The sequence below is a fragment of the Cavia porcellus genome, unplaced genomic scaffold, assembly GCF_034190915.1.
Source record: "Cavia porcellus strain 051 isolate PalLab524CR breed Dunkin Hartley unplaced genomic scaffold, mCavPor4.1 scaffold_17, whole genome shotgun sequence".
Classification (NCBI taxonomy): domain Eukaryota; kingdom Metazoa; phylum Chordata; class Mammalia; order Rodentia; family Caviidae; genus Cavia; species Cavia porcellus.
Genome location: NW_026947500.1, coordinates 46,328,391 through 46,400,479, shown reverse-complemented (window position 1 = coordinate 46,400,479; position 72,089 = coordinate 46,328,391). Strand labels below are relative to the sequence as shown.

Below are 72,089 nucleotides of genomic sequence, written 5' to 3'. Positions count from 1 at the left end.
ATTTCCAACCAAGACTGCTATATCCTGCAAAACTATCATTCAAAATTGATGGTGAAATACGATACTTCCATGACAAAGAACAGCTGAAGAACTTCATGAACACCAAACCAACCCTGCAAAAAATATTGAAAGACAGTTTAGATACACAAAGGAAAAAACCACTAAGCAAAGCAAATAACTAAACAGAACAGAAAGATAAAGATGCAACAGTAGAGAGATAACATTCCTACAATTAACCAGCATTTAACAGTAATAACCATTAATGTAAATGGTCTCAATGCACCAATCAAAAGAAACAGACTAGCAGAATGGATCAAGAAACAAAATCCAACCTTATGCTGTTTACAGGAAACACATATAATCCAGAAAGATACTCACAGACTGAAAGTCAAAGGATGGAAAACAATTCTTCATGCAGCAGGAATCCAAAAAAAGGCAGGAGTAGCCCTTCTGTTTGCAGACAACGTGAACTTTAAACCAACAATGACCATAAAGGACAAAGAAGGTCACTACATACTCATAAAGGGAAAACTCCAAGAGGAAGAGATAACTATCTTAAATACATATGCACCAAACTCCAGAGCACCCAGTTATATAAAACAATTATTAACAGAAATGAAAACTCAAATTATCAGTAACACAATTGTAACAGGAGACCTTAATACACCACTGACACCAAGGGACAGATCAACCAGACAGAAGATGAGCAAAGAAATAACAGAACTGAATCACACCTGTGAACAAATGGGTTTGATAGACATATACAGAATGTTCCACCCAACAACATCAGAATACACATTCTTCTCAGCAGTACATGGATCATTTTCTAAAATAGACCATATATTAGCTCACAGAACATATTTAAGCAAATGCAAAAGACTTGAAATCATCCTTTGCATGTTATCGGATCATAGCGCTCTGAAATTAGAAATTAATGATAAGAGATACTGCAAAAATTCCGCAAACACATGGAAACTGAATAACACACTCTTGAGCAATCAGTGGGTCACAGAAGAAATTAAACAATACCTAAAAGAAAATGAAAATGCAGATACAACTTACCGGAATCTGTGGGATGCAATGAAAGCCGTCCTGAGAGGAAAATTTATTGCACTGAGTTCCCACATCAGGAAAACAGAGCGAATACAAATAAATAACTTGATGCTACACCTCAAACAGCTAGAAAAAGAAGAGCAAGTCAAGCCCAAAGCCAAAAGAAGAGAGGAAATTATAAAAATCAGAGCAGAAATCAATGCAATAGAGACTAAGAAAACAATCCAAAGAATCAACGAATCAAAGAGTGGGTTCTTTGAAAGAATAAATAAAATCGACAAACCCCTAGCCAACCTTATTTAAAAAAGGGAAGAAAAAGCTCAAATTCATGCAATAAGAAATGAAAAAGGAGAAATCACTACAGACCCAGTAGAAATACAGAAGATCATCAACACCTATTTCGAAAACATCTACTCTCAAAAGTTTGATAACACAGAAGAAATAGACAGATGCTTAGAAGCATATGAAGTACCAAAGCTAGATCAAGAGGATGTAAAACTGTTGAATAACCCAATCTCTGTGAATGAAATTGAAAATGCAATTAAATCCTTACCCACAAAGAAGAGCCCAGACCCAGATGGATTCAAGCAGAATTCTACAAGAAATACAAAGAAGACCTAATGCCAACACTCCTCAAACTATTCAATGAAATTGAAAGGGAAGCAATCCTTCCTAAGTCATTCCTGGAAGCAAATATTACTGTAGTATCAAAACCTGAGAAAGACCCAACTATAAAAGAGAACTATAGCCCGATCTCCCTAATGAACACAGATGCAAAAATCCTCAATAAAATATTGGCAAATAGAATCCAACAAATCATCAAGAAGATTATCACCATGACCAGGTGGGATTCATCCCAGGAATGCAAGGATGGTTCAACATATGCAAATCAATAAATGTAATCCACCATATCACTAAAGCCAAAAATAAGAATCACATGATCATTTCTATAGATGCAGAAAAAGCCTTCGATAAGGTCCAACAATTATTCATGATAAGAACTTTACAGAAAATTGGAATAAATGGTCTTTACCTCAATATAATAAAGGCCATTTATGACAAACCAACAGCCAGCATCATACTAAATGGCCAAAAATTGAAAGCCTTTACTTTAAAATCGGGCACAAGACAAGGATGTCCTTTATCACCACTCCTATTTAATACAGTACTGGAAGTACTAGCCAGAGCAATTAGGCAAGAAAGAGAAATAAAAGGGGTAAAGATAGGAAAAGAAGAAGTTAAATTATCATTGTTTGCAGATGACATGATACTCTACATAGAAGACCCCCTAAACTCCATTGAAAGACTCTTAGATATAATAAATATATTCAGTAATGTGGCTGGATACAAAATAAATACTCAGAAATCAATAGCATTCCTATACACTAACAACAAAATCAAAGAGAGGGAAATAAGAGAAACTGGAATATTCACATTAGCAACCAAAAAAATGAAATATTTAGGAATTACTCTTACAAAAGAAGTGAAAGACTTATACAGTCAAAATTACAATACACTGAAAAAGAAAATTGAAGATGATCTCAGAAAATGGAAAGACATCCCTTGCACATGGATAGGAAGAACAAACATTGTGAAAATGGCCATTCTCCCAAAACTGTTATACAGATTCAATGCAATCCCAATAGAAATACCATCAACATACCTTATAGATCTAGAGAAATCACTCCTAAATTTCATCTGGAACCAGAAGAGACCTAGAATCACAAAGGCAATTCTAAGCAGCAAAGACAAAGCAGGAGGCATCACAATCCCTGACTTGAAGTTATACTACAAAGCAACAGTAGTAAAATCAACATGGTATTGGAATCAAAACAGAACCGAAGATCAATGGAATAGATTAGAAGATACAATCACAACTACAAACACACTCAACCACCTTATCTTTGATAAAGGAGCCAAGCAGGTTCACTGGAAGAATGACAGTCTCTTTAAAAATGGTGCTGGAAAAACTGGCTCTCCATTTGCTGAAAACTAAAGCTAGACCCATGTCTATCACCATGTACTAAATTAAAATCTAAATGGGTCAAAGATCTGAATATTAAAACAGAAACACTAAATCTATTGGAATTCAAATTAAGTAGAAACCTTGGAGATATAGGAGTAGGTAAAGAATTCATGAACAGGACTCAAACCACACAGGAAATACTTCCCAGAATCAATAACTGGGACCATTTCTTATTAAAAAGTTTCTGCATGTCAAAAGAAATCTCCAGCATAGTGAAAAGAAAACCCACAAACTGGGAAAATATTTTAGTGAACTCTCTCTCAGACAAGGGCCTCTTGTCTAAAACATATAAAGAATTAAAAAAACTCAGACCTCCAAAATTCAAAGATCCAATCCAAAAATGGGCATCTGAGATGAATACGCAATTCTCAGATGAAGAAACACAAATGGCAAATAAATACATGAAAAAATGCTCATCATCATTGGTCATTAGAGAAATGCAAATTAAAACCACACTGAGATACCATCTCACTCCTGAAAGAATGGCCAGGATCAAGAAAACCAACAACAAATGCTGAAGAGGCTGTGGGGAAAAAGGAACTCTCCTGCACTGCTGGTGGGAGTGTAGACTGGTACAGCCTTTGTGGAGATCTGTCTGGAGATTTCTCAAAAAGTTGGGATTGGAAATCCCATTTATTCCAGCTATTTCACTTCTAGGCATATTCCCAGAAGAACTGAAAGCATCATACCACAGTGATATATGTGCACCTATGTTTATAGCAACACAATTTGTAATCGCCAGATTTTGGAAACAAGTGTCCATCAACTGAGGAATGGATAAAAAAGTTGTGGTATTTCTATACAATGGAGTATTATTCAGCTATAAAGAAGGATCACATTGAGATATTTATCAATAAATGGGCGCAGCTTGAGACCATACTCATAAGTGAAATAAATCAATCTCACATGTGTGAATACCGAATAGTTTCCCTAATGTAAGTAATGATTCAAATATATAAAAATATGTGGTAGTCATGATTCCCCATTAGATGGCCTTGAAGCCTTATAAAGTTTTCACTCATTAATTAGAAAGGCTTTATTCTGGGCTTCTTGATATGGAAATATTTGAATCTAGAGTATATGAAGTTTTATCCAAATATTTCAAGGAAAAAGACAGACACTATGGTAACTACTATTAAGTTGGGTTATATGGTGGTGAAGTACTAGGTTGCTGAAACAGTCATGCTTTGACCTCTATTGTTTTATTTTTATGTCCTGTTTTATCTCAATCTCCCCCTTATTCTTTTAAAAATTATTTAGTCATTTCTTAAGTTTGTCTTAATTAAGGGGAAAAATTTTAAAAATTAGGATATATAAATAGTAACTCTTTTTGATTTCCCATTAACTTGTTTTGATGTCCTGTAATACTCCCACGATCTTGTTTTGACTGATTACACTCTGTTCCTTTCTGTATGATAGTATCAAGTTTAAGGATATAGGCAACTATTTTGAAGGCAATAAGATTCACTAAGATGCCCATTCTGGTTTGACTATTGTCTTCTTTGGAAGTCCTGTAATGTTTACAATGCCTAAGTTTTATTGGTCTTGTTCTCTACTGTTTTGTCCAACTTTATAATATCTAATGAGATAGACAATTCTTTTTAAGGAAACAAGAGACAACGTTGATAACCATTGTTGATAACCTTGTATTCTGTTCTACACCATGTGCTATGTCTATCCTTGGTTTTGACTGACAGCTTTGTTTGGCCATATTTGACTGTATTCTCTCCCTCCCCAAAAAGTAATAAGCACTAAGGAGTAATAAAATCCAAAATGTGTAAATTTTGTTGTAAAAAAGAGAGGGGGGAAAAAAAAAGAAAAAGAGCTCTAATGGATATAACAGCAAGTGTGTTTAGGGGTGTTAAATAGCTGACTATATCAATGTTTTTGGATCATTGAACACAGTTGTTTGTACTCTCCCTTTTTGAATGTCCACTTTGTATTCTTTGATACTATGATTTGAGCAACTATTTTCAAGATGATAATATGTAATCTATTAACAGGTGATTTCTTACTGTTATGTTTTTTTTTTTTGTAGTTCTGTATTACATGTACCCTTACACCGCTTATTTTGTTTTGTGTTTTTCTCTTTTTCATCTTAAATAAAATTTTAAAAAAGGAAGTTAAATAGCTCCCTACTGGAAAACCAATGAGTCACAGAGAAAATTAAAGAATAAATTAAACTATATATGCAATCAAGAGGAAATGCAGGTATAAATTATCAGAACGTGTTGGACATAATGGAAGCAATCCTCAGAGGGAAATTTATACCAGTGAACTGTCGTATCCAGGAAACAGAATAAGAACAAATAGACAATCTCATGTTGGACTTAAAACTGTGGAAAAGAAAAACAAGTCAATCTCAAAGCTGTAAGGAGGAAGGAAATCAAAAAGATTAGAGCCAAAATTAATGAAGTCAAAACTAAGAAAACCATATGAAGAATTAATTAAAAACTTGATTCTTTGAAAGAACAAATTAAATTGATAAACCCATAACCAAACTTATTAGAAAGAGGAAAGAAAAAACTCAAATTCACGCAATATGAAAAGGGAGAAATCACTACAGTCTTTTGATAATCAGAATATCATCAATAATTACTGTAAAACTATATATTCTCTTTTTACTTAAAGAGAAAAAAACAGAAAAAGGGTAGAAACAATATAAAATTTCAGAAAAATAAACAGTAAGAAATCACTAGTTGATAAGTTACATATTATCATCTTAGAAATAGTTGTTCATTTTACAAAATTAAAGCATACAAAGTGATATTCAAATAATGACACTGCAAACAGTTCTCCTCAAAGAACCAACAAAAACTTAGTAGTATGGTTATCATTCCTACACACTTGTTTTTTTGATCTTAAAGAGGGTAAGATTAAATATGTCAAAACAGAACAAAACAGTTCATAAGGAAACCATTTAAAGAAATAAAGATTTCAAAGCAAGTCCACTGGAGATCTTCACTACCTATCTTATTGTCTCTAGTTGTCTTCCAAATAGTTGTCTCCATCTTCAAACACACTGAATATATGCTGAACATTATGGAAATAATCAAATCATTACAGGGTGATCAATGCTTTTTAGGTCATCAAGACCTGATTTTGGGGAAGTCAACAATGATTACCGTAATGTCTCTCATTATCTTTGAAGTAGCTGTCTTTATCTTTATGTATGCTGAAATTGAACATAAGAAAGTAGACTAATATCACTCTGAAGAGTGAATAATACTATTGCTAGATTTTATATCATAATGCTACAGAATTAGCATTGGGTTTCTTAGTATGTCTTCTTCTTCAGAGTATCTGTTCATTACATTATGTATTATATAATCTGTTCCTGTAAATAGTTTATAAATTCTTCCCACGTGTGAATCTCCACATGTATATCTATCCTTCTTGTATTTTAGGGAAAAACAGATCAAAACAAGACAACAAAACAAATTCCTAGAAAAACATGAAATGAAAAAGACACATAAGACCATAATATTAGGTAATCTACAATAGTTAGTAAGCTTTCTCTTGTTATTTTCAGTAGAATTGTCCACATCATCAGAAATTATACAGTTAAGCCTAGCATTACATAGCTATTTTTATAAAAACACAGCTTTGGAGACATTGTAGGACTTGAAAGCAGTTAATAATCAAAACTGGAATGGATATCTTTTACATCTTATTATCTTCAGCATACCAAATTTGAATAAAATCAGTCAAGAGAAAACAGCGATTTAACAAAACAGATTCAAGTAAGATCAGTCATAGTAAGGCAATGTAAGTAATACAGGGTTTCAGTTTAAGTTAATAGGAAATTAAGTATAGTTACCGTGGTATAATCCGTTATTTTTGGTTTAGCTATCTGTGCCCTCAAATCTCATATGAGTAGACAGACTGGAACAAAATATAATCAAACTAAACAGAGCGGTAAGACTCCTGTGGCTTTTAAATTCTGACACACGTTTAACAATGTCCTCTGCCTTCCTTTTTTAGGCAGTTCCTCACCTTTCCCCTTCTCAGGATGCTTTGTATATTTTGAGTCCCCCTAGATCCTTTAGTTTTTACACTACGAGGTCAAGCTGTAATCTATGAGTGTTGCTGAACATTTTTACCCCTGAATTAATCTTGAGCTGTACTCCTTTACTTACTAAAGCCACTAGTTTTTCCTTCCTTCTAGCTGGGTAGTTCTACACTGCACAAAAGTGTCATAACTTTCCAACCTATCTGTGGCTGCTGGATGAGTTGTCCCTATTTCTCTCTAGTTTCCTGTCACATATAGCATTGTTTTCTCATCTTTGACTTTCAGTTTATTAACCCTCTTTCAGGTTGAGTGTATTTTCTATTCAGAGCCTCTTGGTGGATCCTGCCTCCTAATCTACTCTGCCTGTGTTTCTTTTTTGTTAGTGTATCAAGGCTATCTATATTAAAATTTATAGCTTACTGTCTCTGCATCTTCTCTGCTATTCTATTCTTCTGCTATTATGTGTCCACTTTACTCCTTCATTCCACTGTCTGCCCCATTCATTGAGGCCTCTCTGCCACTGTTGCTGGAATCCTGGTATTTTGTTCCTCTCTCTCTCTTTCTGGAATATCCATCAGTATTTTTTGTAGGGTTAGGTTGGTGACCATGAACTCCCATAGTTTCTCCTGGTCTTGGAAATACCTTGTTTCTCCATTAATTTTGAGAGAGAGTTTTTCTGGCTACATCACTCTTGGTTGGAGGTTATTTTCTTTCAAGGATTGGACTATTTCCCTCTAAGATCTTCTCGATTTGAGTTTGTGTTAGTAAGTCTGTTGTTATTTTGATGATTTGTCCTTTGTAGGTGATCTGCTTCTTTTCTCTGGAAACTTTTAATATTCTGTTCTTGTGGTCGATTTCTGCAATCTTGATTATTATATGTCTGGGTGTAGATCTGTTTTGGTTGTAGGTGGCTGGAGTTCTATATGCCTCAAATTTCTGGATATCATTTCTTTTCCCTATGCTTGGGAAGTTTTGCTTAATTATATCTGTGAATGGTCTTTGCAGTTCATTTGTGGCTACTCCTGCTTCTTCTCTCACAATTTTTATTCTTAAGTTATAAATCCTCTTGTCATCTTCTAGCCTTTAAATTGTTTCTTCCTGGGTCCTTGTTATTTTTAGGAGATCTTTTCTTTCCTGATCACACATCATTTATCTCTCTTCAAGTTTTGAAAGGCAAACTTTATTTTCTGACAAGGTATTTTGCCAGTTTTCAATGGAGTTTTTAGTTTCCTGGTATTCTTTTTGGATCTGTTTCATGTATTCTACATTTTGTTTGTATTTTTCATCGAAGGTTGCTCTTCCTTTTCTGAGTTCCTCTGTCCTTCCATCTGGGTTCTCTTGGGAGGGCCTTATCATTTCTTTAATTAATCTTTTTATATCTTGCCTCACTTGGATCAGAAGTACAATTTTAAATTCATCAGTGAGGTCATGAAGGTATTTCTTTATGCCTGTTGATGCTGTGTCTAATATTGCATGATTACTGCACAGGTTGTCTTCTGTATTTACCTCTCCTGAGCTTTTTTCCCAGGGTCAGCAGCTGGACTATTTTTAAAATTTCTATCTCTTGTCATGTTTCTAGTTTCTTTCAGACAGGTGTGTCCTGGGGGTGTCTGGCCCTCTCCATTTTGCTTAGTGTCTTTCTGAAGCATGCTGACTAGGGTTTTGCTGCCCTCCCTAATTTGCTAATATCTGAGGTACAGGTAAGGACATAGGGACAGTTCAGGCTAGCTTTGAGCCTCTGAGCCAGTCCACCTGCAATTTCATTCAGCAACTTAAGCTGTACCTTGTGACGTCACAGGGTCATGACATTTTTGTCCTTGGCTATTGGGTCCCAACCAGAGGCATAGCTTAGCCCCAGCAGAGCCCACCAGTCCTCTGTGCCAGGGGTGGCTGATTGACACCACCACAGTGCCAGGCTCTGCCCAATTCCAAGATGTCCTCCAGCCAATGAGAGCAGCCATGGGACCCAATCTCCAGCAGTCACCAGGTATCAGTGCAGTTTTTCCTTTTGGCTCTACTCCTGACTGTGCTGCATCCTCCCACCAAGGGCTTGGGACTCAACAATTCCCATTGTCGGTGGCTATGGCTCCAGCTTGACCTTCAATCACTTGACTAAATTCTGCTCCCAGTACCGCATGGACTGGTCTCAGTGAGTGTGCAGGGCTCCAGTCCCCCACTCACATTTTTCATTCTTCCACAGTGGTAGATTCTAGCTTGATGTGATTTTTCCATGTCTAGATCAGCATTCTGCCTCTGCAGAAAACTGTACAGTGCCCAGCTTTTGTGCCCAGATACATGGTCCTCTCCATAGCCTCCTCTGGTGGAAGGTCCTGGGACTGAATTTCCAGTATCAACTGAGAAACAATAAAGCTCTCCCCTTTGGCTCCACTCTAGATTGTGCCATGATTTCCCGTCAAGGGCCCAGGACTCATCAACTCCCGTTATAGGCTTCAGCGTGACTTTGGATCATCCAATTCTAGGGCGCACCCAGCACAGTGTGGAATGGGTCTCAGTGAGCATGTCAGGCTTGAGCCCTCCACCCATGCTTTTCCTTCCTCTTTCTAATGTTATTTTTCCCTTCGGTTTACTCCTGGCTTAATAAAAATCATCCTCCAATCATCTGGCCCTCTCCATGCTTAAAAATACATACTCAAAGATGGAAAATACGAAAGAGAAGCCTAGATTCCTCGAAACATGAATTACCAAAACTGGATCAAGAAGATATGAAAATTTTGTATCAGTTAATGAAATTGAAAACTAAAAGCTTAGCAACAAAGAAAAACCCAAGCCTTATGGATTTATATGTCAGTTCTGCAAGAAATTTAGAGAAGGCTTGATTCCAATATGCCTCAAATTCCTTAACAAAATTGAAAGTGAAGCAATTCTTCTTAACTCATTCATAGAGACAGGTATTATCCTGATACCAAAGCCAGAGAAAGTTCCAAACAAAAAAGATAACTATGGGCTAATCTTTCTAATGAACATACATGCAAAAATACTCAATAAAATACTAGGAAACAGAATGGTGGAAATTATCAAGAAGATTATATGCCATGACCAAGTAGGATTCATTCCAGAAATGAGGGCATTGTTCAACATGAACAAATCAATAAATGTAATACACCATATCAAGAGAGAAGAAGACAAAAACCACATATTCATCTCATAAGATGCAGAAAATGCTTTTGTATAGTGCAGCACTCACTCATGGTAAAAACCATGGAGAAAATAAAAATAGATGGTCTTTGCCTCAATCTGATAAAAGCCCTTGATGACAAATCAATAGTCAACATCATGCTAAATGGTTCAAAAATGAGAGCTTTCACTTTGAAATCAGGAACAGGATAAGGTTGTCCACTGTCATTACTCCTATTCAAGATAGGTCTGAAAACATTACCCAGATAAATTAGACAAAAGAGAGAAACAAAAGTAAAAAGATAGGAAAAGAAGAAATTATCGTTATTTGCAAATGTCATGAAAATCTACATTAAGGACAGCAAAGCTCCGCCAATATATTTCTAGACTTAATAAGTAAATTCAGCAGCATATGTGGGTAGAAAGTCAAAACTAAGAAGTCAATAAGATTCCTGTATACAAACAAAAAACCCACCGAGAAAAAAATTAGGGAAACCATACCATTCATAACCACATCACAAAAGAGAAAAATATAAGAATCAGTATAACAAAGTAAATAAAATATCAAAACATTGAAAACTACAGTACTATGAAAATGAAATTGAAGAGAAATTCAGAAAATGAGAGATACCTCTTGCTCATGGTTAGCAAGTACCAACATAGTGAAAATTTCCATACTACACACACTGTTTAACAAATTTAATGCAGTCCTGATCAAAATACCAACAACATATCTCACAGATGTAGAGACAAAATTCCTAAAACTCACATGGAAACATAGGAGACCTACAATAGCAAAGATAATCCAGGACAACAAATGCAAGGCAAGAGGCATCACAAGCACTGACTTCAAATTAAGCTACAAAGCTCCTATAACAAAAAAAGCATGGTACTACCAAAAAATAGACCTGAAAATCAGTGGGAAAAGTAGAAGAAAAACACACAACTACTAACACAGTTAGACAATGTATGTTTCCCAAAGGGACAAAATATGTTCACTGAAAGAAAGATAGCCTCTTTAAAACATGGTGCTGCAAAAGTGGGCTTTCCACCTTCTGAAAGTTTAATTCAGACAAATGCCTTTCAGCCTGCACTAAACTAAAGTCAAAATGGATTAAGGATCTAACTAGTAAGACACAAACACAAAACCTACTGGAAGACAAAGTAGATAGAAATCTCAAAGACATAAGGGTAGCCAAATATTTCATGAACAATATCAAAACACATAGGCACATCAAAAGAAATTAATAGTAGAGTGAAAAGAAAACCCACAAATTGGGAAAAGTCTTTTGCCAACTGTCCTTCAGACAAAGGACTTTTACTACTACATAAAAGAATAGGAAAAATTCAGATACTACAAATTTAGAGATGCAATCCAAAAATGAACATTGGAGATACGAACACAGTTTTCAGATGAAGAAATGCAAATAACAAACAAAAATATATAAAAGTATTCAATGTCCTTGGTCATTTTAGATATGCAAGTGAAAGTAATACCCCAGAATAAATGGTTAGCATCAAGAAATTAACCAATAACAGATGCTGCAGGGTCTGGGCAGGTTGGTGTTGGTAAGGAACAGTTTTCCACTGTTGGTGGGAGTGTAGATTGGTACAACTACTGTGTAAATCTGTATAGAAATTCCTCAAAAGCCTAGGATTATTATTCCATTCACAGCAGCTATTCACCTTCTGGGAATAATAATTGAAAACATCATGCCACAGCAGTATATGTGCATTTATGTTCGTAGCAGCATGATTAGCAGTAGCCAAATCTTGGAAACAACTGAAATCACTTGAGGAATGGATAAAAATGATGTGTCATCTTTATACAATGTAATACTATTCAGATGTAAAAAAGATAAAGTCAAAGTTATTTTTGAATGGGCATAACTAGAAAATATTCTCATAAGTGAAGTCAATCAGACTTGCATGTGTAAACACCATTTTGTCTCACTAGTGTAAAAAACTGAAAGACTGACTACGATCTGAATTTTCCACTAGATTCAGTAAAAGAGAAACAGACTGATCAAAGTGAAATTATATTGTTTGATAAATCTTGCATACCTGCATCTGGTAACCTGAGCAACTATTTTGAAGATAACAACACACAATATAACAACCATTGCTACATTCCTATCACCTTGCTTTAAAATCCTATTTCACTTTTTTGTCATTTTGCTTTTATTGTTGTTGTTATTTGATTGTCTGGTAGTTGTTGATTTTTCTTTTTCTCTTTAAATAAATAGATAAATAAACAATTTTTTGTCTAAAACATCAACATGCCTCATTGCAGCACGCAGGTGAGAACTGTCTCCTCCCTGCACTTGTGGCTGGAATGGGGACTTGAGTAAGAGCCTGTGAGATTACAGCACTGAGACATGTGGTAACATTACAGATGAGGATATGTGACTCTTAAATTATATACTCTCCTGCAGTAAATGGACCAGCCTTCCATCCATCAAGCTATCCATTGCATTGATAAATGCAGAGCCTCTCTGCCTGATGAGTGGTGTTCTGTTTGTCCTGATGACCAATGTATGAAAAGATTTTTTTGTTGTACTGTACCATGCGCCCCACTCACTTCCCTTATTGAAAGTAATAAAAGCTATGAGCTCTTGTAGCCATGGTTCTTTTTTCCACAGAGAGCACTGGAGCACCCCAGACCTCCTCAACTGCAGAATATTGTCTTTGTCTTTCTTTTGCACTCAAGTGCCATGTTGCCAGATGGAAATGTGAAGCCTCTGCAGGTGTTTTGGTATGGCATAATTTACAAAATTTTTATACAGTTTTAATTCAATCCCAGTGAAAGCACCACTAGCATGCTTCACATAACTAGAGAAAACATTCATAGCCTTCATTTGGTACCAGGAGAGATCTAGAAAACAAGACACAATTCCAGACAAAAAAAAAAAAAGACAAGGCAGGGTCCATCACAATCCCTGACTTAAAATCATACTACAGAGCCACTAGTTTGAAAATATCATGGCACTGGCAAACATAACACACCTAAGTGTCAATGAAATAGTTTGGGAGATGCAGAAACAATGTCAAACACACTTGGGCTTGATAAAGAGACCAAATATTTTCAATGAAATCAATAAAAACTCTTTAAGAAATGATGCAGCAAACACTGGCTTTCCACATGCCAAAAACTAAAGCTAGACACATGTCTATCAGTATACATTAAACTAAAATCAAAATGAAACTTTGATCTAAACATTAAAATAAAAGCACTAACCCTGCTGCAAGAGAGAATAGGTAGAATTCTTATAGTCATGTGTGTAAGTAAGGCTTTTATGAAATATAAAACCCCTGATTGTTTTATGAACATAAATGTTGGAGTGGCATTTGTTGCAGTTACAGAAATGGATCATCACATTATACTAAGCCAAGGACTTAGCACAATGTAAAGAATTAAAAATATTAGGAAGAAGCTGCAACGTACACTTCATTAATGTATTATCATTGTGTATTGATCTTGAGGTATCTATAGATTCAGTGGAATTACTGGTTCCTCAGGTAATAGGAAAGGTTTGTGGCTTGGAGATTTATGTTGGCACATAAAACTAGTGCTCAGACAAGCATGGGAACTATGAAGAATATGGTGTAACTGCAATGATCCCTGGCTGTACGGGACTGTCATAGGGAATATATGAAGGACTAGTGCATATTCTTCATGAGGGTGAACTCTCCAGAACATTTCAGAAACACATTACATTGAGCCCACAGGTGCAAGCCTTCTGCATCATCCCAAGTGATCTCTGAGTAAAGATCTCTGAGTAAAGAACCTGTTGATATAAGTGTGGAAGAAAATTGGAAGAAAAAGAGGCCCTTGGGATCTTATAAGTGTTCTTGGTTGAAATCTTCATGGCTGCAGGTGGAAAAGCAGATCTTTAGACATTTTGAAAGTTTCACCTGGACACCAGATCACAGATGCAGTGCTTCAGGGCAAAATGATGGAAAGTTCCTCCAGAGATATGAAGGAGGCTTGGCTGAAAGAAATCAGGAGTATTAAATGCATACACTCCAGTTTAGTTTAAAAACTCACATAGATACTTATATTCGTATGTACTTACATACATATATTTCATATTTACCAGCGTGACACTGGAATTTCCAACTGCACTCTGACTTCATTATTATAGAGGCTCAGAAGATGCTGCCTTTGAGTATCATCTGCCTTCTCCTGCAGCTGCTACCCTTGGTGTGCACTTGGGGCAATGGCTACTGCCTTCGCAGGAAGAGCACCAGCGTGCACAAGGATGGAGATGTGGTGATTGGAGGCTTCTTTTCACTCTGCACCGGTGCAGAATTCACTGGCACCACTGATATAAAGCCCATCAAGGAATTCATTATCCTGCAGTAAGTGCATTATTCTATTACTCTTTTTCCTTTTCATTATCATAAGGAACAATGCCTAGATGTTGAACCATGGATATCTCACAGTGTCTGTCTCCTTAACCTGTCTTTCCCCCACACACCTCTGATGAACAGTTCGTAGTTTGTTTCCATTTTCATTTTAGCAAGTTGGAAAGAAGAATAATAATTTCTTGGTGTTTGTGTTCCTCTTCCAGTATTAGAACCTAAGGGAGACACCATCTTCAATCATATTGTCTTATGTGTGCACCACCTTACTTGGTCTGGCAGTGCAGCTGTAAAGTGATATTCATTACAAATTCAATCCAGACCATTGTACCCAATGCAATACAATGCAGATAAAGAAAACTCTCAGGTTCATAAATTCCAATGTCTTATATATTTTCTTGTTTATGAATAAATTTTTTGTCTTTTTCTTTTTTATCAGTACCAGGGATGAAACTCCCAACCGCACACTTGCAAAAAAACCTCATTGTGTTGGAAGATTCTCGCTGTGGATATCTGAATGTTTTCTAATACTCTCAATATCACACTTTCATACTGCATGCCTCCTGGAGGTGCACATTAAGCTAGATAGAGAGGGGATTTTTCTATGATTTTTGATCACCTAAGTTGTTTCTTATTCATGTACACATTTTCTGTGTTCAGGTATTACTGCATGAATTCCTATGCTGAAGTTATCATTTAAAAAAAAGCATTTTACAGAGTCAGAAAATCCCAGAAAGTTACTTATGCTCTTGGAGAAAAGAAAGTACCACTATATGACTGCTCATGTCTTTGATCATTATTGTTGTCCTCAGTAGCTGCCCATGTTTCCAGCAGGGATGGCGTGGGTGGAAATCACAGCATCTTCCTGCCACAGAAGGTGCTACTTCCTATCACATATTCCTTGTCAAATGTAAAACATTACTTCTAAATTTTTCTAGTTAGACACTTCTCTGATGTTTATATACTTTTGATGAAAGGATTCATTATGTTGTCAAGGTTTGTCATCATTTTCTTGGTGGGACCCACCTTCTAACTTCAGGCTCTCACATGACTATGAGAGAAATTATGTTCCACTACAACCTAACAATTCTCCCCACAGTTTTCCCAATTTTTTGAATGCTATTGATCAATCCATTTAATGTAAAACTTTTGATATTGATGATTTCTGTTTATTATTTTTACTGTCTAGTTGCAGGACTTGAAGTCTATTGGGTCAGTTAGTCAGGATTATCTGGTCTGAATTTCCTGAAATCGGTTCCAGAAAAAAGCTTACTAATGGCATTTCTTGAAAATGGGAACAAATTTTTATATAGTCAGGTAATGAGAGGCAGTGTCCTGATCACTGCAATCAGAGTTACCCTTTCATAAGAGGGTTGTGGGGTGGTTTCTAAGCCTTGCATATGTAATGGGGGTTTATTGCTGAAATACAGGAAGCAGTCAGGATGCAGCACTGCTGAGAGATAGTGTGCAGTCAGGATGGTTCTGGCTAAACCACTCTGAAAGGATGCCAGCAGAAGGAAGCCCAGGGTAATCAGACAAAATCTGAGGACAGTAAAGGAAAAGCAACCTGTGAGATTCAAAGTGTGATGACTAGATTTTGGGATATTTCAAACGTGTTGGAGAAAGTTTATTTTTCTCCCAGAAATCACAGGAAAGGCTTTTTGCTACTTCTTTTCTCTTATGCTTACTCTCATGGCTCAGGCAATCTCTGTGTGCTAACTGAACTTTCCCAAACCCATGCACACTGTACAGTATCTGTAAAGAACATCCTTTAAATTTCACAAGCTTTTTATGCCATGATTCACTGATTATCTAGGGAAAAATAACAACTTTAGAGCTACCCTGGAATATTTAAACGTCTCCTGAGGTAAGAAGAACAGGAAAAACTGTGGAAGACAAAAAGTACACATATAAAATTTATGTATTTGTCTATACAAAAATGTTACATAGCAAAATATAATTAAATTACATTATGAAAAACTAACAATAAAATAAAATGAGAGTCTCAATAAGGGATACACTGTGTATCATTATCTCCACAATATTTACTTCAAATGAAGCTTTTCTCTTACAAAGAAGAAACCAGATGTTAACACAGAAACTGCTTTTCAATAAATTGAGAGAAATTAATCATACATGATATATCTAAATTTTTAAAACTATTCTTCACAATGTATTTTCCTTACATAGCAAAATGAGGGTTAGTTATTCATCACGGCCAATCCAACATTTTTTACTTTTTTTGATGACTGCTTTTTCTAGATTAAGATGGAAAGTTAGTGTTGTTTCAATTTGCATTTTTCTGTTGCCCAGTGAACAGATTTTCATGTGCTATTCAATGATGATGTCTTCTCTTTTTTCTGAGAATTTCTTGCTCATTTGACTTGTCCATTCCAATGAATACTTAAGCTGATGAGAAAATATATGTAGTTTAGCAGGTATTTAGTTGACTTATACATGACAACATGAAGATGAAGGATGCATTTGATGGGTATCTAGCCTAGCAGCATGAGTGCTTGCCTGCCAAGTGTGAGGTCATAAGTTTGATCCCTGGTGCACGAGAGAGAGAGGGAGAGACAGAGAGAGACAGAAAGAGAGAGACAGAGAGAGAAACAGAGAGACAGAGAAAGAGAGAATAAATGCAATTTACTTAAGGAGAATTCAGTAGAATAACAAAAATAGGTATACATGAATACACAATAAAGAAAATAAGGTCAAAATAATATGAAAATAGCAAGATATACTGTGTTTAAAAGAAGTGTATTAAATTATCACAAAACTGCATATATAATACATTTCTTACTTGAATACAAGTTGTGTAATTTGATGGAAAAATACAAGTTATTAACTTTTTTGATAAAAAAATGTGTAAACGGAACTAAATAGAAATGGGTCAGTAACAAGGTAAGGCAATAATTACAAAAACATTGTCAAGATAGTCACAGTTGGAAGAAACCTAGAGTAGCCTTATTAACTTTAAATTAACTCAAAAGACCATCAGCCACCCCACTGTATGTGTACTCCTGGCTTGCTGGGATAAATTTACTTAGATTTGGGTTCTATTTGCCACCTTTGTCTATATATCAGTGACAGCAGAGACATGCCGAGAAGTGCACATTTTTTTCCTGTTGTTGCTCATATTTTTCCCCAGATGTACTATTATTCTTTTTATATGAATGTGAAAATTGTTTCTAGTTTTGTTGTTGTTATTTTTCTACTCTTGTTTCTGTTTCTTCCTTTTTTGCTTGCTCCCGAGTACTTTGTTGCATTTCTCAAAGATTGTGTAATCTTCCTTTGTACTTTAGACTTGCTTACGATAATTTTCTTATTTTTTATTTATGTATTTTTCCCAACTCATTTCATATTTTATCCACTGAGGGTAAAATTACCATACTATACTATTACTATGTATACTTTGGTGGTTTGTTTTAAATTTTGTTATGTAAATACAATGGTTCATATGATTAAAGATGTCAATTCTATAGTTACCACTCTTTGTCTTTTACTGAGTTGTGTTTGATGGAAGTATATTATTGAGGTTACATAGTTATTCTACTTGGTTGTTCTCTTTTGTATATCAAAACTGTGACTTTTGAGAGTCATAAACAATACTATAGGCCAATGCTAAAGGATCTAAATAGGATAGGGCAAATATACAGTGCCTTTTCACCCCAAATAAATTGACAGGAAAGGATCCTTCAAGAGACTGAAAATCCAAAAGTCAACTGCACGTAGAAGACGTCTCTTAAAAGAAGTCGTTTTCTGGTGGTTCTCAATAACTGGCAATAAGTCTGTCTACAATAAGCAACTTACCACATGAATGGAAAAATTAAGCTTAGGACTATATAAATTAGAACAGGAGCAAGATGCAACCACAGACTTCCAGATCATTAAAGGAAAACCCAGGTGAGAATGTGATGGAACAATATAAAAGATATCCCAGGAGCTGGGGATTTAGCTCAGTGGCACAAGCGCCTGCCTTGCAAGTGTGTGGTCATGAGTTCAAACCACGGTACTAAGAAAAAGACAAAAAAAAAAAGATATCCCAACTGGTCTCATTGAAATGGCAACAGTAGCAGTAACAAAGCAGATGTATGAGGTTTCAAAGAAAGACAAATTAGAAATAATTTCTCAGATAACTGAAGAGATGTTTACCATAATAAAAGATATAGTTAATGATTCTAGAGCACGTACAGGTAGATAACCTGCCTTGACAAGGCAATTATTTACCTGCACACCTTTCCCCATCAGAAGGAAGGTTTACTTTCCTCAGGTAACCAGCATAGGCAGAGAGAAACAGTTATGCCCCTGCATGCCTGCTGCCTTCAAAGGGCTTGATTCTTTGGTAGCCAGTAAGGTTAGGGAGAATCAGCCAGACTGAGTGCTGCATCAGAAGGCTTGCTTCCCCTGAATAACCAGTCTAAGTAGGGAGAAACAACCACAATCCCTGTGTATGCTGCAATCTGGAAACTTACTTCCCTCAAGTAACTAACATTGACAAGGAGAAACATTCAGATATACCCCATGTGCCTGTGGGCCACTGGACCTACATGGCCTCAGAGAACCACACAAAAATGCCTCTGTGCAACTGCAAGCATCAGAAGAGACCCTGTGTAGTCACACAGGCTAACAAATAAAGCACACATCACCATGTAATCATGGCCATTGGTGAAATGTAAGTGCAACCACACAGGTCTGTTTAGGTTGACCTCACACCTGCCTCACTGGGAACCTGGATTAGGCCAATTTCCCTACACTGCAGAAGGGCAGCCAACATGGCAAGTTCCTGGAAGCCTGATTTCTTTTGAGAAACCCAGAGAAATTTCTAGTTTTTTCTTTTTTAAAAATTTTATTTAAGTAGAAAAAGAACAGAAAAAGGGTACAAAGTATACAGAATTTCAAAACAATAAACAAAAAGAAATCACTAGTTAATAGATTACATATTGTCATCTTAGAAATAGTTGTTCAAGTTACAAAATTAAATCATATAAGGTGGATATTCAAACAATGAGACTGCAAACAGTTCTTTTCAATGACCCAACAAAAACTCAGTAATATGATTATCTATCTTACACGCTTAAATATACATACAGTTATATCCTTTAGAGTACTTTCTTTTCCTCTCTTTTTTACAATGACAATTACACACTTTGGATTTTATTACTCACACAGCTCATTACTTTTTTTTGAAGAGAATAAAACCAAACGTGACATAACAAAACAGTGTCAGTCAAATCAAAAGGATGGACATAGTACATAACATAAAAACAGAATTACAAGGTGATCAACAATGGTTACCATAATGCATTTTGCTATCTTAAAAAGAATTGTCTATATCATCAGTTACAATAAAATTGAACAAAACAGTAAAGAAAAAAAGAACAATAAAACCAAGGCATTGGATACATTACAGGACTTCAAAAGAAGATAATAGTCAAACCAGAATGGGCATCATAGTGAATCTTATTGTCTTCACAGTTGTTGCCTATACTCTCGAACTTGGTACTATAGAGCAAAACAGAATACAGTAAAATCAGTCAAAACAAGATGGTGAGAGCAATATAGGGTTTCAAATCAAGTTAATAGGAAATCAATGTGGGTTACTATAATATATACTGCTATTTTTATTTATTTTCCCTTAATTAAAAAGACAAAAATAAAAAATAAACAATTAAAAAAAGAGATTGATATAAAAGAGGGCATAACAACAATGCAGCACCCATCAAAACATAACCATTTAAGCAAATTAGTTTTTCACCACAGGGTATCCTGGCATAAAAGTAATTACCATAATGTTTCTTTCCTTGAAATCTTTGAGTATAACTTCATATACTGTAGCATCAAACATATCAAGACAATGTAAAACCATTCAAGCAATTGACAGTATTACGGGATATTTAGACCTGACTTACAGAAAATGAACAATGGTCTATGTATTATCTCCTTGTCTATAAAAGTTTTTGTTTATATTATCACATATAATATAATCCAACAAGACACAACATGTTAAGACTGATGGAGACAGAAGAACAAAAGCTTGATGGGACTTCAAAACAAGATGATATTAAATCAGCACTACCTAGTATGATGTCTTGTTTTCTCCAAAATAGCTGTTCCTAACATCCAACCTTCCCTGCCTCATTTCTGTTGAGTTTTTTCTGTCATTAAGAAAAAGTTGTCAAAGTTGTAAGTTTGTCCTCTTCATTTTGATTTCTGCTCCATTCATTGTGGTCTCTCTGCCATTGTTTCTGGAATCTTGGTATTTTTCTCATTTAGAATGTCCTGCAGTATTCTCTATACAGTAGAATTGGTGGTTGCAAATTTCCCTAGTTCCTCTTTATCCTGGAAGCACCTTGTTTCTCCATTAATTTCTAGGGGCAGTTGTGCAGGACATATCAATCTTGGCTGGGGGTTATTGTCTTTCAAAGCTTGAATTATTTCACCCCATGCTCTGCATGATTTGATGGTTTGTGCTGAGAAGTCTGCTGTAATTCTGATGGGTGTTCCCTTTGTAAGTGACTTGTTGCTTGTCTCTGACAGCTTTTAATATTCTGTTCTTATATTGGATTTCTGGAATTGTGATCATTATATGCCTGGGTGTAGTTCTATTTGGCTTGTAAGTGGCTGAGGTCCTGTATGCCTGATAGATCTGAGTATCTTTAACTTTTCCCATATTAGGGAAGTTCTCCTTGTATTTCTGTTAATAGCCTTTGTAGTTCATTTGTTTGTATCCTTGCTTCTTCCTTTACATTCTTAATTCTTAAGTTATAGATCCTCTTATCATCTTCTAGCCTTTGTATTGTTAGTGCTTGTTTCCTTGTTATTTCTAAGAAGTTTTCCTTCCATGTTCCCACATTACAAATCTGTCCTCCAGTTCAGATAATCAGCCCTTAGTTTCTTTCAACGTGTTATGCTAGCTTTCAATAGAGTTTTTAGTTTCCTGATAATCTCTTTGAACCTGCTTAATGTATTCTATGTTTTCTCTATTTTCTCCATCAAACAATTCTCCCCTTTTTTTCTGTTCTTCCATTCCACCTTCTGATTTTTCTTGGGAGGTGCTTAGCATTTCTTTACCTATTCTACTTATATCTTGCTTTACTTGGTTAAATACTTCACTTTTGAACTCGTCCAAGAGGTCCTGGAGATATCACTTTATGTCTATTGGTGCCGTGCCTGATATTGCATATTTTCTGTCCTCATTCTCCTTTAAATTTACCTTTCCTGGATCAGTGTTCTCAGGATTGGGGTCTGACAACCCTTTCTTGTTGCTCCCTCTTTACATAGTTTTTGTTCCTCCCATACAAGAATATATAGGAGGCCCCGTTTCTTTCTTTGTTGATTACAATTTGTTTGAATTGTGCTGGCTAGGTGTTCCTGCCCACTGCCGTGTACTAGGGAGACACAGACTGGGCAGCCTCTGCTTGGCCTGCCCCTCCAGGTTAGTCAACCTGCTGAAGGCTTCACTACATTAGGGTACACTGCCCAGCACAGGGACCTCTTTTGGGCTAGCCCACTGGGTCTTATTGGCATCACCCCGGTCAAGCGCTCTCCACCAATCCCACTTGAGAGGGGAGTATGTTCCTGAAGTCACTGCAGCATGCTGTTCCAGCTAGTCTTCCACATCCTAGAATGTCCTCTGTTGGTGCCTCCTAATCTATGGAAGGGTCCCCATTCCTCCCACTCACTGCAGGTCGATGCAGGGCTCCCCAACAGCACTGCTCTCAATTCAGTTCACCAATTCCCACTCTCAGAGCTTCTGTGTCTCTATCGTTGCTGTGTTGATCCAGATGCAGCACTGGCAACAGAAAACTCAAGCCATGGTTTCCAGAGGTGCAGGTTCCAGCTTTTGCACTGAGACATTAGCTGTTCCAGTTGTTGCACTGGGATTGCACTTTCAGTTCGTTTCTCTCAGCTTAGTTCATTCCTGGGGCAGCAGGATATATCTCCCCATGCTTAGGACTCCCACACCGCTGCATTCCTGGAATCTAAGCTGGCTATTTCAGAGAGCCGCCATAGTTGCTGTTATCTATCTGCCATGTTCTCCCAGAAGCCCACCCAGGGATGACGTGAGCAAAAAAAAAGATGAGGGAGCAAAAGAACATCTCAGACTTCCATCCCACAAGAACCAGTCTGGGAGACAGAGACTTGGGAAAAAATGGAATTCATACACCTGAAATCTTCAAGATGATAGCAACTTCAGTAAAGAAACAAATTCATGAGTTTACAAAAGTAACAAAATTGGAAATATTTCATGAAAAGAAATCACAAATATAATGAAAGAACATACTGAAAGAAGAAATAAATAAAAAAGAAGAGCATAAGAATGTAATGGAAACCTTGAATGGCCAATATATGAAGAAATTTCAGTGTGTGAAAGACAATCAAAGAGATATCCAGGAAAATGAAAACTCTATGGAAAGTTGACAAAACTGCATGAAAGGGACGCAAGATAAACATTCACACTTGAGGACAAGATTGCAGCTAGTGACCATGAAAGAAAAGATACCTTGAAAATAACAAGGAACTAGGAAATAACAATTCTATGACTACAAGAATATGAAAAGAAAAATACTCTAAGAGTGATAGGTCCACCCAAAAAAGCAGCAGGCAACACAAATCATATAAATCACACAAATGACGTACATGTAGTTGCAAGGAATTTCCCAAGCATGAGAAAAGGAACTCACAGGCAGATCAATGAGGCATATAGCACTCCAATTCACCATCACAAAAATAAATCTACACTCAGACATAATCAAAGTCCCAGAAGTTCAGTACAAAAATAGAATATTAAAGAATAGAATATTAATATCAGTACAAAAATAGAATAGAATATTAAAGAGAACAGAAATGTTTCCTCTATAAACAAAACCAGTCAGAATCATGGCAGACATGTCAACATAAAACCTTAAGTCAAGAAGAGTTTGGAACGAAGTGTCTCAAATCCTGAAAAAAAACATCTTCCAACTCAGATTGATGTGCCCTGCAAAACTATCTTTCAAAATTGATGGAAAAATAAGATACTTCCATTGTAAAGAACAACTGAAGGAATTTGTTACCATGTAACCATGTAACCTACAAAGAACACTGAAAGTTATTCTAGAGAGATAAAAATGACCACCATTCCAGGAAGAGCAGAGGGGGATGATCAAACAGGGCAAGTAATTGAATGAAGGGGAAAACTGGGGGTCCAACAGCAGGAGAATAGGATGGCAGAGATGAGACAATCCATTCTGGTTGTGGCCATTAATGTACACTGCCTCAATTCACCAATAAAAATAAATACAGAAAGAGTTGACCAAGAAACAAGATCCATCAATATGGTCCATTCAAGAAATGCATTTAACTCAAACAGAAGTTCACAGACTTAAAACTGAAGGGGAGAAAACAGTGCTCCATGCAACAGGAAACCAGAAAAACAAGGGTAGCTTACCCATAAAACACAGAATGGATATAAAAGATATAACATAATATTTTCATACAATGGAAAGCTACTTAGCTATAAAGAAGAATAATACAAGGCTCTTGTAGTTAAATGGATGCAACCTGAGATCATGTTTATGGGTGAACTCATATGAGTAAACATTTTATTATGTCCTAGCATAAAAAACTGAAATAGTGGGATCCAAAATGTACAGCAGAGAGTATGAAAGTGATGGGCAAGAAACATCTAAAAAGGGAAAATAGTATCCACTGTTAACTTCCTGTTATCTTGCTCTGAATTTCTGTACTGTTTTCATAGTTTTGTTAAGTGTGGTTTTATTCTGTCTTATTCTCTTTGATTTTACTCTGTCTGATGGTATGGGAAGCTGTTTGGAAGATAATGGAATGTATTATGCTAGCCATTGCTGATTTGCTATTGTCTTGTTTTGAAGCCCTGTAATGATTTCATTTTTTGTTTCAATTGGTCTTGTTTCATTTGATTCTATTATGTTTGATGGTATGGACAGGCATTTTGAAGATCACAAAAGACATTATGGTACCCATCTTTGATTTTGTTTTGCAGTCCGGTATTACTTTCATTGTTCTGTTCAGATTACCTTTATTCTGTTTTGTTTTTTAATGCTATTTTTCATAGAAATAACTAAATAAATATCTAAAGGAGCTTAGAAAAGTGATTCAAACAATGAGTACCTAGTGTGGGCAAAAAATGGAATCCATGAAACAGAAAGAGGTATCTAGGAGAGTAAAACCCTATTGAAAATATACACATGATCAACCAAAGTGATCACAGAATACCAGATCTAGAATACAAATTAGAAATTAGTGATCATGAAATTAAAGATTTTTTTTAAAAAAAGCAAAGAACTATAAACGAATTAAACAACTGTTGGATGATTCACAGAAGTAAGACATTGGTATGACTTGGAGGCTGTAAAGAAGCAGGTGATCATGTAAATCACACAAAAAACCTGTACAGTAATGGAAATAAAAAGGCAAAACTGTCATTTACTGGAGATTGTGTTTAGAGGACACTGAAAAATGTGAAGAACATAGGGGCCATGTGGTAATAGGCGACGGATTGATAAGATCTCAAGAGAAGACAAAACATAAGGGGCCCAAGAGATCAACAAAGCTTCTGAGAGAATTTTTTGCATTAAAATTAACTTACATGAACCAGGGATTTACTCAGTGGCATAAGTGCCTACCTGGCAAGTGGGAGAGCATAAGTTGGATCCCCAGTACAAAAAACCTAAATTTATATTTTTGAAGTGAAAATGGATAATAAAGTTAAAACCATACCACTTTAGGTTTCTTAGTTTTTCTAAGTGTTTTTGCTGGAGTCAGTCTCATTCTCCTTACAAATGTCTATGTCTTTTTTTAAAATTTTATTTAAGGAGAAAAAAAAGCAGAGAAAGGGTACAAGTTACACAGATTCACAGAAAAAATAAACAGTAAGAAATCACTAGTTAGTGGATTACATATTGTCATCTTAGAAATAATTGTTCAAGTCACAAAATTAAAGCTTGTAAAGTGAACATTCCAACAGTGAGACTGCAAACAGCTCTGTTCAATGATCCAAGAAAACTCAGTGATATCATTATCTATCTTATACACTTAAATATACATGCAGTTATATCGTTTAGAGCACTTTCTTTTCCTCTCTTTTGTACAATGACAATTACACATTTTGGGTTTTGTTGCTCCCACAGTTTTTATTACTTTTTTGGAAGGGAGTAACACCAAATGTGACATAACAGAACAGAGTCAATCAAATCAAAAGGGTGGACATAATAGATAATCTAAAAGCATAATACAAGGTGATCAACAATGGTTACCATAATGCCTCCTGCTATCTCTAATAGAATTGCCTATATCATCAGTTATAATAAAATTGAACAAAACAGTAAAGAACAATATCGACAAAACCAAAACATTGGAGACGTTATAGGTCTTCAAAAGTAGATAATAGTCAACGAGAATGGGTGTCATAATGAGTCTCACTATCTTCACAGCTGTTGCCTAAACTTTCGAACCTGGTACTATCAAGCAAAACAGAATAGGGGGACATCAGTCAAAAACAAGATGGTGAGAGTAATACAGGGATTTAAATCAAGATAATGGAAAGTCAAAGTGGGTTACTATAATATATCCTGCTATTTTTTATTTATTTTTCCCTTAATTAAAAGGATAAAAATAAAAAAGTAAATAATGAAGTGGAGATTGAGATAAAAGAGGGCATAACAGCAAAACAGTGCAGATCAAAACATAACCATTTAAGCAAAATAGTGTTTCACCACAAGATAATCCTGACATAAAAGTAGTTTCCATATTGTCTCTTTCCTTGAAATCTTTGAGTATAACTTCATATACTGTAGCATCAAATATATCAAAACAATGTAAAACCATTTAAGAAAATGACAGCATTACAGGGTATTTAGAATCAACTAACAGAAAATGAACAATGGTTTCTGTATAATCTCCTTGTCTTTAAAAGTTTTTGCTTATACTATCATACATAATAAAATCTAATAAGATGCAACCTGTTTAGACCAATGGAGACAGAAGAACAAAAGCGTGAAGAGACTTCAAAACAAGATGATACTAAATCAGTATTACCTATTAAGACATCATTTTCTCCAAAATAGCTGTTCCTATGATCCAATCTTCTCTGCTTCATTTCTGTTGAGCTCTGTTTCTGTCATTAGTTGTCAGTTTATCTCCTTCATTTTGTTTTCTGCTCCATTCATCAAATGCCTATGACTTTTGAAGAGTCTTCCTCTTTAGAAGCTCTGAAGATGAAATGAATGTTCTGAACTTCAGTGGTGGCAGAACCAGGTTCTTGTTAACCATAAACTCCTCATGCATATCATAGCTCTCTATGCCTAAGACACTTTGCCAGCGCTACTGTGCCTTCTCACTGGTATTTCCACTTCATCTTAATCACAGTTCTGTAATATTATGCTCTTGCTGATATATTATTATGTGGCATTTTATTAGTGCTTCATACAACAAAATATTTTCAAAATCCACCCCAAGTGCAGTGTCCTTTTCAAATTTTCCTACTTATGTTTCATAAAGAAATCATTTATTCTCTATGAATATAGTAACGAGAAAGAGCTTCCCACAATGTAAGTTTTTACTTGCTTCAGTATTAAGGCCTTATATGTACCAACTCTTCCAGAAATCGGTTATAAATCCTGGGTGTTGTTCTTCACATAGAAAATTGTTTTATCTCACATGGATGCGTATAAATGTACCATCAACTCCATATATAAAAGAAAATGTACTTCTATGTTGCAATTGTTTGCCTAAGAAGTTAAGGAGCCTCTCATGGCTGTCATATGCATTGAAGTTGTATTAATATATCCTCAAATGACAGCAGTAGGTAATAGGTTCTCTCTGTTGTACAGTAAAGGTGTAAAAACTCAGCCAGGAAAACTTCATGCACATAAACTAATTTCAACAGCAGTTATCTCTCTAAAATCAATTTTCTCTGACCATCACATTCAGCTTTAGGGTCTAAGAATATGAATTGGGGGAAGGAGCAAACTTTCAACTCAAAAATGATGTTGCACTGCATTGGAATGCAATCATAGGTTAAGTCTTTTCCTAACTACTTCTGTCTTCTCCCGACAGGATTATGCCCCTCAACTACCAGACTGCTCTCTCTTTCATTTTTGCCATAGAAGAGATCAACAGGAATCCTCATCTTTTACCGAATATATCTCTGGGATATGAGTTTCATAATTTACTTCCCTCTTATTGGAGGTTATTGGAGAGTTTCTTCATTTTGCACACAGGGCAAAATGAAATGCCCAATTATACCTGTGGAAAAGAGAGTAAGTCTGTAGCCTTACTAACAGGAACATCGTGGGCAACTTCTGCTCAAATAGGACCATTGCTGGAACTTTACAAGTTTCCACAGGTGAGGGTGTGTGTGTGACAGAAATTGATAAAGTCATATCATAATTCTCTTGTTTCTCAGGTTCTTAAGGAAGGTGAATGGAGGAACTGAGCTTGAGAATCACTCACATTGTATAGTGTCAGTGAGTAATCATATGCTGAGATTTTCAGGCTATACCTGACTGTCTCCAGCAGTAAGGACGGAGAGATGAAAGCAAAGAACTTTCCTGGATCTCTGGGTCACTTCACTTGTTTTAAAAAATAAGGATCTTAGGGGATACCACAGAAGAAAAGAATGTACATTTCCTTATAAAGTTCCTTCTAGTCACTTAATAGTCTTCAGTACCAAGACTGGTTGATATCAACTCTCATCAAATGTCTTCCAATTTTCTTTCTGCTTTTAGGTTTCCTTTGGCTCTTTTAATCCTATGTTCGGTGACAATGGCCAGTTACCATCTGTCTATCAGGTGGCATCAAAGGACACATCTCTGGTTCATGGCATGGTCTCCTTGATGCTTCATTTCAGCTGGACCTGGGTGGGAATAATCGTTGCTGAAGGTCATAAAGGCTTGCAGTTTGTCTCAGATTTCAGAGGTGAGGCAGAGAAAAGCAGAGTCTGCATAGCATTTGTGAAAATGATCTCAAGTTCTTATGCATCCTATTTCTTACATATAGAGAAAAATGATATCATAGCCCAGGAAGCGTCACCAGTAAATGTGGTTATCATTTATTATGATACAGACAGTCTAAATCATGTAAACCACTATATACAGTTGCATTTAGTGACTTGGAAAGTCTGGGTGACAAATTCACAATGGCATGCTGATGTGGCTGGGAGAAACTTCATTCTTGATACATTCCATGGGCTTCTGATTTTTTCACATCACCATGAGAAGATTTCTGGTTTTAAGGACTTTATCCAGAAAGCCACCCCATCCAAATATCCAGAAGACACTTTTCTCAGTCTGTTTTGGTTCCAGAATTTCCATTGCTCACTGTCTGAATCCAACTGTTCCCCGAAGAACTGTACACCGAATGCCTCTCTGGCATGGCTTCCTGAGAATATTTTTGACCCAGTCATGAGTGACTGGAGCTACGACATATACAATGCTGTGTATGCAGTGGCCTATGCCCTGCAGGAGATGTTTATTCAACAAATTCAAATGCCCCCAATGGAAGATGAAGGGATGTTTTACCCTTGGCAGGTAATGTATTGCTATTGGATAGCAGGTCCAATTATCACAGTCATTTTTAAGGTGTTTTACAAGTGCTAAGCAAGCAGGCAAAATCTTGTTTCAAAAATTCAAGAGATTATGCACTGGTTTCACTGTTGAGGTAAATTTTGAGCTGCAAATGAATAAACAGCACTCCTTTTTTTAAAAAAGATGTCAGTGTTCTTCCATGACATTTTCAATAAAATTTAACCTTTATTGTATAGTTTTTAAAAGTATAATCTATTTAAACTTTTTTACCAAAATAGTGTTAGAAGTGGTACTAAATAGATTATCATTTTTACACATTTTAATTGTACAAATGCTTGAGTATTTATAACTTAATTATGAAGGCAGATGCTGTGGGGATAGAAAGTGGGCTTGGAAATGTTTGATATCTTTGTACACCATCTATTTAGATGGACCTGGTAAGAATATTATGTCTCAAAGCTATCATTTAGGAATATTGTGGTATTTTTGCATTTCACACACCGGTTTACCTGGTGACTATTTTAAAGTCTAAATATGAAGTGATGAATAAAGACTTTCCCATATTCACATTTTGCATTTTGAAATTGGAATCCATTTTTTTCATAGCATTATGTGTCTCTTTCAGCTGCACCCTTTTATGAAAAGCATCCAATTTACCAGTCCTGCGGGAGAGCAAGTAAATTTAGACTTGACAAGAAAAGTGGATGCAAACTACAACATTGTCAACCTGTGGAATTTTCCAGAAGGTCTTAGACTTAGGGTCAAAGTAGGAGAGTTTTTCTCTCATTCACAATTTGGACAGTATTTGGCTATATCTGAAGATTTAATAGAATGGGCCACAGAAATTACAGAGGTACGGGACCTAAACATCCTTCATGGTAATAAAATAAGTAAAATATAGTTCATTTTTCTTTGTCAATGATGGACACATGTGAAATGTTACCGTTCATATTTAATGTTCAGAATTTGTGGGTTTTCTACTTTTTGTGCCAGGGTTCATACTCAGGACCTTACACTGGTCAGGCAGGATCTGTGCTGCTGAGCAATACCCATGGCCATTGTCCACTTTTGGATTAATGACATAAAACCCAATAGCTTAACTATTTTTAAATGAATATTCATGTTTTGTACATTAAAGAAACTCATCAAACAAATATTCAAATTAATGTATTCATATACTTTAAGTTCATTGCTGTGGTTATTAAGGATTAAGTTAAATACTTGGATGTTATCAACACAAATCTGAATTTCTCCAGCTTCCCCATTCTTCATGCAGTGAGAGCTGTCACCCTGGTTTCAGGAAATCCTTGCAGGAGGGAAAGCCTGGGTGTTGTTTTGTTTGCACTCCTTGCCTAGAGAATGAGATTGCCAATGGTACAGGTAAGAATAAAAAAAATGAACTATTCTCCACCATTCATTTTTCTCCCACCAACCAAGAAATTTCCAAAAAACTGTAAAATAAAAAAGAAAGGCAATATTCTTTCTTGCTTAATTTATCAATTTAAATCCAACACCTGTTTTGTTGCAAAGCATGTATGGTGGGTATAGATAGGCATGTTTTTGGATCACAGCAACTCATGGTACAGTATCAACTCAGGTTGTAGGGTTTTAGCCATAATCTCTTGGAAGTTCCAGAATATTGGGGAGACAACATTTGAGACTGTAACAGTGTAAATCCATAGTGTTTGTGTTTTTAAATATTTATGACTCTAGGACTCACACTGCACGAATGCCCTCATAACACTCTTCTTCTTGTCCATGTGCTTATTCCGTCATTCTTGGCCCCCGTACAAGCAGTACCGGAAATCCTCCTTTACTTGGGCTGTTGTGTCTTCCTTGGTGTTCTGCAGTGATTTCAAATGATTAATTTTCCAGATCCCATGTTTCCCTGAACATAAGACCTTCTAGAGACTGAAGTTTACAGCCCCAATCAGTGTCCCCTCACTTTGATTACATTTGTGAAATAGCCACTGAGCAGGGACCAAAAACACGTCATCTTTTGCAGGACACTGGCTCTCACCATGCCAACGTCCTGTATATGTTTTATTTTGGGGGAAACATAGTCATTCGACTTTGAGAAAGAGACAGAAGTTGCACTGGAGTCGATCTAGCGAATGAGGTATTTGAGGATCCACCATATTTTTAAACATCTCTTTTATATGGAAAAACAGGGCAACAGGGCTCACTGAATAGTTGATCAGAGCTCATAAAAGGACTCACAAAAGGCATCTTTCAGATTAGACTGAAAGAGTGATTAAAACTGAGGAATAAGTGTGTGCTAATTAAGGGGGAGTGTTTTGATAGAAAACATGGGAATTATTCTCTGTAATGATTTTTAAATGATAGCATTAGGCATAGTTTTCAAATTTTCCAGTTTTATAATACCGTAAGTGTTGTTGGTTTCACAGATTTACAAGAATTGTATGTACACAATTAATATAATTCAGTTCATAATCATATCTGTAGCTCTGAATAGGGGATCATAAAACTTTTCCCAGTGGCTTGAGCATCAACACTGTATCAGACGAATGAATGGTGAGATCACACTTGTTGATTAAATGAAGTGGCAAAGATGGAAAATTTCCAATTTGTGTGGTGGTGTTATCAGGAGAGAGAACCAGTTTTTCTGGTTCTTATTGTCCTATTCAATGATTTTTTTTCCCAACCACGGGTGAGTGTGAAAGGTTTCTGTTTCTTTGGGGCAGATATAATAAGAAAAACAAAAGAAACATAAAAGAGGTGCTCAAAGAGATAAAGGTCTTTTGATAGAAAAAAGACAAGATGTGTCCTGTCTGAAGAATGAACACCTCCACAGATGTGAGAGTAGCATCACAAATTCAGTTGCTGCATTTTTTTCTGTGCTTCCTCAATAGTTGGTAAAGTGACACCACTGGAGTTTGTTATGAGATTTGCACCAGGTGCCAGGCTCAGCTTGCTCTCCTATCAGCCTAGGAGCTGCTGCCTGCACCTGTGGTTCACAAGTCTCTTCAGCTGGCAGGTCCCGACCTTGATCTCTTATCTCATTAGGTGGAGTGCATTAATGAGATTCAATTTAATTTTTTAAAAAGTAGTGCATATGGGATCAGTATTGCAGCATTGTGAGGAAAGATGATGAAAACCAATATTGAAGATTTTTGAGTACCACAATTATCACTTTGAAAATAATTAAATTTGTAGTAATAAATCCTCAAATGGTGAAAATACCTATCTACTGCATTTTCAAAAATTATTTCTGTTGCTGTTATATATTTCAACTCATAATGTACTTGGATTAATTTTGTATTAGACTTTAAATGCAATAAAATTGACTACCTAAGATATCATCTAGTTAGTTTGTGTACGTCTCTTCAGATTTGGATATAGCACATATGTGCTCATTTGCACACACAGAAAAATGCATCAAAAAACTCAGGGACTCAATGCTTCTGGTTGAACAAATACATATTTTAACAACATTTGCTTTATAGAAGGTATTAAAACAGAAATGCTTGAATATCTTCTATTGAAAATATTACTTGGCAAACCTTGTGAATTGAAGGTAAATCTGTGTTTAGAAACAAAATATAACTGATATATACTTATGTGCTATTTATACATATTTGAATAAAGAAAAGCTGAAATTCTGATTTTGAAAGTATTATGAAACACAAGCTAAGAGTCAAATAAATACAAAGAAGGAAATACAATGACAAAATAATTTTAATAGAATGAATACCTACATTAAACATATAACACAGATAAATTGAATTCTGATAAAAACTATTAATAAGCTTTGAGATGTTTGATCAAGAAAAGGCAAAAAATTACAATAGTAAAGCATAACTACAGAGCAATTGATCCCTTGTACAAATACAAAGGAAAAAATTCATGTGGCAATACTACATGAAGAATTGCATGTCAATATCTGAAAATTTACTTGCAACCTTCAAATTTACAGGAAAATAGCAAAGCTGTCCTAAACTGAACACTACACTCAGTGTGAGGTCTTGTAACAAAATTGAGCTTATAGTTTCATAATCTCCCAAAGTGATCATGGTAAGTTTCATTCATGCATTTAATAAGCACTCAAGGGCACAATAATGCTGATTACACAAATTTCTTTAATGGAAAGGAAATGTATATTATAATTCATTATACATAGAAGGCTGAAAGTTTTTATTGCCTAACAACAATGGCCCTGAAAACAAAATACCTGTCATGAAGAAATTTCTACTCAGAAACTTGATTTACAATGTTAGGAAGCTAAATAATAACAAGACTAATGAAGTGATAAAAACATAATACACATGAATATCTTTTCATAATTTACAAATATTAAAAATAATTATTTTTACTAAATTAAAAGGTGAAAACATTTTTGCTTCCATAAGTATTTACAGTATCCAAAGTTAACACCATATTTTGTGGCTCAAATATGAAGCAAGAATGAGACACAAGTTTTCCATATGGCCTCTTTGATCATAGACAGCTAATGATTTATGACCAGAAAAATAATTGCTGATGGAATACTCTCAACAATGTTCATTATAAGAATATAGCTTTCTTTTTTTAACTAAATAATTTTTTAATGAATAAGAGAGATATTGAGATAAATGAGGACATAACATCATAACAATACAGATCAAAGCATGACAGTTTCAGCAACCTAGTGCTTCACCACCAAATAACCCGACTTAATAGTAGCTACCATAGTGTCTTTTTCCTTGAAATATTTGAATATAACTTTGTATACTACAGCATCAAACATATCAAGACAGTGTAAAACCATTCAAGTGGATGAAAGCATTGTAGGATATTTAGAACCACCTAACAGAAAACAAACAATGCTTTCTATATTATCTATTTGCCTATATCAATTTTTGTTTATACTATCACGTATAATAAAATCCAGCAAGATAGAACATGAAAAAACCAATGGAGACAGAAAAGACATAGTTTGGTGGGGCTTCAAAACAAGATGATATTAAATCAGCACTAGCTATTATGATGTCTTGTTTTCTTCAAAATAGCTGTTCATTTCATCACAGGCAATAATATCAAGCAGCCCAAAATAAAACCATTCCAATTAATAAGTGAAAACTTCATAAGGCTTCAAAACCACTTAATAGGGGATCATGATTACCACATACTTTTATATATTTGAATCATTTCTTAAACTAAGGAAACTATTTGGTATTCACACACGCAAGTTTGATGTATTTCACTTACGAGTATGCTTTCAAGCTGCGCCCATTTGTTGATAAGTATCTCAATGTGATCCTTCTTTATAGCTGAGAAGTACTCCATTGTATAAAAATACCACAATTTTTATATCCATTCCTCAGTTGGTGGACACTTGGGTTGTTTCCAAGATCTGGCGATTACAAATTGTGCTGCTATAAACATAGATACGCATATATCACTGTGGTATGATGCTTCAGTTCTGCTAGGAATATGCCTACAAGTGGAATAGCTGGAAGAAATGGGACTTTCAATCCCAGATTTTTGAGAACTCTCCACACTGACCTCCACAAAGGTTGTACCAGTCTACACTCCCACCAACAGTGTAGGAGAGTTCCTTTTTCCCCACAGCCTCTCCAGCATTTGTTGTTGGTGGTTTTCTTGATCCTGGCCATTCTTTCAGGAGTGAGATGGAATCTCAGTGTGGCTTTAATTTGCATTTCTCTAATGACCAATGATGATGAACATTTTTTCCTGTATTTATTTGCCATTTGTATTTCTTCATCTGAGAAGTGTGTATTGAATGCAGATGCCCATTTTTGGATTGAATCTTTGAATTCTGGGGGTCTGAGTTTTTTTTTATTCTTTATATCTTTTAGAAAAATGTCCCTTGTCTGAAGGGGAGTTCACTAAGATCTTTTCCCAGTTTGTGGGTATTGTTTTCACTATGCTGTACGGTTATTTGACATGCAGAAACTTTTAATAAGAGGTGGTCCCAGTTATTGATTCTGGGAAGTATTTCCCATGCAGTTTGAGTCCTGTTCATGAATTCTCTACCTATCCCTATGTCTTCAAGGTTTCTACACAATTTGTCTTCCAATAGATTTAGTGTTTCTGTTTTAATATTCAGATCTTTGATCCATTTAGATGTTAATTTACTATATGGTGATAGGCATGGGTCTAGTTTATTTTTCGGCAATTGGAGAGCCAGTTTTTCCAACACCATTTATTAAAGAGACTATCATTCTTCCATTGAACATGCTTGGCTCCTTTAACAAAGTTAAGGTGGTTGAGTGTGTTTGTACTTGTGGTTGTATCTTCTAAACTATTCCATTGATCTTTGGCTCCGTTTTGATTTCAGTACCATGCTGATTTTACTACTGTTGCTTGGTACGATAACTTCAAGTCAGGGATTGTGATGCCTCCTGCCATGCCTTTGCTGCTTAGAACTGCCTTTGCTATTCTAGGTCTCATCTGGTTCCAGATGAATTTTAGGAGTGATTTCTCTAGATTTATAAGGTATGTTGATAGTATTTTTATTGGGATTGCATTGAATCTGTATAACAGTTTTCAGAAAATGGTCATTTTCACAATGTTTGTTCTTCCTATGCATAAGCAAGTAATATCTTTACATTTTCTGAGATCATCTTCAATTTCTTTTTTCAGTGTAATATAATTTTCCCTATATAGGTCTTTCACTTCTTTCATAAGAGTAATTCCTAGATATTTCATTTTTTTTGCTTGCTAGTCTGAAGAGTGTGGTTTCTATTTCCCTCTCTGTGATTTGTTGTTAGTGTATAGGAATGCTATTGATTTCTAGTTACTGATTTTGTATCCAGCTACATTACTGAACTTATTTATTATTTCTAAGAGTCATTCAATGGAGTTTAGGGGGTCTTCTATGTAGAGTATCATGTCATCTGCAAACAATGATAATTTAATTTCTTCTTTTCCTATCTTTACCCATTTTATTTCTCTCTCTTGTCTAATTGCTCTGGCTAGAACATCCAGTACTATATTAAATAGGAGTGGTGATAAAGGATATCCTTGTCTTGTGCCTGATTTTAAACTAAAGGCTTTCAATATATGGCCATTTAGTATGATACTGGCTGTTGGTTTGTTGTAGATGGCCTTTATTATATTGAGGTAAAGACCATCTATTCCAATTTTCTGTAAAGTTCTTATCATGAATGAATGTTGGACCTTGTCAAAAGCTTTTTCTGCATCTATAGAAATGATCATGTGATTCTTTTTGGCTTTATTGACATGGTGGATTACATTTATTGATTTACATATGTTGAACCATCCTTGCATGCCTAGGGTGAATCCCACTTGGTCATGGTGTATAATCTTCTTGATGATTTGCTGCATCCTTTTTGCCAATATTTTTATTGAGGATTTTTGTACCTGTGCTCATTAGGGAGATTGATCTATAGTTCTCTTTTTTAGTTGGGCCTTTCTCAGGTTTTGGTACTAGAGTAATATTTTCTTCCAGGAATGACTTAGGAAGGATTGCTTCCCTTTCACTTTCATTGAATAGTTTGAGGAGTGTCGGCATTAGGTCTTCTTTGTATTTTTTGCAGAATTCTGCAGTGAATCCGTCTGGGCCTGTGCTCTTCTTTGTAGGTAAGGACTTGATTATTTTAATTTTGTTAATAGAGATTGGGTTATTCAGCAGTTTTACATCCCTTTAGTCTAGCTTTGGTATTTCATATGTTTCTAAGAATCTGTCTTTCTTCTGTGTTATCAAACCTTCGAGAGTAGAGGTTTTCCAAATAGTTGTTCAGGGTCTTCTGTATTTCTGTTGAGTCTGTAGTGATTTCACCTTTTTCATTTCTTGTTGCATGAATTTGAGCTTTTTCTTCCCTTTTTAAAAAAAGGTTGACTGGTGGCTTATCAGTTTTATTTATTCTTTCAAAGAACCAACTCTTTGATTCATTGATTCTTTGGATTGTTTTCTTAGTCTCTATTGTGTTGATTTCTGCTCTGATATTTATAATTTCCTCTCTTCTTTTGGCTGTGGACTTGACTTGCTCTTTGTTTTCTACTGTTTGAGGTGTAGCATCAGGTTAATTATTTGTATTCATTCTCTTTTTCTGAAATGTGAACTCAGTGCAAAAAGTTTCCTCTGAGGACAGCTTTCATTGCATCCCACAGATTCTGGTAAGTTGTATCTGTTTTTTCATTTTCTTGTAGGTAGTGTTTGATTTCTTCTTTAATTTCTTCTGTGACCCACTGATTACTCAATAGTGTGTTATTCAGTTTCCATTGGTTTGTGGGATTTTTGCAGTATCTTTTATCATTAATTTCTAATTTGAAATTGCTATAACATGCAAGGGATGATTTCAACACTTTTGTGTTTTTTAAAATATGTTCTTTGAGTTAATATATTGTTTATTTTAGAGAATGACCCATGTACTGCTGAGAAGAATGTGTATTCTGATGTTGGGTGGAACATTCTGTATATGTCTATGAAGTTCATTTGTTCACAGGTGTGATTCAATTCTATTATTTCTTTGCTCATTTTCTGTCTGGTTGATCTGGGCCTTGTTGTCAATGGTTTGTTAAGGTCTCCTGTTACAATTGTGTTACTGATAATTTGATTTTTCATTTCTGTTAATAGTTGTTTGATATAACTGAGTGTACTGGAATTTGGTGCATATATATTTAAGATAGTTATCTCTTCCTCTTGGAGTTTTCCCCAATGAGTATATAGTGACCTTCTTTGCCCTTTTTGATCATTGTTGGTTTAAAATGCATGCTGTCTGCAAACAAAATGGCTACTCCTGCTGCTTTTTTGTGGATTCCTGTTACATGAAGTATTGTTTTCCATCCTTTGACTTTCAGTCTGTGAGCATACTTCTGGATTAGATGGGTTTCCTGTAAACAGCATATGGTTGGATTTTGTTTCTTTATCCATTGTGCCAGTATGTTTCTTTTGATTGGTGCATTGAGACCATTTACATTAATGGTTATGACTGTTATATGCTGGTTTATTGTTGACATGGTATCTTTCTGCTGTTGCATCTTTATCTTTCTGTTCTGTTTAATTATCTGCTTTCCTTAGTGGTTTTTTCCTTTGTGTATCTAAACTGTCTCTCAATATTTTTTGCAGGGTTGCCTTGGTGTTCATGAAGTTCTTCAGCTGTTCTTTGTCATGAAATATCTTATTTCACCAACTTTTTGAATGATAGTTTTGCAGAATACATCAGTCTAGGTTGGAAATCATTTTGCTTTAGAATCTGGAATACTTCACTCCATGCTCTTCTTGACTTTATTGTTTGTGCTGAGAAGTCTGCTGTGATTCTGATAGGTTTTCCTTTATAGGTGATCTGTCTTTTCTCTCTGACTGTTTTTAATAATCTATTCTTGTGTTGGATTTCTCGGATGGTGATTATTATATGTCTGGGTATAGTTTTATCTTGGTTATGACTATTTGGATTTCTATAGGCTTCACGGAACGTGGTGTCAGTTTCTGATCTCATGCTTGGGAAATTTTCAGCTATTACTTCTCTAAATATCTTCTTGACATCCTTTATGTTGTCCCCTTCTTTTTCATTAGTCCGTATCAATCTTATGTTGCTTTGCTTTGCATCATCTTGCAGTTGTTGAATTCTTATTTCCTGATTCCTTGGTATTTTTAAAAGATCTTTCTTTTCCTGTTCACTAACTGCAAACCTGTCTTCAAGGTCTGAAATTCTATCTTCACTTTCATTGAGGCCACTTTTTACAGCTTTCAGTTTGTCTGATTTCCTGTATATCTCTGTGCATCTGCTTTATATATTCTGTTTGTTTCTTATATTGTTCATCGAGGGATTCTATATTTTTGTTTAGTTCCTCCAATTTTTTAACTGTGTTTTCTTTAGATATATTCAGCATCTCTTTCATTTCTTTTATCATATCTTCTTTTACCTGGGAGATTTTTTCTTTTTTTTTTTTTTATTTAAAGAAAAGGAAAGGAAAAAAAATACATGGAGATAAAAAAAAAAGGGTAGAAATAATACAAAATTACAGACAAACAAAAGATAAGAAATTGCCGGTTGATAAGTTACAAATTGTCATCTTTGAAATAGCTGTTCAGGTTATAGAATTGAAGTTTGAATTCCTTAAAAGCTTCCCGGAGTTGCTTGTTTATTTCAGTAGGTATTATGTCTGATATTTGAGGTGTATGGCATATATTTTCTTCTATATACATTCCCCCTAAGGTTTCCTGGGATGGGCTGGAAGTTTGAGGTTGTAATTTGTTCTTTCGTTTTGTCATTTTCCTATATTTCTGTATTTCAAGTGTTATTTGAAAGCTTCCTCAGGGCCTGTTGGAAATCCACTTCTATTTTCGCAGCACCTGGGACTCTGGCACCTAATTCCCCCAGGCTGCTAGGCCTTTGAAGCCCATAGCACTCATCTGCCTGCTTAGAACTCCACAGTCCCGGATAGGCTGGGCTCCGGAGACAGTGTGCGCCAGCTTGCTTGCTTTGAACTCCACAGTTCTCTGAGCACAGCCTGAACGGGGAGGCAGATGTAGGTGCCTCTGACCTGCCTATCTACTTCACTGCACCCCAAAGGCTCAGGGATCCCAAACAGGCTGGGCTTGGTGGAGAGTGTGCTGGACACTTACTGCAGGCTGCAAGGCCTCCGGAACTGATGATGCTCGCCTGCTTGCTTAGGAAAACCACAGTCCTCCAGACACACAGGGAGGTAGATGCAGGTGCCCCAGCCCTACCCGGCCATTCCACTGCACCCAGGCTGTGCGAGGGTCCCAAATAGGCTAGGATCCGGGGACAGTGTGCACCCGCCTGCTTGCTTAAAACTCCACAGTTCTCCGAGCACAGTAAGAACGGGAGGCGGATCGAACATAGCTTTCTAAGGATACTTGTGTGCAAGAAGTAAACCCTAGGATGCTTATAACTTTGTTTGCTGCTGGCTCCATAAAAGATTAATGGTAAAAATGAAAATATTTGTACATCACATTCATGAAATTTTCATAATTAATTTTTTCATAGATTAATTTTTAGAGTTAATATTTATTGCATCTCAAAATATTAGATATATAATGATAAACAGGTTACATGTTTATAATTATGCTTCCAATAAATTATAGAAAATAATTTAAAACTGGAATGAGTCACTCAATAAAGCATGTTCAAAATAGAAAGGCTCAGTGATGAAGAGTTTCAGTTCTTTCCAATGGATTAATTTTATCTAACTGCAATAGATGATGTCTACAACATTCTGATGGAAATAACAGCATCTTCTAGAGTATTTTTTATCATTACTTCATATGAAGTGCTACTGATAATATCTGTTTTTATCAAGCATCTCAAATTATATCGCTTTGCAAGTGATTGATTGCTCAGTTAATTCAGGACAATAGTAACAGCAGTTTCATTTACACAGGTCTATCTCTGCTTTGTGAAAGGAGAAAATCCTTATGTATATTAGATTAAGAAGCACAATAAATTATCATGCACAGGAGCATAAGGAGAATGAATAGTATTCATGAGGCATTATTTGTTACATAGTGTTATTTTACATCTGTTTAGAGAAAAATGAGGAATTTAGCTCGGCTAACAATGAGCATCTGGGAATAAGGGTTGTGAACAGGAAATAAATGCAGAATTTAGAATAATGATAATTTCATTTTCTCACCAGACATAGAACAGTGTGTGATGTGTCCAGACCAAGAATATGCCAACATTCAGAGAACTCGCTGCCTCCAAAAGTCTGTAATATTCCTGTCTTATGAAGACCCTTTGGGGAAGACACTGGCTGGAATAGCTCTGAGTTTCACTATCATCACTTCTGCTGTTTTGGGGCTCTTTGTGAAACACCGAGACACTCCTATTGTCAAGGCCAACAATCGGGCTCTCAGCTACACCCTGCTCATCTCCCTCACCTTCTGCTTCCTCTGCACCTTGCTCTTCATTGGCCATCCCAACACAGCCACCTGCATCCTCCAGCACACCACATTCGCAGTTGTCTTCACTGTGGCTGTGTCCACTGTCTTGGCCAAAACTATTACTGTGGTGCTGGCCTTTAAGGTCATTGCTCCACACAGAAGTATGAGGCAACTGCTGGTATCAGGGGCACCAAACTCCATCATCCCCATCTGCTCCCTGATCCAGCTCTCTCTCTGTGGAGTTTGGATGGGGACAAATCCACCCTACATTAACACAGATGCACACTCTGAACATGGCCACATCATCATCATGTGCAACAAGGGTTCCCTCACTGCCTTCTACTGTGTCCTGGGATACCTGGGTTCCCTGGCCCTGCTCAGCTTCACTGTGGCTTTCCTGGCCAGGAACCTGCCTGACACCTTCAATGAGGCCAAGTTCCTGACGTTCAGCATGCTGGTGTTCTGCAGTGTGTGGGTCACCTTCCTCCCTGTGTACCACAGCAGCAAGGGGAAGGTGATGGTGGCCATGGAGGTCTTCTCCATGCTGGCCTCCGGTGCAGGGTTGCTGGTCTGCATCTTTGCTCCAAAGTGCTTCATTATTTTGTTCAGATCAGAGAGAAATTCTTTGCATGGATTTAGAGTGAATAAGTATCCTGAGGAAAAAGTGTCTTTTTAAATTAAAAATATTCATTCACTAAATTACAGAAATATTCAAAGGCAATTTAGCGTCATTTGTGCAGTCAAACATTGGACTATACTATGAATTTTGTGGAATAAATGAAAAACAGCTACTTCTTCCCCCAATAATTTTATCATCACTAACACTTTTAATATTCAGCTTTTCAAACTCACTGTTATCTGAATTTGTGTTCAATTTGTTGTAGTCAATGTTACTTTTACACAAATGTATTACATTATTGACTTCTAAATGACTCTTGATTGTTCAGGTAAGTTTACTAATTTCAATACTCTAAACATTTTTTTTTCTTGTTTTCCACTATCAGGGATCGAACTCAAGATGTGCACTTTAGGCAGACAGTTACACCAAGAGCTAAATCCCCAGCCCTAATACTCTAAACTTTATGTTTAGATCACTGTGCCTGACTCCCTTAATATATTTCTATTATTTGTTTTCCAGTAGTTCCATGCTATTTATATGGTGATAACAGCATGATTTGATCATTGTGTGTATAGTTTTTTTTTTCCACAATAACTTTTGCAATACTCATGAGGCTATCTTGTACAATTTTCCTACCTGTGGACTTCAAATTTCTAGATTCTGAGAAGATGGCAGAGCTGTAAGAAGCAGAGTAAACAGCCTGTCTGGGAGAAACAATCCTGATACAGATTATAGCCTTCTGGAGAAGACAAGAAGGAAGCAATTGAGTCCCCTTGACACAGGAGAAACTAAAGAGACAGTTGAAGCCCAAAGAGAGAATAAAAAAGAGAAACTTAAACAGAAGAAGGCAGGAGTTAGCAACACTTTCAACCAGAGGCAGAAGGCTCTGCAAGAAGTGTGGTTGGAACCTGGAGCCACACAGGCACAGTCAAGCTGGTGGCTGGCAAACCTGAAGTCTTCTCATGGGTGCAGCAGTGGGGAGCAGCAGACAGGTGAACTGCACTGGCTGGCAGTAAGTGTGGGGAATCAGTCCTCCTGCATGAGTGGGTGATTGGCCTGGGGCCATTTTGGAGTCAGGCAGTACAAGCTCAAGGCCAGGACTGCAACCAGCTTCATTTAGCCCCTCCTAGCTCAGAGCTAACTAGTGGAAAGTGCTTTGACAAATTTGTGACCCTGCGTGTGGTCCAACAGCCACTGCCGAGGTTTACCTAAAGCTATCCACAACTAACTCTACCTGACTGGTGCATACTAACATGGTGAAGATTCCTTGAATTTAACCAGCTCTGAAGGGAGGCACTAATCTTCCCTGCCCCTACTTGCACTCCAGTAGCCACCAGCAGGCTGGAAAAAGCTGTAAACAGCAGAAATCCCTAGCCAGTATGCTTCAAAGTAATTATAACTAATACAGGAAGTGCCAGGGACCCCACTACCTACTTATTGAAAAGAAATAAGAAACATGACAAGAGGAAGAAGCATTAGGCAGTCTCTGGCCTCCAACCCAAGCAGTACTGGTTCAGGAAATGTAAACATGGAAGAGATCAGGAGTCACACACCTGAAGTTTTTGAAGTAACAGCAACTGAAATAAAGAAACAACTTCATGAGGCTATAAAAGAACTTAGAAATACTATCCTGGATGCAAGCAGAAATCAGAAACATAATAAAATAATTGCTAAACACCTCAAAAGAAGGCACAGATGAAAGAATAGGGGAACACAGAAAATGGGGAAAACCTTCAGTGAAGAATATTTAAAAATTTTAGAATACATGAAACAGATTCAAAGAGATTACCAGGAAAATAAAGCTCCATTGAAAACTGGCAAAACAGCTTGAAAGAAACTAAAGATAGACTATCAAGCCTTGAAGACACATTTGCAGCTTGCGATCATAAAAGGAAAGGTCTCTTAAAAATTAACAAGGAACCAGGAAGTAAAAATACAAAGGCTAGAAGATAACAAGAGAAACTATAACTTAAAAGTACAAAATGTGTGTGAAATAACAGGGGTAAATACAAATGAAATACAAAGGCCATTTACAGAAATAATTAAAGACAATTTCCCAAGTTCAGGAAAAGGAAATAATATTCAGATAAATGAGACATCCAGAAATCTAGCCAGCTGTAAGCCAAATCGATCAATATCCAAACATATAATAATGAAGATCCCAGAAATTCCACACAAAAACAGATTATTCAAAGCTGCCAGAGAAAAGAAACAGATCACCTATACAGGAAAACACATCATAACCTTAAGACTTCTTGATACAAACCATCAAATCAAAAAGAGCTTGGAATGAAGTATTCCAAGTCTTGAAAGAAAATAACCTGCAACCCAAATTGATGTACCCTGAAAAACTATCTCTCAAAATTAATGGAGAAACAAGATGCTTCCATGTCAAAGAGGAACTGGGGGAGTTCATGACCACCAAAACAACCCTACAAAAAATACTGATAGAGAAAGAGAGAAAAGACCATCTCTTCACAAACAGCAGCACTGGGGGCTCACTGAACGGGGCAGAATGTGGAATGAAGGGGAAAAGTAGATAACCAACAGCAGAAAAATAGAATGGCAGACTTGAGGCAAAAATCAGTAATACAGATGGCCTCAATTCACCAATATAAAGAAATACAGGCAGAGTGGATCAGGAGATAGGCTCCATCAGTGTGCTTTACATAATAAGTATATTTAAACTGAAAGAGGGTTTGTAGAGTGAATGTCAAAGATGAGAAAACAATGTTTTATGTGACAGGGAACCAAAAAAAGTGAGGGTAGCTTGCCCATCAGTTGCAGATAGTTTAGAAAGCCATGACATGTTTATACAATGGAAAAGTACTCAGGTATAAGCAAAAAACCTTGAGGCTCTTGTAGACAAATGGATACAGCTGGAGATCATGGCTCAGAGGTAAAAAGGTCCAGAATCGCTTAAGTGAATAACGAGTTGCCTCCCTAGTATAAAAACTAAAACAGTTAGTGGAATCCAAAATGAACAATACATCTCATGAAAGTTAAAGTGAAGGAAATGTATAAAAGGAAATGCAGTCACTATTGTTAATCTATTATCATGATTTAAAACATGTTTTCATTGTTCTGTTTAGTTTGACTTTATTGTTTCAGTTTGTCTACTTGTATTAGATTTGATGGCATGGACAGCTATTCCAAAGATAGAAGGATGTATTATGGTAACTATTTTTGATTTCCTATTAACTTGATTTGAAGCCCTCTGTTGCTTTCACTATTTTGTTGTGAATTATTTAATTTTTTTCTTTTCTGTTTTGTTTGGTATTACCAAGTCTGGTGGTATAGGCAACTACTTTGATGACAATAAGATACAGTATGATAACCATTTTGGTTGGACTATTATCAACTTTTGAAGTCCTATAATGTCTCCAATGTTTTGCTTATATTGGTTTTATTCCATACCATTTTGTTCAATTTTATTATGCCTGACGATATGGGCAGTTATTCTGAACATAACAAGAGGCATTATGGTAGCCATTATTGATCTCCTTATATTTTGTTTTTAAGCCATGTACTATGTTGATCCTTTGGTTTTGACTGACTCGTTTATTTTGTTTTGTCTCATTTGCTTTTATTCTCTTTAAAATAAAAATTTAAAATAAAAATTTCTAGGATTGACTTGTCACATGCAATAAGAAATAGTCTTCCATTTAAGATGGCAAGGCACTGAAAGAATACATTGATTTTAGAGACAACTGGATAGTGTGCAGGAGTTATTCTTCCTATGCATAATCTTTTCCATTTCCTCTTGTTTAACCATCCTTTATTAATGTGAGACATATATCTACCTATGTATGACTTTTTTCTACACATTACACACACATAATTAACATATGATTTTGCCTTTCTCATATTTCTCCCTGCATAATTTTGGAATTCAGTGTACTTCTTGGTTCTCGACACTATCTTAGACACACATGACTGTCAGCATTCAGAATGCATGCCTGTGATGCATATGCCTCTGGACCATACTGGGAATGTTGGCTGACTGTCATTGAACCTGTGTATGAAAGGTTGTAACTGCAAATCATGTGGTTTTAAGGGCACTATGTTGAAGTATTCTCATCTGAGCATGGACTCTTTGAAAGCATTTCAGTAAAAACCTTACATTGAATCATGCAGAGAAGTTCATTTACACCATCCCCAGAAGAACTCATGCAAATTGTTTAGGCTGCCACAAAATCTCCAGAAGGTGATATCTGTGATCTCACTGTCACTGGCTATTTATGAAATCATGATCTATGAAGGTAGATAATTGAACATGTTTTCTATCCTATGTTGTCTTTTGTTTAGATGCTGGACCCCCAGAAGCAAAGCCCAAGGTACAGAGCGATAAATATTTCTCCTACAAAGCAGAGAAGGCTCTTTCAAGTGTGGTCTAAATATACAATAGCACGCACACACAGACACACATGCATGCACACACACTATATGTGGCTGACACTGAAAATTGCATCTATTTTCAAGCTTAGGTTTTGAGGATACCTCTAAGAGTTCTCTTTCATTACTTTCATCTCCTACAGTCCCCACTCTTTGTATTTACGTGGAATTGCATCACTTGCCTTCTCCAAAAGACAAGAAGCAAGCATGGGAAAGGAAATGTCATTATTGGTGGGATTTTCCTCCTCTGCACACATTTCCCACAAGCACCAACAACAAAAGGCCATAAAATCAGTTATTCTTTCTTGACCAGTAAGAGCCATCTTCATTTGTGTATTTGTGCTGTATTGTTGGAACAGGCAAAGCCTAGGGGCCCCATGGGTGAATGGAGCAAAGTTCATTCCACTATATCTCTGTAATGTCCATCTCATCCATGCTCAGACACTCCTTACTTCAATTTGTCATGTTTGTTCATATTTTCTTTTGCTTTTTAGATGTGAGAAGAGAGCATTCTCCTTTTCATCTTTATATCTTCCAATTTTGAAGACAGCTTTCTGAAAGTACCAGTCCACTTTTTTGTCTACTTTATTAAATTATCCCTGTTCTACCTCCTACCTGAGTGTGTTCACTAAAGTAATGTGATATCTTTTGAAACACAAGTTATAGAACAATGTTGATTAATGACAGGGCTTATTGATAAGAAGGAACAGCAAACCCTCATTTCCACAAAGACAAGAATGTACTTATAGTTCTTTTATTCTGCACATAATTCCTAATATGCAGATATTTTGCTCCAGACAAAGCTTAAGAAAGTAGAAATATGTAAGAGTTTTATCTCCAAGTCTTTCTTGTGCTTCCAAGGGGTCCATGAACAACATCTACTTTAAATATTCATAGGGTGAGTTCTGGAGCCAAAGGGTGTACTGGCTTAATTAATGGGCAAAATGTTAGAGAATTTCAGAGGAGGACTTACGATCCTGAGATAAAAGTATATACTAGCCAAAGTAAAAATGGCTTGTGTCTAATTTATCTGATATTACAGATTATAGGAACTGCCTACGTTTTGAATCAGTGATGGCAGGGTTAATAATTGATTCTTTCCTGCTGTACAACTGTCAGATATAGTGGAATAGAGAATATATATATATATATATATATATATATATATACTCACTAATATACTTTTCAATATTCTCCTTATATAAGAAAATATGACATTCATATATATGGCCATATACAATATTTTCTTTTCTTTTTTTAATTTAAAGAGAAAAAAAGGATAGAAATAATACAGAATTTCAGAAAAATAAACAGTAAGAAATCACTAGTTGATAAGTTACATATTGTCATCTTAGAAGTAATTATTCAAGTCAAAGAATTAAAGCATACAACGTGATATTCAAATAATGACACTGCAAACAGGTCTGCTCAATGATCCAATAAAAACTTAGTAATATGGTTATCAGTCCTACACACTTGTTTTGTATCTTAAAGAAAGTAAGATTAAACATGTCAAAATAGAACAAAACAGTTCATAAGGAAACAATTTAAAGAAACACAGATTTCAAAGCAAGTCCACTGGAGGTCTTCACTATCTTATTGTCTCTAGTTTTCTTCCAAATAGTTGTCCCCGTCTTCACACACATTGAATATATACTGAACATCATAGAACTAATCAAATCATTACAGGATGATGAAGGCTTTTTAGGTCTTCAAGACCTGATTTGGGGGAAGTCAATAATGGCTACCATAATGTCTCTCATTCTCTTTGAAGTAGCTGTCTTTATGTATGCTCTAATTGAACATAAGGGAATAGACTAATATCACTGTGAAAAGTGAATAATACTATTGCTGGATTTTGTATATCATCATGCCACAGAATTAGCATTGGGTTTCTTAGTGTCTCTTCTTCTTCAGAGTATCTGTTCATTACATTATGTATTATATAATCTGTTCCTGTAAATAGTTTAGAAATTCTTCCCACGTGTGAATCTCCACATGTATATCTATCCTTCCTGTATTTTAGGGAAAAACATATCAAATCAAGACAACAAAACAAATTCCTAGAAAAACATGAAATGAAAAAGACATATAAGACCACAATATTAGGTAATCTACAGTAGTTAGTATGCTTTCTCTTGTTATTTTCAATAGAATTGTCCACATTATCAGGTATTATATGGTTAAGCATAGCATTACATAGCTATTTTTATAAAAACACATCTTTGGAGACATTGTAGGACTTGAAAGCAGTTAATAATCAAAACTGGAATGGATATCTTTTACCTCCTGTCATCTTCAGAGTAGTTGTCTCTACTCTTAGAATTGATTCAGTCAAGCATACCAAATTCAAATAAAATCAGTCAAGGCAAAATAACTGTCTAACAAACCAGTTTAAATAAGATCAGTCATAATAAGACAATGTAAGTAATACAGAATTTCAGTTTAAGTTAATAGGAAATTAAGGATAGCTACCATGGTATAACCTGTTATTTTGGGGTTAGCTGTCTGTTCCCTCAAATCTCATATGAGTAGACAGACCAGAACAAGATATAATCAAACTAAACAGAACAATAAGACTACTGTGGCTTTTAAATTCTGATACACTTTTAACAATGTCCTCTGCCTTCCTTTTTAGGCAGTTCCTCACCTTTCCCCTTCTCAGGATGCTCTGTATATTTTGAGTCCCACTAGATCCTTTTGTTTTTACACTAAGGAGTCAACCTGTAATCTATCTGAGTATTGCTGAAGCTTTTTACCCCTGAGTTAATCTTGAGAAGTACTCCTTTATTTACTAAAGTCACAAGTTTTTCCTTCCTTCTAGCTGGGTAGTTCTACACTGCACAAAAGTGTCACAACTTTCCAACCTATCTTTGGTTGCTGGAAGAGTTGTTCCTATTTCTCTCTGGTTTCCTGTCACGTATAGCATTGTTTTCTCATCTTTGACTTTCAGCTTATTAACCCTCTTTCAGGTTGAGTGTATTTCCTATTCAGAGCCTCATGATGGATACTGCCTCCTAATCTACTCTGCCTGCATTTCTTTTTTGTTAGTGTATCAAGGCTATCTATATTAAAAATTATAGCTTACCGTCTCTGCCTCATCACTGCTATTCTATTGTTCTGCTATTGTTTGTCCACTTTACTCCTTCATTCAACTGTCTGCCCTGTTCATTGAGACCTCTCTGCCATTGTTGCTGTAATCTTGATGTTTGTTCCTCTCACTCTCTCTAGAATGTTTTGAAAAGCTAACTTTAGTTTCTGTCAAGGCATTTTGCCAGCTTTCAATGGAGTATTCAGTTTCCTGGTAATTTCTTTGGATCTGTTTCATGTATTCTAGATTTTGTTTATATTTTTCATCAAAGACTTCTTTTTCTGAGTTCCTCCATTCTTCCATCTGTGTTCTCTTGGGAGGGGCTTATCATTTCTTTAATTAATCTTTTTATATCTTGCCTCACTTGGATCAGAAGTATAGTTTTAAATTCATCTATGAGGTCATGAGGGTATTTTTTTTATGTCCACTGATGCTGTGTCTAATATTGCACGATTACTGCACTGATTCTTTTCTGTATTTACCTCTGCTGGGCTTATTTTCTCAGGGTCAGGGGCTGAAGGTTTTTTTTTAATTTCTATTTATTGTCATGTTTCTGCTTTCTTTCAGACAGGTGTGTCCTGGGGGTCTCTGGCCTTCTCCATATTGCTTAGGGTCTTTCAATAGCTTGCTGACTGGAGTTTTGCTGCCCTCCCTAATTTGCTGTTATCTGAGGTACAGGCAAGGATGCAGGGATGGTGCAGGCTAGCCTCTAGCATCTGAGCCAGTCAACCCACAATTTCCTTCAGGGACTTATGTTGTACCTTGTAGAAGTCACCAAGTCATGACCTTTTTATCCTTGGCTATTGGGACACACAGGCACAGCTCAGCCCCAGAAGATCCCACCATTCCTCTCTGCAACTGATGCTGCTGTGGTGCCAGGCTTTGTCCAACTCCAAGATGTCCTCCAGCCAGGGACAGCAGCTGCGGGACCCAATAGCCAGCACTCACCGTGAATCAAGGCAACTTCTCCGCTTGACTCCAATCCATGCCGTGCCGCATCCTCCCGCCAAGGGCTCAGGACTCAACAATTCCTGTTATTGGCAGATGTGGCTTCAGCTCGATCTTGAATCACCTGACTCCATGGTGCTACCAGCACACTGTGGACTGGTCTCAGTGAGCTGGCAGGGCTCCAGTCCTACATTCGCATTTTCCTTTTCTGCAGAGGTAGATCCTAACTTGGTGTGGTTTTTCCACGTCTAGATCAGCAGTCTGCCTTTTCAGAAAACTGCACAGTGCGGTGCCCAGCTTGGCTCCCAGGCACATGGTCCTCTCGATGGCCTCCTCCAGAGCAGGGCCCCAGGACTGAATTTCCAGTACTTACCAAGAGATCATAAAGCTCTCCTCCTTGGCTCCACTTTAGACTGCGCCGCGTCTTCCTGTCAAGGACCCGGAACTGATGATTCCTGTTACTGGCAGCTGTGGCTTCAGCAGGACTTTGGATCTTTGAACTCTAGGGTGCACCCAGCACAGTGTGGAATGGGTCTCAGTGGGTGTGTCAAGCTACAGCCCTCCATCGTGCTTTTCCTTCCTCTTCCTACTTTTACTTTTCCCTTCGGTTTCCTCCTAGCTTAATAAAAATCATCCTCCAATCGTCTGGCCCTCTCCATGATGTCAAATTCTAGCATCTGAGTTGCCTTCCTTGCAGAGGCTCTCCATCCAACCCCCTATCAAGCCGCCATTTTCTCAATTCCATATACAATATTTTCGTGTTAATTTTTTGCCTGAGTAATACTCTGTCTTATAGTATTAGCATAATTATACTCATATCAATTTTGGATATACTAATCTTTAATTGGTTTTTAGCTCTGTGTATTAACAGAGACAGATCTGTGGTTTAAAAAAACTAAATAAAAAATTGTGTGTTTAGTGGTAAGAGTTAATTCAAGTTATTAAGCTAGTTCAGCTTAAAAATAAAAGGTAAATACAAGAAAAAGAATAAAAGTTAAAACCAAGAAGGGAGATAAAGCTATTGCCTTCCAGAAGGAAAATATTCTAAATTATATGACAGCTCATTCCTAAACTTACGGATGGACTTGGGAAAAAACCTTAAAAATGTAGAGTAAAAATTTTTCTGTAAACAAGCTAAATAACGAGTTATCTTTTCCATAAATACACAAGGCCACCAGCTTCAAACAAGTCCTCTCCACTCCCCTTATCTATGAAAGTCCAAAGCAAAGAAAGCATACTGGCAAAGCCACTTTGACAATTTCCTTCTGGTGGAAATCTAATGAAAGATTTTTTTTCATACTATTCTTTCCAATAAATACACCTCTGTTGTTATTAAAATGATGCTGAGAGTGGAAAGGTCTTTGGCACAGGCAATAGACCCTTGGTCTCTGTCTTAGTTATGCTCTTCACTGAGACAAAATACCTGATGCCCAAGTTGGGAAACAAAAGGTTTATTTCTTACAGTTTTGAAGGTTTCAGTCCACACTCAGTTGGCTCCCAGGCAGGCGGGCATGGCTGGGCCATTGTTCATGGTGACTGCAAACAGCAAAACAGCAAGCTGGAACCAGCAACAAAGCAAGATACACCTTATTCCTGCCATTACATCACATCCTGGCTCCACCTCTATGTGGATGGAGCACTGACACCATCGATCCAAGCACTAGACAATGAACCAATCACAAATACACAATGCAAACTCATGAGGCCTGGAGGACAGAGACATAAACTATTGCATTCCACCCCTGGTCCCCAGGACTCTTGTACATCCTTTATACAAAAAATATTTAGTCCACCTCCAAGAGTTGTCAAAATCCTAATAGTTTCAGCATTGCTGAATAGTCCAAGTCACAAGTCTCCTCCAAGATCTATGGCAAACTCTTAACTGTAACACCCTGTATAAATGAAACAAGGTTAAAATTTTTGAAATGCAAAGGCACAAGATAAACTTTACCATTCCAAAAGTTACAAACAGGGGAATAGAAAGCATTGGAAACAAAGCAAGTCCAACATCCAGCAGGACAAACATTAAGTCCTAGAGTTCCATGCTCAGCATCTGAAGCAATCTGGTTGCAAGCTCCAAAAGACTTGGGTGATTTCACCCCCAGGGCACTTCTGGCAAATTCAACTCCTGCAGCTTCTCTTAAATCCTCTCTGCTTGCTTTTTGCAGCTTTCCTTGGATCATCCACATTCCTGGCTTTTCCAAACTGCTGGGGTCTCCACTGCACCTTTGGCTTCACACTTACATCTTCACAAATTGCCTTCTCAGGGGCACACTGCTTGGCCAGCCATGCCCTTTGCAATCGAGGTGGAAGCCGTCTTACTCTCAGAATTCATGCATTTTCCTTGCACCTAAAAATCAGCACCTTGTGGATGCTTCCAAGGTTTGCTGCTAGCTGGCACAGTAGCCAGACTTTCTCTCTCTTGGCTGTAGGAGCCAGTTGCCTGGATTACAGGGCTCTGTTTACCTGATTGTGAGAAAAAGCTTCTCTACATTACCACCATTCTGGAACCTCATATGGCCTTTGTCGCCATTCTGAACCTCATGTGGCCTCTGTCACCATTTTGGAACCTCAGGTGGCCTCTGTTGCATTCTGGAGCATGGCAGTCTGCAGCTTTTTCCTCAGAGCAAATTCTTTCACCTTTACAGTGAGGCTGCCCAGAGTGGGGACCCGCTTCCTGGGATGCCCTGGGGCCATCTTTCTTATCTCTCTGTTTCCCCTCAGGAATCAAAATCTCAACTCTGTCTTTTCAATCCACAGCCTTCCTGGAATTTTCCTTCTGGCCAATCTCACAGCATTGCAAATTATCCTGCTAGGCTCTTTGCTCTTGATTCCAAACATAAAGCTGTCTAAAAGCCCCAACAGTAGCCATGCCACAGCCTCAATGTTCTATTGCTTTTTAATTTTCTTTTCAAGATTAACCAGTCCATTGCCCTTTGTCTCAGTCTCAGGCAAAGTCTCTAGGCATGAGCAAAATGCAGACAAACTTTCTGCCAAGCCATAACACACATGATGTGGAGTCCAACCCCCAATGCAGTCCTTCTTAGCAGAAACCTCCCAAGCCTGCTCTTTACCATGAGGTTTTCTATCAGCCTTCTGGTCTCTGGAGCTCTGACTAGAATCTCCTCTACAGAATAGCCTAAGATGCTCCAGCTCTATGCAACCAGGAGACATGTCCAAACCTTTCCAAAGCCTGCTCACAAGCCATTTCCAAAGCCTCTCGAAAAACAGGGTCAGATATAGTCAGAGCAAATGACCCCACTCTTTGGTACCAAATTCTGTCTTAGTTACTTTATGCTCATCGCTGAGACAAAATACCTGATGCCCAAGTTGGGAAAGGAAAGGTTTATTTCTTACAGTTTTTGGAGGTTTCAGTCCACACTCAGTTGGCTCCCAGGGAGGTGGGCATGGCTGGGCCATAGTTCATGGTGGCTGCAAACAGCAAAACAATAAGCTGGAACCAGCAACAAAGCAAGACACACCTTCTTCCTGCCATTACATCACATCCTGGCTCCACCTCTATGTGGGTGGAGCACTGACACAATCAATCCAAGCACTGGAAAATGAACCAATCACAAATACACAATGCAAACTCATGAGGCCTGAGGGATACAGACATAAACCATGACAGTCTCTAATTACATTGCATTGTGTGACACAAAATAGATAGAATGAATGCTATCTGTATTTTGCTATCCTTTTTGCACATATAAACAAAGGATCACACAGGAATATATTAACAGGCATTTTTACCAGCAATTAACTTCCAAAACCTCTGGAGATGGTTCAAGTCTCCTACACAGAAATATGACACATGGATCCAAAAGATAGACGAGCACAATATTCTGCAGTTGAAGTGCTCTAGGATGACCAATGATATCTGTAGAATAAAAGGTCACAAGTCCAAAAGTTCATATTTTTTAGTGATGTGAATCAGAGAGGTGGGTGGGAGTTGCAGCAGAGATCTAGGGAAAAGAAACATTTCAGGCACTGAATGTAATGTAAAACAGAGCCATTTTGCATCAGGTATAATGGCCCCAATTAGCAACACAATGGAGACCTTGATATGTGTAAGGCTGACACTTTTACTTCCAGGAAAATATAATTCTTTCTGAATCCAAAGACTTCAGCTGAGATGCATTTAAAAACTGACAAGCAAATATACCTTGGAGAATACAAAAAGTCTACCATTACTTACATATAATCAAATGGTTGAGAAAGTCTCTCCAATTCCCAGATGGTGCTTTCCTCCTAATGCTGACTGCCTGAGGAGGCCCATGTACTATTTACCCTTTGAAAATATGTTCTACTCTATATCCATTACCACTGGTCCATTCAGTGTGTTCTATATTAAATCCCAAACATTCTAAAGTATATATTTTCCTTTCAAAATTGTATACCTGTTTCAGGTTTACTGTTTTTGAGGCTGAATCACTCCCTATATGATACAAAATTATTGTCCTGTGGCAAAGACAGAAAGTTTTAAAGAATATGTTTGATTTAGAAATGGGGTTGGATCAGTGGTTGCTCTTGGGAAATGTAGATGAAACTCATCATTTGGCAAATTGCTCAGCCATGTGCCTCTTCTCAGAAAGCTTCGGCCTTTTTTTCCTGTTGTGAGTAGCCAGACAGGAATGCTTTGCTTCTCTATCAGAACAAAAATAGAGTATCATTTACATGTCTGCACAAGATAAAATTCCATGTTCCTAATATGTATCTCCCATAATGAGTAGTAATACCTCACAAATACAAACACAAATATATATATATATATATATATATATATATATATATATATACCACATATGGTTTTTATACACATGTATACTTATGAAAAAATTGATAAATTATGCAGATACTCACAATAGTACTTAATACTGAAATATTTATAATAAACCTGCTGTAAGGAATGTTATGCAAGTGTATTATCTTTCTTGGCACATCTCATCCTTCATTGTGCTTAACCTTCTTATCATGTTGTGAAATCACTTGATTGCTTTCTCATAAAACACAGTGAGATAAAAGGTGGTTCAAAGTGGCATTATGCAATTAACACTTTTAAAGAAGAGCAAAGAATGATATATGTGGGCTTACGAAAGAGAAAAGAAGAAATAATGAATTGAGTGTCACATCAAGCAAAATTGACTCATTGGCTTTGGGAAATTCAGAAACAGAGAAAACTTTCATATCAATTTCAAGCAAAGTTCCTGTAGATAAAATGAGACCAAATAAATAAACAAATAAAATGACACCAAATGCTTTTCCAGAAACTGTGATAGATTTTGAAAAATTCCTTCAACAAACAAGAGGGAGACAGGGTTGCTCGGATAATTATGACTAAGAGAACTTTGTAAAGGTGAGACACCAACATAAAGGGAAGCCCAGATTTAAAACAGGAGTTCTAGAACAACTTCCCAGAAGAACACAGAATACAGTTCAAAAGCATGAGAAAGGGTATCAAAATTTTCTGGCTTTAGGAGAAAGAAGAAAGTCTATTCACAATTGGAAAACTACAAAGCAGTAAAAGGAGCAGAAAATTTTCATGTTAAAAGAGAAGATAGACACCATTCCTGTGCCTTTTCATAATAAACCAGAAGGTAATACAAAGCAAAAAGAGGAAGAAAAAAGAAACAAGGTGATGATTGAAGACTGGATAAAACAGAAATGTATACAGCTGTCAATGAAATACAAATCTAAGTTTAAAAAAAGAGGAAGAGAGAAAAAACAGCAGAAAGAGCAACAATACCAGTTTAAACTAAAATTACTACTAGAAAGGTACAGACAGAAGAAGAAACACAGGAAGAATTTCTGAGGCTTGAAAAGAAGGTAAGGAAAAAAGCAGAAAATGCAGGGAAAAAACTGTTGCTGTTGAAATTACCAGGTTTAAAGAAAGGCATTTATATAAACTTGAATTGAGAATTCTAGATAGCCAAAGGAAGAAGGAGGAGAAGAAGGAGGAAGAAGAAGAGAGCAATGAGGAGGAAGAAAAAGAAGAGAAGGAAGAGGAGGAAGAGAAGAAAGGAAAAAGAAGAAGAAGAAGAAGAAGAAGAAGAAGAAGAAGAAGAAGAAGAAGAAGAAGAAGAAGAAGAAGAAGAAGAGGAAGAAGAAGAAGAACAGAAGAAGAAGAAGAAGAAGAAGAAGAAGAAGAAGAAGAAGAAGAAGAAGAAGAAGAAGAAGAAGAAGAAGAAGAAGAAGAAGAATAGCAGAAGGAGCAAAATGAATGAACAAGGTTGAAAATAATATTAATAGAAATGTCTCCTTCATGAATCCACCAAAGCTATGGAAGAATGGACTAAAAGCATGAAACCAACAGTTTTGTGGTCACATCTAAACATCCCACACAGAGGTATTGTGACCTGAAGAATTTAGAGAAATTTAGAGAATTTAGGAACTTAGAGAAAACTATGAGATAATGAAATTGCTGTTCATTCAATAGGGGTTCTAACATACCGAGTAATACTGGGACAGTAAGACTAAGTATTTTCTTTTAAGCACCACTAGACTGGACAACTAGAGACCAACATGGTGGAGCAGTAAACAACAGAGACAACAACCTTTCTGAGAGTCACCATCCAGACTGGAATATAGTATTTTGAGAAATACAAGAAGGAGGGAAGTGGGTCCACTGAACGCAGGAAAAATCAGAAATGCAAACTGAAGCTCACAGAGAAAGGAAAGGGAGAAACTGCAGTGAAAAAGAAAGCAGCTGACAGTGCTCTCTCCCTGAGACAGGACTCACTGCACAAGAGGAGCAGTTCAAACTTGCAGACCCAGTGTGATGCTGACAGTGGTGACCCCAGAGGCCTCTGCAAAGAGACATGGTGGTGCAGGGGAGCAGCAGATGTGAGGGACTGCACTGGTTGGCAGTAAGTGCAGAGCACTTAGTCTACCCTCGGGAGAGCACAATTAACCAGGGGCCATCTTGGAGATGGACTGACTGAGCTCAGAACCCAGAACTGCTGCCACTTCCATCTAGTGGCTCCCAGCTGGGTTCAGACCCATGAAAACTGCTTGGACAGTGGCAAGTCCAAAGACTCTGGTCTCAAGGCAGACCTGCTGAGAGTATTCACAATCCCACAATGAAGCTACTGCTGGCTTACCGGGAGAGATCTGAACAAATCGAGACATGGTCTTCACAAGTGGTAGAGACCACTGGAAGTGGATTTTTTCTCTTTCCCCCCTTTCTCCTTTGTTATTTGATCTTGTTTTTGCATTCATGGGTGTGAGTGTGGTTCCTAGACTCTGTGTTGTTGTGTTTCTAATTTGTCCTTTCATTCACTTCTCCCTTTTCTCTTTTGCTTCAGGCTTCTGCAACATCTTCCCAAAGTTGGCATGATCCTATTTTTCTTCTGAGCCTGTTTATAATCTCTTATTCTTCCACTTCTCTATTTTGTGCTTAATTCATTTTAAATTTTAACCCTGAGTGCACAATTGACTCATGTGCTGCATGTAATTTTCCAGTATGTGTTTGATTGTGTTATATAACCACAAATCTAGTTCATATGGTTAAAAGTAGCAAATTAAGTGTTATCTCAGTTTCTCATTTTCTAGATGTTTGATGCTATTCATACCACTGTACCAAAAATGGACATAATTGCTCAAAACAGCTATTGGTCCTGACATTCTATGACTTTGACTAGTCATGAATTTGACTAAGGGTCACAGATAATACTGTGGTACAAGTCTAAAGAACCGGGGACGAGGCCATATGAGCAACAACTTCTTATCTCCAGCAAACTGAAGAGGTGAGATCTTCCAACAGACTCAAAACCCAAAAACCAGCTACACCTGGAAGATACCTCAGAGAAATAGAAATAATCTAGGGACCCTAAACACTAGCAATAAAGCAAAACACCAAGGTAATTTATAAGCATCACCACAGGAATTAAACTAAAGTTCAACAAAGGCAAATCCAAGGGGTCCTGAAGCAGGACAATCCAAAAGCCTCCCACCTGGCCTCTCTGAAATGATAACATCAAAGCAATTGAATGAGGCTCTGGAAAAAGTGAAATCAGAAACAGTCTCTCAGATAAAGACTATACTTAGTGACACTAAATCAGTTACAGACAAAAAATTAGATGAATTTTAAAAAATTATGAAAGGTCAATGTATGAAAGAAATAGAGTCCACAAAGCAGATGTTCTGGAGAATAAAATTCTATTCAAAGTATTGAAAGGAGATTAGGCCATTACAAAGACAGGATCTGAGATAATGAAGACAGGCTTTCAGTTAGAAATCAAGAAAGAAAAATTTCTCCTTACAAAAAAAGTAATAAGATCTAAGGGAGCAATAAAACCCAAAATGTGTAAATTTTGTTGTAATAAAGAGAGGGAAAGAAAAGTGCCAAGAAGGATACAACAGCAAGAGTATTTAGGTGTGTTACATAGAAGATCATATTAATATTTTTGATTGGATTACTGAACACAACTGTTTGCAGTCTCACTGTTTGAATGTTCACTTTGTGTGCTTTGATCTTGTGACCTGAAACACTGTTTCTAAGATGATAGCGAGTAATCTATTAACTGGTGATAACTTACTGTTTTTTTTTTTTTTTTTTTTTTTTGTAGTTCTGAATTACTTGTACCCTTACACTGTTTTGTTTTGTTCTGCTTTTTTTCTCTTTTTCCTTTTAAATAAAAAAAATAGCAAGGGACCATGATAAATCAATTCAACAGCTGCTAGATGAGAAAAAGAAGAATAAGGTAAGAGTGCATGAATGGGCGTCATAATGAATCTCACAAGACCTACAATGTCTCCAATGTTTTGGTTTTGTCGGTTTTGTTCTTTACTGTTTTGTTCAATTTTATTATAACTGATGATATAGGCAATTCTATTAGAGATAGCGGGAGGCATTATGGTATCCATTATTGATCACCTTGTATTATGCTTTTACATTATCTATTATGTCCACCTTTTTGATTTGATTGACTCTGTTCTGTTATGTCACATTTGGTTCTACTCCCTTCCAAAAAAGTAATAAGAACTGTGGGAGTAACAAAACCCAAAATGTGTAATTGTCGTTGTACAAAAGAGAGGAAAAGAAAGTGCTCTAAATGATATAACTGCATGTATGTTTAAGTGTATAAGATAGAAAATAATATCACTGAGTTTTATTGGATCATTGAACAGAGCTGTTTGCTGTCTCACTGTTGGAATTTCCACTTTGCAGGCTCTGGCTTTGTGACTTGAACAATTATTTCTGAGATGACAGTATGTAATCCATTAACTAGTGATTTCCTACTGTTTATTTCTTTCTGTAAATCTGTATAACTTGTACCCTTACTCTGCTTTTTTTTCTCCTTAAATAAAATTTTTTTAAAAAGTGCATGAATGAATGAAAAAGGAAGAGATACCACAAATGATATTTAATAACGTTCACAGACATCATGGCAGGAAACTTTCCTGATAGGGAAAGAGAATTTGATATGCAGATAAGCCAGGCATATACAACTCCAATTAGCCATGATCAAAAACGGAGCATCACCACAGAGGAGAAACAACCTACGATGTGCCGTGCAGAAGGCATCAAAGCAGCAATCAGCAGCAGGCTTTCATTTCCATTTTATTCTACCTGTGCTACAAGCCTTCTGGGGAAAACACACACACACACACACACACACACACACACACACACACACACAGAATGGAGCTTGCATCTTCCACAAATCCATTAAACAAACCCAGAACCATGCTAATTCCAGGCAGTGGACTAACTGAGTACCACACAGTCTTACTTAAGTATTCCACATTAATCTACATTCATACTCATAAATCCAGCCATCTATAAATAGATCCTATTTCTGGCATAAGGTTTTTGGAGGAGATCTAGACACAAGCCATATCACCTACAATCTGTATGTACACACTTTCAAGACATTCCTCACTCCACAATTTTTATGCGTATAAAAAATTATAAAAATTTCTTTCTTTCTACCTTTCGTTCACTTATTCTTCCTTTTTTTGCCTTAGCTCCTTTTGGTCACCTTTTGATCCTCTCAGTTGCTCATTTTTTCTCATTTCCTCCATCTCCCATCTCTTTCTCTGTCATTGGTAAATCCTTTGTATTTCTGGACACTGAGAGCAGAAAACACACTAAACATGCTTTAAACTCTACATCAATCAGTAATGGCCCTTGGGTATTGATAGGTACTGTTCGCAGTCTACCATGCAGTCGTAAAGTTCTCTACTCCTCTGGAAGAGCTTTTGTCCAACTCAGCTCAAACAATCAGCACAATAAAAAGAGAAAGCAAGATGATGAGATGCCTCAAAAATACACAGCTTCTCAGAGCTTCATTTGCAGGCATAGGAAAGGAGACTTTTTCAGGATAATTACTTGAAATCAAATGTTTTCAATGTTTTTATAGAAGACAAAGAAAACATAATCAGAAGGTGCATGGGGCTAATAAATAAATTCAGCAAAGTATCAGGATAAAAAATCAACCACCCAAAATCTGTAACAGTTTTGTAACTCATAATGACCCTATTGCCAAAGAAATCGGGAAAAGAAATCCCTCTCATGTTTACTAAAAAAATTAAATACACAAGAGCCAAGCTAATCCAAAAGGTGAAAAAACTATAGTGAAAACTGTACCTCTTTTAAGAAAGATACTGAAGAGGACTTAAAAATGGAAGACAGTCTCCATCCTGGGAAACTGAAGTAATTTTGCAAAAATAGCCAGATTACAAAATGTATCCATATGGATGAGAGAGTTTAATGTAATACCAATAAAATTACTAATGTCACAGTACTGTTCAAACATTTAAAAAGTACAAGGGTACTAGTATAAAACAGAAGACACAGAAACAGTATTTACATTTAGCATCTGATATTTAAAAATGGACTTACAAATAAATGCTGAAGAACAGATAGCCTTTCTAAAAAAAATGCTAATGGGAACACTGGTTTTCAAAGTGAAGAAGAATGAATCTCAACTCAGATCTCTAATCTTGCAGTATAAACAAATAGAAAGTGACTAAAGACTGATATATAAAGTGAAAACACTGAATCTGCTAAAAGATAAAATAAGTAAAACACTTGAAGACATTGCAATATGCTTCTACTTGTTGAACAGAACCACAATTACATAAAGAATAGTTTCTAGAATCATTAATGGGATTATATCTAAATGAATAACACCTGTACAAAAAATGGATAATCAAAAGAGTAAAGATGAAACCCAGCACCGGAGAAAGGAAAAATTGTGCCAGCTACCCATCTGTTGGAAGAAAAATAGTGAGAGCAAGAGAGAAAATCTAAAATAAAATAAAAGATTTGCTAGGCATTGCGGTTCATGTCTGTAATTTCAGCGTGCAGAGACTGAGGCAGGAGGATCACTGCAAATTTGGGGCCAGCCTAGGCTCCATCAGGAATTCAATGTCAGCCTGAACTACATGGAGAGATGCTGTCTCAAAAAATAGAATAAAACAATAAAATAAAATAAAGTATTCACACAAAATGGGCAATTGAAACAAATAGGTACTTGTACTGGCCAATAAGAACATGGGTAAAATGCTCAGAATCTTTTGTCATTCAGGAAATACAAATTGAAACAACACTGTAATTTTATCTTAGTAAGAATGACTATCACTTAAGATCAAAACATCATAAATGTTGAGCCAGGCATGGTGATGCACTCCTGTAAACCCAGCACTGGGGAGGCTGAGGAGAATTGTTACATGTTTGAGACCAATTGAAGCTACAAAATGAGCCCAAGGCCAGCCTGAACTTCATAGTGCAACCCTGTCCAAAAAGACAAAAAATATCATAAATGTTGGAAAGTTTGTGGGGGAAAATCAATCTTCCTCATTTATGATGAGAAAGTTCACTGTTACATCAATGGTGGAAACCATTATGCAGGCTCCTCAAACATCTAACACTTGAAGTTCCACTTAACACTGTTATTTCCCTTCTAGGTATCATCTCAAAAGAGAGAAAGTCATCATGGTACAGTGACACATGAACACCTATGTTTAGGTGCCACAGAACTGATAACAGATAAACCCTGAAAGAATCCTATGTGCCCACCAACAGATGAATGGTCAAAGAAATATGGTTTTTACATGTGTTTACATGTGACAGAGAACTACACTGCCACAAAGAAAGATAAACTTGAGTCATTTGTAGAAAAGCGAATAAACCTTGAGTCCATAAGATTAAATGAAATAAAGGAGACACCTGATATTAAATATTACATAATTCCTCTTGTATAAGAGAACAAACAAAAATAAAGATAGGTAAGAGGAAAAAGGGATACAGTTTCTTCTCAAATGGGGAGGGGATCAAGAAACGATGGAAGGGGCAGTCAGGAGAGGGAAAGGGGATATAAAAAGGAATTAGAGGTGCAATACACATAACCTAATTCCACACAAGTTATGAAACATTTACTGCATATATATGAATATATATATATGAATATACATATATATGTGTGTGTATCAACAGCACAGTGAAAGACTCATAAAAGAAATAGGGATGTAGACATTTAAGAAATGATTTGGAAAGGATTTGGAAAATAATCAAAGGAAATATTAACTGGAGAAAATGAATCAAATTATCACAACTTTGATTCTCCCAAAAATGAATGTAATTGTTATCTATCATAAAATCTCATGAGAAAAATTAAAAATGTAAAGGTATGGCTCTCCTTGAAAATAAAGAAAAATTTTTAAAAATGCATTAGTTTTTATTAACATGCAGTAATATATATGCAGAAGATGACATACTAGAAAATCGTAAAATGTAAGCTTGCCAAAGGAAACACAAGACAACATAAATAAAACAATCAAAGCATAATAATATGAAAGCATATATTAAAGCATAATAATATAAAAATCACATCTTTTTCATCTACTCTATGGTTGATGGACATTTTGGTTGTTTCCAAGATTTAGATATTACAAACTGTGCTGCTATGAACATGAGTACACATATATCACTGTGATATGAAATTTTCAGTATTTATGGGAAAATACCCAGGAGGGAAATAGCTGGATTGAATGCAACATCCAATTCTAGTCTTCTGAGAAATCTCCATACTGATTTCCATAGTGGTTGCACCAGTCTGAACTCCCACCAACAGTGGAGCAGTGTTCCTTTTTCCCTGCAGCCTCACCAACATTTGTTATCAGGTGATTTCTTGATGTCAGCTATTCTTTCTGGAGTGAGATGAAATCTCAATGCTGTTTTAATTTGCGTTTCTCGAATGACCAGTGATGGGGGACATTTCTTCATGCATTTATTGACATTTGTATATCTTCATCTGAGAACTATGTGTTCATCTCGGATGCCCATTTTCGACAGAGTCTTTGAATTTGGGGGTCTTGAGGTTTTTCCATTTTTATATGATCTGGATATAGACCCTTTGTCTCAGGGGTTGCTGGCTAAAATTTTTTCCCATTCTGTAGGTTTTCTTTTCATTCTGTTGGTGATTTCTTTTGAAGTGCGGAAACTTGTCAATAGTACAAGATTCCAGTTGTTGATTTTTGAAGTGTTTCACGTCCTACTTGCTCATGAATTCTCTGCCTACCCCTATGTCTCCAAAATTTATACTTACCGTGTCTTCCAGTAGATTCAGTGTTTCTGTCCTAATATTTACATCTTGACCCATTTTTACTTTACTTTTGTGCATGGTGATAGGCATGGATCTAGTCTCAGTCTTTGACATCCAGAAAACCAATTTTTCCAACATCACTTATTAAAGAGGTGATCCTTTTGTCAGTGAACATGTTTAGCCCCTTTATCAAATATCAGGTGGCTGATGTCTTTGTAGTTGTGTCTGTATCTTCTAATCTGTTCCATTGGTCCTCAGGTCTACCTACTTTTTTGCTAGTACCATGCTGATTTTATCATTGTTGCTTTGTAGTACAATTTAAAGTCAGGAATTGAGATATCTACTGCTTTGCCTTTGTTGCCCAAATTTACCTCATAGATGTTGTGACACAAAATTGAAAATATCACCACAGTGATATATGTACAGCCTTGTTTATAACAGCACAATTTTTAATAGCTAAATCTTAGAAACAGGCAAAATACACATTAACTTCAGAGTGTATAAAAAAGATATGGTATTTTTATATAATGGAATACAACTCCGCTCTGAAAAAGAAAACTCTGAGACCCTCATAGGTAAATGGAGGCAACTGGAAACTATCCTCTTAAGCGAAATAAATAAGAATCATATTTATAAATATTACATTGTGTCTCTACTGTAAAAAGTAATAAGAACTGTAGGAGTAATAAACTCCAAATGGGTAAAAACTATTTGTAAAAAAACAGAGGGAAATAAAATGCTCTAAAGGATATAACAGCATGTGCGGTAAAGTGTGTAACATAGAAAATCATATTACTAAGTTTTTGTTAGATCATTCTGCGGAACTTTTTGCACTCATTGTTTGAATGTCCACATTTTATGCTTTAGTTTTATAACTTTAAAAACTATTTCTAAGATGACATGTAATTTATCAACTAGTAATTTCTTAATTTATTTGAAATTCTGTATTATTTTTACCCTTTTTTCTGTTTTCCTTTTTTCTCTTTACAGAAAATTTAAAAATATAAAGCTTAATAACTTGACACATTGCAGCTTTAATAAGAAGAAGAAAAATTCATACTAAAATTCAAAGTGAAAAAGGGATCATTATAATTGATATTGTCTATCATACTGCGAAGGAAAAAGTTCACATCTTAATTGAACTAAGTATTGTATTGTCATGTATTTTCTGATAGAAAAGTAGTACAGATTTAACACATACCATTTAAATACTTAAGAAAAATATTGTTATAAACTTAAGATCTCTTTCTTCCAGAATTTATTTTGCCTTTCAATCCATGAAAAGTATTTCTTCCTGTTTGTAACAAAATAATGAGGCACTGATGGACAAATATGCAGCCCAGCAGCCCTGCACTGGGGGCCAATATGGAGAAGACCTCCATGGCCACCATCACCTTCCGCTTGTTGCTGTGATACATGGGAAGGAAAGTCACCCACACACTGCCAAACACCACCAGCATGCTGAATGTCAGAAATTTGGCTTCATTGAAGGTGTCAGGAAGATTTCTAGCCCGAAAAGCCACATTGAAGCAGAGCTGGGCTAGGGAGCCCAGGTATGCCAGGACACAGTGGAGGGCAGTGAGGGAGCCCTTGTTGCACATGATGATGATGTGGCCATACTCAGAGTGGAGATCATTGTCAATATAGGGCGGGTTTGTCCCCATCCAGACTCCACAGAGAGTGAGCTGGACCAGGGAGCAGATGGGGATGATGTAGTTTCATGCCCCTGGTACCAGCAGCTGCCTCATCCTTCTGCCTTGGGCAGTGACCTTAAAGGCCAGCACCACAGAAATGATTTGGGCCAAGACAGTGGAAACAGCCACAGTGAAGACATCTGGAAATATGTTCTGCTGACGGATGCAGCTGGCTGTGTTGGGCCGATGAAGAGCAAGGTGCAGAGGAAACAGAGGGTGAGGGAGATTAGCAGTGTATAGCTGAGAGCCTTGACAGTGCGAGTGTCTCAGTGCTTCACAAAGAGCACAGGGACAACAGATGTGAGGACAGTGAGACTCAGAGTGGTGTCCGCCAGTCTCTTCTCCAAGGGGTCTTCAATAGGCCAGAAATATTACAGACTTCTGGAGGCAGTGATTTTTCTGAATGTTGGTGTACTTCTAATCTGCACACATCACCCAATGTTCCATGTCTAGTGATGAAGTGAAATTATCATTATTCTAAATTTTGTATTTATCTTCTGTTCACAGCTCTTATTCCCAGATGTTCATTGTTAGTTGAGCTAAATTCCTCATTTTCTCTAAACACATGTAAAATAACACTTTATAACAAATAACACCTCATGAATACTATCCATCTTCCTTATGCTGCTGTGCATGATACTTTACTGTGTTTCCTAAGCTAACATATTCATAAGAATTTCCTCCTTTCACAAAGCATATATAGACCTGTGTAAATGAAACTGCTGTTAGTACTGTCCTGAGTTAACTGATGAATCATTTACTTGTGAAGTAATACAGTTTGGGAAGCTCCACAAAAACAGATATTATTAGTAGTGCTTTATCTTAGGCAACAAAGAAAACACCCTACTAAGTATTATTTCCATCAGAAAGTGTAGAAGTCATCTGATTGCAGTTAAATAAAATTAATCCATTGGAAACTATTGAGTCATCACTGAGTCTTTCTATTTTGAACATGTTTTATTCAATGACATTCCAGTTTTAATGTTGTAAATTATTTTCAATAATTTATTGATAGCATATTTATCAGTACTTTGTTGAGTGCAATAACTATTAACTCTTAAAGTTAATCTATCAAAAATAATCTGTGAAAATTTCAAGAATGTGATATAGAACTATTTTTACTTTTTCCATTAATCTTTTATGTAGTCATCAGGAAATAAAATTATAAGCACAGTAGCATTTCATTATTTCACAGAACTATCACTAGAACGCAATGCAGTTATAATAAACATTTTTGAGAATATTTCATCAATAATTATTTTTCTGGCAATACATCATTAGGCGTATGTTGTCAAAGAGGCCACATGGAGAATTTTTGTCTCATTCTTGCTTCAAGACTGAGTCACAAAACATGATGTTCCATTTGGATACTGTAAATATTTAAGGATGAACTACTTGCTTAGCCCTATGGCCTCGAGATTTCTTACCTACTTTGTCTTCCAGTAGGTTTTGTGTTTCTGTCTTACTAGTTAGATCTTTAATCAATTTTGACTTTAGTTTAGTGCAGGCTGAAAAGCATTTCCCTACTTTTAAGTTTTCACCAGGAGGAAAGCCTAATTTTCCAACACTTTTTAAAGAGTATTTTTCTTCCAGTAAAACTATTTTGTCACTTTGTCAAACATAATTTGTACAAGTGTGTTGGTAGCCATGCTTTATCTTCTGTTTTTTTTCCACTGAATATCAGGTCTATTTTTTTGCCAGTATCATGCTGATTTTATTATAGGAACTTTGTAGCATGATTTGAAGTCAGAGATTTTGAGGCCTCCTTACTTGCAATTTGTTGCCCTGGATTGTGTTTGCTATTATAGATCTCCTATGATTCCACATGATTTTTAGGAATGTTTTCTCTAGATCTGTGAGATATATTGTTGGTTGGGACTGCATTCATCTGTAAAACAGTGTTGGTAGTATGGAAATTTTCGCTATGTTGGTTCTTGCTAACCATCATCAAGTGGTATCTTTTCATCTTCTGAATTTCTCTTTAATTTTATTTTTCATACTACAGTAACTTTCACTGTGTAGATATTTTACTTCATTTATTAGTTATTCCTATTCATTTCTTTTTTGATACTATGTTGTTTTGATATGAATGGTGTGATTTCCTTAATTTCTTTCTCCGAGAATTTGTTATTTGTGTACAGTAGTCTTATTGACTTTGTACCCAGCTATGCCACTGAAAAATTTGTTATTAATTATAGAAGTCTCTTGGCAGAGTTTTGCTGTTCTAGTTAGCAAATAATTATTCTTTTCCTATGTTTTTCCTTTTGTTCCTCTTTTCTATAATTTCTGTGGTTAATGTTTTCAGAACTATCTTGAAAGAAAGAAAAAACCTATAGACAGGAAGAGGTGTCCAATTATCACCAATTCAAAGTGACATTTTCCACTACATAGGAGACCTAAAAGATTCTATTTAAAGAGATGTAGAGTAATAACAAAACTCAGTAGTGTAGCCGGATTCAAATCACACACACAAAATAAATATCATTCAATTGCATCAACAATGGACTCACTGAGTAAGAAATTAGAAACAGAATCCCACTCACAATAGAGCAAGAAAAATTATATACTCAGGAATTTATCTAAGGAAGTAGGAAACTGCTAAAACACAAAGTAAAGTGCTCTGAAAAGAGATATGAGAGGACATAAGATAAAAGGTAGCCTGAATTCTTGGAAAGTCAAAATTCATATTGACAAAATGGTCACAATCCTAAAATTGATGTACAGATTTAATGCAATCTACATCAAATTAACTATAGCATTATTCACAGAACTGGGGAACACAATCATAAAATTCACATGCAACCAGAAGAGATCCAGACAAGTGAAAGTAATTCTGGGAAATAAGGGAAAGGTAGAAGGCATCCCAATGTTGGGCTTCAAGTTATAATTACAAAGATACAGGGTTAAAAATTAAGGCATGTTCATCTATCTGATCTATGACCACAGGTCTAAAAACATACTTTAGTAACAGTAAACTCTGTAGTAATCTGAGAAATTATTTGTGATTTGACTTTTTCTAGAGTCTCTTTCATCTGCTTTGTCACTCTATGTTATCACTTCAGAGAGTCCAAATGTGTGGTTTTGAAGTTGGTCCACCTCATTGACCCTGAATCTGCCTTTGAAGAGGTGGAAATCTGGGGTTGCATGTTACTCCTTGTTTTCGCATTTCCTATTTTTTTGGTTTAATTTCTGCATTGATGTTTGTAAACTGCTTATGGTAGGTAGATCTATTGCTGATTTGAGGACCCTTGGTAAATGACTACTGTCAGACATGTTTTCCAGGAGTAGATGACTTTTGATTTTTGAGTGAGTGCATTACAAAATCCTACCTCTTCAATTTATTGGGGGTTAGAAGTTGCACCATACTTGAAGTAGCCTCTAGTTCTTTGGCTTCGGTCTATGGCACTGTATATGACCCTCAGGCAATCTTATTCTTGACATAGAAGAAGAAACAACTGACTAGAACAATTATGCTACATTGGCTAAATAAAAGGAAGAAACAGAAACAAGAACAGAACAAAACCGACAAAACCATCAGCACAACAAAAACTAGAGACAATATTCACACTCCACAGAAACAAGAGCAAACATTCAAAAAGTAGAGAAACCTTTAAGAAAAAGAAAAAGATCAGTGCAGGTGTGTCTCTGCTGTCATTGGTGGGCAAATCGGGCAGATGGAGCCCAGATCCATGTTGATTGACCCCAGAAAACCAGCCGTATGATTATGGTGGTGTAATGGAGAATCCCAGCAAGCCTGCAGCTTACTTCCACTGAAGTTCAGGACTGCTTCTGTATTCTGGCTCTGAGACTGGGACCTGAGTTGCTCTGCCCACAGTGCTCTGGGAACCTCCTGGCTCCCTGCCAGACTGGATTCAGCACCTTTACTTTGAACTTCTCCGCTTGAATTTGAACTGTCAGTGGCAACTGCTAAATGATGTCAAGTCAGAGCTGCTCTAACTTTTGAGCTCAGTTGGCAAGTTTCCAAAATTTGGAATGGCCAATTGCCTTCTCTTGGGGGATGTCTGATCCACAAATCTCATCAATCACTGCAGTTTGGAGTGTTCACTGATCTGTTTTTCTATGGAGGCCTCTGGGTTTGTCAGTCATTATTTTATGTCTGCATGATTGAGCCACCCCTTCCATGCCACACGTTGAGGCTCAGAGAAGAAAAGTACCCTTTACCATATTCCTCTTTTGGATTAAGGTCCTTCTGTTCCCTCTCTATGTGGACTTAAATTCTCACTTCAGACCTTTGCTGAGTGCCAGGAAAATACTTCTCTCCTTTTTCTTTTCCTCATATTGTTGTATTCCAAAATTTGTCCTCAACATCTCAGAGACATGATTTCCATGATTCTTACAATCCCAGTGTCTTCCCAAAAGTCCGTCAATCCCACTTGTTTATTCACTTTTATCTCCCTTTCACTTTCTCCTTCTTTTTCTTCATCCTCCTCTTCTTTGTCTTCCTCCTCCTCCTCTTCCTCTTCCTCCTCCTCCTCCTCCTCTTCCTCCTCCTCCTCCTCCTCTTCCTTTTCCATCTCCTTTTCCTTTTTTATTCCTGGGAATTGAACCATGGTGTGTTCTCACTGAGTGTCTCAGGCTGGCCTCAAACTTGTGACCCTCCTCTCCTACATAGTTGATGAGATTATAGGTGTATATCTCCACACTTGGCTACTTTGATTTCTTGTAGACCCAGAAAAAATATAATCTTCTTCAAGAAAATTCCTTTCCAAACCACACAGCTTCTAATTTACATCTCCATCATAAAATTTATCATACAATATCATTGAGGAACAATTCTATATAATTTTGATATATGTTTAAACCACCTGGAAGATGAGGATATGGCACAGACTCATTCCCCCAGTGCCTGGCAATACTCTTGACACTAAGCAGGTGCTCAGATATTGTGATGTCTTCAGACAAAAGTATGACTTTTTGGTACACTATATTTATAGAGAATCATATGTTCCATTGTTGGGGTTTTATCACTGTTTTCCTCGAATTCATATGTAAGTCATTGAGGTAATGTATATCATGACTTAAAGTTAATGCCAAAGATTGACAAGAGTTACTTGTTTATAGATTCTAGGAATTAAGGAGTAGTGTTGTATATATATCTTGGGACATAAGAGACATTTTACAAAGACAGTGGCATCGCTATTATATCAGAGAGATGAGTGGCAGCATAAATTTTGTTAGGATTAGCAGAATTGGCCAGAGTGGAACACTCTTTGTGTCATGTAGAGAGGCCACTCTGATTCCATTTTGTCCTGGACACATCAGGTAGACAATTTTGGGGGAGAAGTGCAGGCTTTGAATCATTTCTCCCACTACAAGGTAAAAACATGAGTTCAAATAAAGACAAAATGCAAACAAGCTATATAATCTAAGCATGTGCAATTTGAGTTTCTGTGTTCTTTATCTCAATAAAAGCTACTTGTTTGTGCTGGCTGGATGGCAGCTATTTTGCTGACCCTTAGTGTGTGCAACACTTTATTTTCCCTTTGCTTGCAGAACATCAATATCTGGTGCCTGAACAGGGGGCTCAAGAGCAGAGACATCTCCTGTGGAAGGTGACTTGCCTTCACTGTGTTTCTGGAGTGGAACACGGACCCCCTATGTATTGACTTCATTTTCTTCAGAAAATCCCTGGTCAAGTCGTGAGGAATTCCCTGTCTGAAGTGCAACAGAAATATAAGGCAGAACTGCTTTTTCTTCTTAATAAGGCAGGCCATGTGTTCTCTGAGCATAATTTAGTACAGCTTTTGTGAGAAATTCATGATTATTGTCCTTGGTATCCTGAAGGAGGAAGACTCATTATGGAGGATTGGGAAAGATAGGAAAACTGCTGCATGTGGGGTCTCAAGCTCCTATCTCTGTCCTGCGCACCTGGCATCTCTGGCAGGATGCTGCTTCAACCTTTGTGATGTGAGCAGATGGAACACCATGTGGCTGGCTTCCAGGTCCTCCTGGGTATGCTGCTTCTACTATCTCTACCTTAATTGAGTAAGGCTCTATTTTCCTTTGACCACTCAAAAGATAGCTCCTTTATTTGAGGTTTTATGGGGTCATGCAGATCCCACTGATGTGATCTCTCCTTCTCTACAGCAAGCCCTTCAGAGCATTGCTCACACAATCACCACAGTTATGGCAGATCGAGTCCCAACAGACTGCCTTTTGTCCTTACTCATTTTTCATTCAGCCCCTTTGCCCACTGGGGCTCTTGTTGCCATTTAGAACATCAAGGTATTTATTGTTCAATGGTTCCATTTACCTCTCACCTGGTAGTACTTTATTTCCTATTATCAATGCTATTTCTTCTCTTATCCCTTGAGGATGTGCTCATACACTTAGACTCCTTGGAACTGATTTCACTGATATTGTTTTACCACTTACCAAGGCTTACTTCTCCTTTCTGCTGTCCTCTACTGTTTCTCTCCAAGTCTCCTTATCTATGTTGGTTCCATTTCTTTCAAAACACTCTCAGACCCAGGCCAGTGAGGGAGCAGTGCCCCTGTGGAGGGGATGCTTCTATGTTACCCCCAACAGACCCTATGTGGATTCCTGCTCATTGCATTCAGCCTGCAAAGAATGAGTTGGAATCATGGGCTGCACAACCCAATTCCACAGTTTCACCCGGCCACCTCAGAAGTGACATAGGATGATAACTGCTTGGCTAGTGACCTGGGGTTGTATAAAGGTGCTGATCCAGTCCGCGCAAGACTTGTTCCATGCATCTGAAGAGGAATCCACTGCTGAAAATCTTGTGGTGGTATTTAGCAAATTGACAATGAACTCTTTAATGCTTGTTTGTAT

At 36.6% G+C, this 72,089-nt stretch overlaps 1 protein-coding gene across 1 annotated transcript; it reads left to right on the top strand.

The window, feature by feature from the left end:
- The first annotated feature begins 14,382 nt into the window (after positions 1-14,382).
- LOC134471102 (vomeronasal type-2 receptor 116-like) lies at positions 14,383-55,265 on the top strand. Its single transcript, XM_063229067.1, has 7 exons — positions 14,383-14,588; positions 27,672-27,960; positions 28,343-29,143; positions 29,766-29,993; positions 30,397-30,520; positions 40,730-41,616; positions 55,131-55,265. Exons 1-7 carry the CDS (start codon positions 14,383-14,385, stop codon positions 55,263-55,265), a joined length of 2,670 nt encoding a protein of 889 aa, XP_063085137.1.
- Positions 55,266-72,089: the final 16,824 nt, after the last annotated feature.

Bases quoted from the DNA above. Each gene is read 5' to 3' on its own strand.
- LOC134471102 (XM_063229067.1), top strand. From the start codon at position 14,383: ATGCTGCCTTTGAGTATCATCTGCCTTCTCCTGCAGCTGCTACCCTTG. The intron at 29,994-30,396 runs GTACGGGACCTA...GAATTTCTCCAG, and splicing joins GGGCCACAGAAATTACAGAG to CTTCCCCATTCTTCATGCAG. The intron at 30,521-40,729 runs GTAAGAATAAAA...TTTTCTCACCAG, and splicing joins TGAGATTGCCAATGGTACAG to ACATAGAACAGTGTGTGATG.